This window comes from Pseudophryne corroboree, chromosome 10 (genome assembly GCF_028390025.1).
Source record: "Pseudophryne corroboree isolate aPseCor3 chromosome 10, aPseCor3.hap2, whole genome shotgun sequence".
NCBI classification, from domain to species: Eukaryota; Metazoa; Chordata; class Amphibia; order Anura; family Myobatrachidae; genus Pseudophryne; species Pseudophryne corroboree.
Genome location: NC_086453.1, coordinates 36007876 through 36079964, shown reverse-complemented (window position 1 = coordinate 36079964; position 72089 = coordinate 36007876). Strand labels below are relative to the sequence as shown.

At 45.8% G+C, this 72089-nt stretch overlaps 1 protein-coding gene across 1 annotated transcript; it reads left to right on the top strand.

The window, feature by feature from the left end:
* The first annotated feature begins 47673 nt into the window (after nucleotides 1-47673).
* Nucleotides 47674-68813, top strand: LOC134966962 (phospholipase A2 inhibitor NAI-like). The gene is made up of 5 exons (XM_063943972.1): nucleotides 47674-47833; nucleotides 57399-57512; nucleotides 63134-63280; nucleotides 66477-66614; nucleotides 68226-68813. Exons 1-5 carry the CDS (start codon nucleotides 47782-47784, stop codon nucleotides 68417-68419), a joined length of 645 nt encoding a protein of 214 aa, XP_063800042.1. The 5' UTR covers nucleotides 47674-47781; the 3' UTR covers nucleotides 68420-68813.
* The last annotated feature ends 3276 nt before the right edge of the window (nucleotides 68814-72089 follow it).

Sequence of the window (72089 nt, the reverse complement as noted above, 5' to 3'; positions counted from 1 at the left end):
GGGTGACCCGTTCACACTGCACCGGACCTGGTATTTAACCCGAGAATAACCCTTCTTTATTCCAGGGTTGAATTACTGGGTCAGGCAATCCAGAATTCGCCCATGACCCCTTTCACAACACACATCGGAACGTGTCGACCCAGCAATATACCCAGTCTATACCAGGTTATTTTTGCAGTGTGAAAGGGGTATTACTGACACAGACACCCACCACTTACTGACAGACACTACTTACTGACACACACACACAGTACAAAACCTACTGACAAACACTACTTACTGACACACACAAAACTTACTGACACAGACACCATGCAAAATGTACTGACACAAACACTACTTACTGACAGACACTTCTTACTGACACCTGTGGTGCACACAGCATTTTTTTCTCAGTGGTACTGTGCCTGCGTGCCGTGGGCGTGGTCACATGTCATTAAGGGATGTAACCATGTGACACTAGGTGAAGTGGTTATATATTATGTGAATCCATGGCACAGACACCCCCTGTCCCTGCGGACTACAGAGACAAGGACAGCAGGATGTGACACTTATAGAATAAAAAATATTATATATAAGATGTGTACCCAGCACTCATCCTGTTATGACAGGCATTCCCAACCGCGGTCCTCAAGGCACACCAACAGTGCAGGTTTTAGTGATATCCAGGCTTCAGCACAGGTGACTTAATTAGTAACTCAGTTATTTTGATTTAACCATCTGTGCTGCAGCCTGGATATCACTATAACCTGCACTGTTGGTATGCCTTGAGGACCGTGGTTGGGAATGCCTGTGTTATGATGTGAATATTTGCTCCAGTGCCCTCCTTCGGTTTTTCAAGCTGTGGACAGAGTACAATGAGGCAGCACTCCCGAGTCTTGCTGGTGCAGTAAGATTTATTTTGTAAGATTCTGGATCAATAAATCTTACTGCACCAGCAAAACTTGGTAGTGCCGCCTCATTGTACTTGTGGGGAGGGGTCCCGACCATTAGAGTTACTCACCGGGGTGTAGTATGAGTTGCCGGCGGCCGGGTCCCCGGCGGCCAACATACCGGCGCCGGGATCCAGACTGCCGGCTTCCCGACAGCAAAGTGAGCGCAAATGAGCCCCTTGCGGGCTCAGTGGCGCGCGTAAGCGCCACGCTATCCTCCCTCCAGGGGGTTCGTGGACCCCCAAAAGGGAGAAAAGGTGTCGGTATGCCGGTTGTCGGGATTCCGGCGCCGGTATACTGTGCGCTGGGATCCCAACAACTGGTATACTGAATGCCACCCACCCCATCGTCACTTTTTCTCTGCCAGCCTGCCAGGTGTGGCCCGGCACCCCATCGTCACTTTTTCTCTGCCAGTCTGCCAGGTGCGGGATGGTGATGACATCACCTTCATGCTCCCAGCAGTCCTTTTCCTGGAAAAGGAAGAAGGTGCTGGTGGCGCCTCCGAGCAAGATCTAGGAGCTTGGTGGTGGTGTTTTACAGTGTGGCGGGGGTATGGCGTACTGGCGGACACATTCTTAATGGTACGCCATACCGGAGCGTACTGCCACACTTTCAGAACTGACTAACACACACACAACGCAAAACATATTGACACACACGACACAACACAAAACTTACACAGACACACACACACACACACACACACACACACACACACACACACACACACACAAAATGCAAAACTTACTGACACAGACACAATGCAAAACTTACTGACACACACACAAACGCAAAACCTACTGACACTGACACTACTTACTGACAGACACTACTTACTTAGCGACACACACACATCCCCCCCCCCCCTTCAAAACTTACTGACGTAGACACCACTTACATAGCAGACCTCGGGGCCTGGTGTGGGCTGCTACTCACATGGTTTGCATGCCCCCTCAGCTCTGACATCCAGTGCCAGATTAAGGTCCATATGGGCCTGGAGCTGAAATTTAGGAAGGGCCTATTGTGTGCCTCGGCAGGAGGTGTGACAAGCGCTGCGGTGGTGTGACTAGTGATGTGGGGGTGTGATCAGTATGGTGTGGGTGTGGTCTAAATAGGAGGTGTGGCCTATGCCATGTGAGTGACACAGTCACCACTTACTGACAGACACTACTTACTGACACACACACACAACACAAAGCTAACTGACACAATCACCACTTACTGACAGACACTATTTACTAACACACACACTCACAACACAAAACTTACCGACACAGACACTTACTGATAGATATTACTGACTGACACACACGCACAACACAGATAAACTTACTGACACAGACATTACTTACTGACACACACACAACACAATACTTATACCGCACTCACATCACAATGCCGGGTCCCACCTGGGAATTGGAAATGTGTCCATTCCTGGGTGGGACCCAGCATTTGACCCTACACACCGCCAACCCGACCCGGCAATTTGCCGGTTCGGGTTGCCATCTGTGGGCGGAGATGGAGTCGGCATCAGGTGCAGAGGCGGTGCTGGGAGATGAGATCATCCCTATGGGTCCCGGGTTGCATCGACCTGGGTGACCCGTTCACACTGCACCGGACCTGGTATTTAACCCGAGAATAACCCTTCTTTATTCCAGGGTTGAATTACTGGGTCAGGCAATCCAGAATTCGCCCATGACCCCTTTCACAACACACATCGGAACGTGTCGACCCAGCAATATACCCAGTCTATACCAGGTTATTTTTGCAGTGTGAAAGGGGTATTACTGACACAGACACCCACCACTTACTGACAGACACTACTTACTGACACACACACACAGTACAAAACCTACTGACAAACACTACTTACTGACACACACAAAACTTACTGACACAGACACCATGCAAAATGTACTGACACAAACACTACTTACTGACAGACACTTCTTACTGACACCTGTGGTGCACACAGCATTTTTTTCTCAGTGGTACTGTGCCTGCGTGCCGTGGGCGTGGTCACATGTCATTAAGGGATGTAACCATGTGACACTAGGTGAAGTGGTTATATATTATGTGAATCCATGGCACAGACACCCCCTGTCCCTGCGGACTACAGAGACAAGGACAGCAGGATGTGACACTTATAGAATAAAAAATATTATATATAAGATGTGTACCCAGCACTCATCCTGTTATGACAGGCATTCCCAACCGCGGTCCTCAAGGCACACCAACAGTGCAGGTTTTAGTGATATCCAGGCTTCAGCACAGGTGACTTAATTAGTAACTCAGTTATTTTGATTTAACCATCTGTGCTGCAGCCTGGATATCACTATAACCTGCACTGTTGGTATGCCTTGAGGACCGTGGTTGGGAATGCCTGTGTTATGATGTGAATATTTGCTCCAGTGCCCTCCTTCGGTTTTTCAAGCTGTGGACAGAGTACAATGAGGCAGCACTCCCGAGTCTTGCTGGTGCAGTAAGATTTATTTTGTAAGATTCTGGATCAATAAATCTTACTGCACCAGCAAAACTTGGTAGTGCCGCCTCATTGTACTTGTGGGGAGGGGTCCCGACCATTAGAGTTACTCACCGGGGTGTAGTATGAGTTGCCGGCGGCCGGGTCCCCGGCGGCCAACATACCGGCGCCGGGATCCAGACTGCCGGCTTCCCGACAGCAAAGTGAGCGCAAATGAGCCCCTTGCGGGCTCAGTGGCGCGCGTAAGCGCCACGCTATCCTCCCTCCAGGGGGTTCGTGGACCCCCAAAAGGGAGAAAAGGTGTCGGTATGCCGGTTGTCGGGATTCCGGCGCCGGTATACTGTGCGCTGGGATCCCAACAACTGGTATACTGAATGCCACCCACCCCATCGTCACTTTTTCTCTGCCAGCCTGCCAGGTGTGGCCGGCACCCCATCGTCACTTTTTCTCTGCCAGTCTGCCAGGTGCGAGATGGTGATGACATCACCTTCATGCTCCCAGCAGTCCTTTTCCTGGAAAAGGAAGAAGGTGCTGGTGGCGCCTCCGAGCAAGATCTAGGAGCTTGGTGGTGGTGTTTTACAGTGTGGCGGGGGTATGGCGTACTGGCGGACACATTCTTAATGGTACGCCATACCGGAGCGTACTGCCACACTTGCAGAACTGACTAACACACACACAACGCAAAACATATTGACACACACGACACAACACAAAACTTACACAGACACACACACACACACACACACACACACACACACACACACACACAAAATGCAAAACTTACTGACACAGACACAATGCAAAACTTACTGACACACACACACACAAACGCAAAACCTACTGACACTGACACTACTTACTGACAGACACTACTTACTTAGCGACACACACACATCCCCCCCCCCCCCCCTTCAAAACTTACTGACGTAGACACCACTTACATAGCAGACCTCGGGGCCTGGTGTGGGCTGCTACTCACATGGTTTGCATGCCCCCTCAGCTCTGACATCCAGTGCCAGATTAAGGTCCATATGGGCCTGGAGCTGAAATTTAGGAAGGGCCTATTGTGTGCCTCGGCAGGAGGTGTGACAAGCGCTGCGGTGGTGTGACTAGTGATGTGGGGGTGTGATCAGTATGGTGTGGGTGTGGTCTAAATAGGAGGTGTGGCCTATGCCATGTGAGTGACACAGTCACCACTTACTGACAGACACTACTTACTGACACACACACACAACACAAAGCTAACTGACACAATCACCACTTACTGACAGACACTATTTACTAACACACACACTCACAACACAAAACTTACCGACACAGACACTTACTGATAGATATTACTGACTGACACACACGCACAACACAGATAAACTTACTGACACAGACATTACTTACTGACACACACACACAACACAATACTTATACCGCTCTCACATCACAATGCCGGGTCCCACCTGGGAATTGGAAATGTGTCCATTCCTGGGTGGGACCCAGCATTTGACCCTACACACCGCCAACCCGACCCGGCAATTTGCCGGTTCGGGTTGCCATCTGTGGGCGGAGATGGAGTCGGCATCAGGTGCAGAGGCGGTGCTGGGAGATGAGATCATCCCTATGGGTCCCGGGTTGCATCGACCTGGGTGACCCGTTCACACTGCACCGGACCTGGTATTTAACCCGAGAATAACCCTTCTTTATTCCAGGGTTGAATTACTGGGTCAGGCAATCCAGAATTTGCCCATGACCCCTTTCACAACACACATCGGAACGTGTCGACCCAGCAATATACCCAGTCTATACCAGGTTATTTTTGCAGTGTGAAAGGGGTATTACTGACACAGACACCCACCACTTACTGACAGACACTACTTACTGACACACACACACAGTACAAAACCTACTGACAAACACTACTTACTGACACACACAAAACTTACTGACACAGACACCATGCAAAATGTACTGACACAAACACTACTTACTGACAGACACTTCTTACTGACACCTGTGGTGCACACAGCATTTTTTTCTCAGTGGTACTGTGCCTGCGTGCCGTGGGCGTGGTCACATGTCATTAAGGGATGTAACCATGTGACACTAGGTGAAGTGGTTATATATTATGTGAATCCATGGCACAGACACCCCCTGTCCCTGCGGACTACAGAGACAAGGACAGCAGGATGTGACACTTATAGAATAAAAAATATTATATATAAGATGTGTACCCAGCACTCATCCTGTTATGACAGGCATTCCCAACCGCGGTCCTCAAGGCACACCAACAGTGCAGGTTTTAGTGATATCCAGGCTTCAGCACAGGTGACTTAATTAGTAACTCAGTTATTTTGATTTAACCATCTGTGCTGCAGCCTGGATATCACTATAACCTGCACTGTTGGTATGCCTTGAGGACCGTGGTTGGGAATGCCTGTGTTATGATGTGAATATTTGCTCCAGTGCCCTCCTTCGGTTTTTCAAGCTGTGGACAGAGTACAATGAGGCAGCACTCCCGAGTCTTGCTGGTGCAGTAAGATTTATTTTGTAAGATTCTGGATCAATAAATCTTACTGCACCAGCAAAACTTGGTAGTGCCGCCTCATTGTACTTGTGGGGAGGGGTCCCGACCATTAGAGTTACTCACCGGGGTGTAGTATGAGTTGCCGGCGGCCGGGTCCCCGGCGGCCAACATACCAGCGCCGGGATCCAGACTGCCGGCTTCCCGACAGCAAAGTGAGCGCAAATGAGCCCCTTGCGGGCTCAGTGGCGCGCGTAAGCGCCACGCTATCCTCCCTCCAGGGGGTTCGTGGACCCCCAAAAGGGAGAAAAGGTGTCGGTATGCCGGTTGTCGGGATTCCGGCGCCGGTATACTGTGCGCTGGGATCCCAACAACTGGTATACTGAATGCCACCCACCCCATCGTCACTTTTTCTCTGCCAGCCTGCCAGGTGTGGCCCGGCACCCCATCGTCACTTTTTCTCTGCCAGTCTGCCAGGTGCGGGATGGTGATGACATCACCTTCATGCTCCCAGCAGTCCTTTTCCTGGAAAAGGAAGAAGGTGCTGGTGGCGCCTCCGAGCAAGATCTAGGAGCTTGGTGGTGGTGTTTTACAGTGTGGCGGGGGTATGGCGTACTGGCGGACACATTCTTAATGGTACGCCATACCGGAGCGTACTGCCACACTTGCAGAACTGACTAACACACACACAACGCAAAACATATTGACACACACGACACAACACAAAACTTACACAGACACACACACACACACACACACACACACAATGCAAAACTTACTGACACAGACACAATGCAAAACTTACTGACACACACACACACAAACGCAAAACCTACTGACACTGACACTACTTACTGACAGACACTACTTACTTAGCGACACACACACATCCCCCCCCCCTTCAAAACTTACTGACGTAGACACCACTTACATAGCAGACCTCGGGGCCTGGTGTGGGCTGCTACTCACATGGTTTGCATGCCCCCTCAGCTCTGACATCCAGGGACCCAGCTCTCCTAAAAGACAGCAGCCTCCTGTCAAGACCCTTCCCCTCTTTCAACGTTATTGTTGGGAAGCTGCAGCAGGACAGGTATGCTGCAGCAAAAATATTTAGGTTTGGATGGACAAGGGGGCGGGGCTTCTGACGGGGGCGGAGCCTCGGAGATATCTCAGAGGCTCCGCCCCCTCGCCCATCAAAACATAATTGCTTTTGCTGAAGCATACCACTCCTGCTGCAGCTTTCCAACAATAACATGCCTCATGAAAGAGGGGCAGGGTCTTGACAGGAGGCTGCTGTCTCGTAACTATTTACGTGGCCCCGCCCCCTTGCCCGTCCGAAGCCCCACCCCTTGCCCGTCCGAAGCCCCGCCCCTTGCAACACAAAGCGGTCAGGACACAGGCTGACCAGTTTGGGGTGGGGGTGAATGGGCAGCCGGAGGTGAGTGAGCTGATGTATGTGCTGACAGGAAATGTTTTTTTTCCTGGCAGCACTGGCTACTGCCTGCACTGCAGGGAGCTCTGTGGGCCTATTTTCAATGGGGGGCTTGGAGCTGCAGCTCCATCCGCCCCATTGTTAATCCGGCCATGCCAGCAGGAGAGCCACTATGGGAGGAGAGTCCCAGTACAGAATACTGGGGCCTGTCTGGAGAGTCTAAGTCACCAGTTGGCAGGGCCATCACCTGGAGCACTGTAACCTGGAAGGATGCATCCCTTCACCTGCAGCTGCTGGCTGAATGATTGTTGCTAGGTCAATTTGCGAGACAGGACCTTTTTGATGTCAGGCATAGGCGTGCGCACTAATGTCCGGCACCCCCCACACACATGCCTGCTGCTGCTGCCGCCGATTCCCGTCTCTCAGGCTGAAGGGAGTAGAGCGCAGAGTGCGTCTCTCCTGCCCCTCACTGTGTCCATGTCGCGTCCCCGTCTCCGGCAGCCATTTAAAATGTCTCTCGGCTGTCAGCCAATCAGAGCTTGTGGACCGGCTCTTGATTGGCTGCCAGCCCATGAGCTTTGATTGGCTCACAAGCCGGCGCCATATTTCAAATGGCCGCCGGGCACAGGGACTCAGTGAGTGAGGCACAAGAGAGACGCGCGCTGCGGTCTCCTCCCCTCAGCGTCAGAGACGGGAATCGGCGGCACTGGCAGCAGAGGAGGGTGAGCACAAATGGGGGTATATATGTATCTGGCACCACTGGGGGCATATGTATCTGGCACCGCTGGGTGTATATATGCATCTGGCATCGCTGCGGGAAATTGTGTATCTGGCACAGCTGGGGGCATATGTGTATCTGGCACCTCTGGGGGCATATGTCTATCTGGCATCGCTGGGGGCATAAGTGTATCTGACACTGGGGACATTAGTATATCTGGCACCACTGGGGGCATATATGTATCTGGCACCACTGGGGGCATATATGCATCTGGCACTGCTGGGGGCATATATGTATCTAACACTGCTGGGGGCATATGAATCTGTCACCACTGGGGGCATATTTGTATCTGGCACGGCCGGGGGTATATGTGTATCTGCATTTGTGTATCTGGCACCACTGGGGACATATGTGTATATAGCACCACTGGGGGCATATGTGTATCTGGCACTAAGGGGGCATATGTTTATATTGCTTTGAGTGCCAATAGGCGGTGCTAGACACGCCCAATAGGCGGTGCTAGACTCGACCAGTAGGTGGTGCTAAACACACCCCTCCGACGGTGCACCCCCTAATAAAATGTTCTGCGCACGCCTATGATGTCAGGTGCTACGTGGAGCTGAGGGGCAAGTCCACAAGCAGTAGCAGGAGTAAGAGTGGAAGTGACTGGGAAGGACAGAACCTCAGGTGCTTCAAGGAGTCCATGCTGTGTGGCATCTCTGTGTGGTGGCTCTGTGTGGCTGACAGTTGGCACCGAGACCTCAATAGAGATACGGCCAGCACCTGTTGGATCCACAGCTGCCAGCAGCCGGGGAACTTTCTGTGCCCAGGGGAATGGCACAATTGTAAGTGTCTGCGGTGTGCCCAGAGGGGGAGGTTTTTGGTGTTACGTGTGCTCAGTAATCGAGGGTGGTGTTAAGTGCATCCAGTAAGGGACAGGGATGCTAAGTGTGCCCAGTAAGGGAGGGGGGGGGTGCTAAGTGTACCCAGCAACGCAGGGTACTGCTATTTAATGTGCCCAATAATGGGGGGGGGGGGGGGGTGCAGTGAGTGTGTAACCCCCTTTTATGTGCCTCCTAAAAAGGTGAGTTCATCTTTACCCTTTACATTGAGAAGTTTTCAGTATAGTGCCTCCGCACAAGCCTCAGGTTGTTTATTTTTAAATCGGAATTGGGAACGTCTCCAAGGTGACTGGGAACTCAATAACTATACACTTCCAAAACGCTGTACAATTTATTGACAGCAACACTTCCCTTCTGTTCTTCATTCTCAAGGAGATCAAAATAGCATTATGCAATATTTAACACATAGCAATCAAATCTGATTCACTGTGGTACAATATTAAAATACATTAAATTAACTCTTTAATACTATTTCAGTAACTATTTTTTCATACAATAAATTATTAGTTAAGCTTGGTACTAAAACTTTCCAGCCTATGGCACAATAAATAATAATAATAATATTAATATTAATAATAATAATAATAATAATAATAATAATAATTATTATTATTATTATTAGTAGGACACCACAAGGGTTCCGCAGCACCTAACAAAGTACATAAAAAATGAGCAAAACAAGAAAACAATGACTTATACTACAATACAATGCAGGACAAGTACATAGTATATAAACATTGCTATATCAGGAGACACGACACGACAGATTAACATCAGGGTGGCAGTAATTGGGGGCTAGGTGCCACTGTAGAGAGTAGGGAGTAGGGAGGGCCCTGCTCATCAGAGTTTATATTCTGTAGGCGAGGGAGCAGACAGACAGGTGTGACACAGATGGATTAAAGAAATTAATAGAGGCGCTCATGAAATCCACACACCATAATTTCACTGGTTCAGTAACAACCAAAGAGTCAAATGAATACGTAAAAAGTTTATGTATTTAATATTCACAATAATCTAATAAAAATACCATTTAATAAAGACAATTCATAGGTAATATTGATCGTAGCTTTCTGGTTTGCCACATGCATATATTTAAAAACACATGAATTATCTAAGCTATTGCAATTGTTGTTTGTAACGTTAGAATTTCACTGAACTGGCTGATTGAAAGTTCAAATGTAACAATGTGTTACAATCCTTGGGAAACACTGTTGCCACAGCTGCTGAATGTGATTCCTGAGTAGGACACAGTTACTGCACGTTTAAGGAGTGTACTTCAATGCAGATTAACGGCATATGTTGGTTGTATATGAAAGAAATTACCTCTCCATATGGGCTGGTGGACCCGAGCGTCCCCGGGTGAGTCCAGAACTTGCCCAGTAGATAGTGAAGCTGGAGGGTACGTGGCGTATCTGGAGTTGTAAACCAACCGCTGAGTTGGCTGATAGTCACCCGGTATGTGCCGTATAGACAAGTGCGGACAGCAGGCGTAAGGCTGCTGGACAAGACACCGCCACAGAGATCCGGCTGCACTGAGAAGCTTCCTCCCAGACTACCTGGACGTGCACCGTCCGCCGGTGGTCAACCGGATGGAGGATAATGAGGCCGGTCGCAGCTGCCGCACAGAGCCCATGGCTCGATTCCGTGCCAAATGGTGGCTGCCCGTCACTGCCGCAGGTAAATTTCAGGTGGAGTAGCTGTGTCCTGGAAGATGCAGGTGTTCAGTGAAAGAAAGGGGGAGGAGTCCTGATGCGTTTCGTCATGTGACCCGTGACTTTTTCACAGATGGGGTAGACCAGCAACGGCTGCAGCACCGACTAGCCAGTGCAGGGATGGGAGGGGTGCTAAGCACATATAAAATACATGTGAAGATGTATGGAATATATCTGGGACTCGGCAGCGGCACTGTATACTACAGCAGCTGTGCAGAACCTGGGACTCGGCATTAGGCTTCGCTCTCCTGAGACCGCCCCCAGACTCCTGTGAAATCTAGCCAATGAAATTCTGGGGTCGTGCTTAGTAGACTGAAGCCTAATGACATGTCCCTGGTCCTGCATCGAGGCTGCCGCAGCAGATCCCAGATACACGCCAGCACATATATACATCCTCTCATGTATGTTTATATGTGCTTAGTGGTCTCCGCCTGCACTAGATAGCCAGAGGCTGCAGCCACCGCTGGAGTAGACAATAAATGGAACAAAGGGTTATGATAAGAGATGGCTGGGTTTGATGATTAAGTGGTTCTTGAGAGACCGTTTAAAGTTTTGTAGAGAGGAGGAGAGTCTGATAGGGAGAGGTAGAGAGTTTCAGAGGTAAGGGAGCACCATGGCAAAAATCTTGGAGGCAGGAATGGGAGGATGTAAACAGTAGGCAAGAAAGATGGCATTCATTTGTGGAGCAAAGAGGATGGGCCTGGTGAAGTGATAAAGTAAAAGGTGATAACGCACCAGCCAGTCAGCTCCTAACTGTCATTTTTCAAACCCAGCCTGTGACTTGATGGTTAGGAGCCGGTTGGCTGGTGCGTTTTCACCTTCCACTTTATCACTTCCCCAGGATTAATACATCTGCCCCTTAGAACCTTCTCAAATAGTAATTTAGGATCAAGATACCCCACACACCTTCACATACAGCACACACACCATCCAGACTTGTATCTTAAACTTATCACTTCACATAATAGTCAGTCATGACTTCAGTTTGTTATTTATGGCCATAGTCTCAGAAGTGCAACTTTCTTTTCAATGATTAGAAACCCGGGTTTCAATTTCAGAAGATGATTATTCGTTGTCTGTAATAATGGATTCAGACGGTGATCCTGTTCTGAATTAGACACATACCATTGATCCATTTTGTGTCAACAACAGTTGGCAGCAGCAGATTATACAGTATACTCAAACAGCATTTATCCAGCTGTTTATTGATGTCAATGTGACCGTACACTTGAATGGATCTCTATTCTCTATATGTAACAAGACAGAAATGCTTTGGGCAACATAGAGTTATTGCAGTATAGCTGCCCTGATAATTGCTGATCCCAGATTATTGGATAGTCTCTGCTTGCATCAGGGTCGGACTGCCCTTGCAGTACTTATAGCAAATGACAGAAGGGCCAAAGGGCTGGTGGGCCGCTCTGGTCGCCCCCCGTGCACGACCGTCTCCATGGAAATGGGGGCATGTCTCAAGTCCACTCCTCCCTGACTCGTGGCAGACCCCCATGAGTAGCGTCCACCCGCCCCCTTTCACGGCGTGCACATGCATGCACATACCAGGGCCAATTTTCTGCCTCGGTCCATCCCTGGTCACTGCCCTATATGCTGTGTGTTTTTGTGGCACCCAACTCTCCAGATGTACTGTGCCATCTCTGCACTGAGCACTGCAGCAACCTGGCACACAGCTATGGTCTGGACCCTAAGCCCATCACATCTCCACCTGTACAAGAAAGGTTTTTAAGCCAACTGATTCCTGGTCGTATATTCAGGGGAACAGCTGTCACCATAGCAACTGGCTCCAATCTATACCAAGTGGCCAATAAAAAGACTAAAACGCAACTGTATGGATAATTCTGTTTATCAGAAGTAGGCCAAGGAGATGGGAGATAATTGTGTTGCTAGTGGTTAAGATGTGAGGGTTGTTAATAGAGCATTACAAGAAGTAAATTATTTATATAGGTTAGATTTGCTGCCAGTAGCCCAAGGACTGGCAAAGAGAATCGGGACCATTTTCAGGGGGGATTTGTAACAGGATATAGCACTCAACACAATGAAACAGAGAAAATATTTAGTTACATTTGCCCTTATTAAGGAAGGATCCCATATTACGGAAAGTCATTCCCGACAAGCCAAAATGTATTTACAAAAAGCCCCTCATCTAGGGAATAAACTTGTTAGGAGTGTCTTTCTGCCTAGTACATCATCTAGTAGTATTAAATCAAAATGCTTTTACCAATGCGGTATACTGTATGCATTGGTTGTAAAGAAATTAAAAACAGAGGAGAAGGAATAGCCAAGGCTGAAGAGGTGGTTATAAATGGGTAGAAACGTACTATTCAGGATTTTATCACATGTAATGAGAAAAATGTAGTGTATGTATGTGATAGAGTGCACTTGTCACCTTTTTTATGTGGGCTGTACATCCAGACCTCTTAAAATAAGCATGTAAGAAATACAATGGAAGGTCTGGATAGTCATGCTCTGTCCCAACATTTTAAGCCTCTACATCACACATTATACGTTTTGTGGGTATTAAATCCGTTAAAAGTAATTGAAGGAAAAATGACCTTGATAGCCAGCGAGTAAGCAGTGTTTATCATCAATTAGTATTATACATTAAGTGCACCTTATATAGTTTGTTTTTATTACAGTCTGCATTCATCAAGCAATTTTAACTTTATCATGTTTTTTATTTTTTTAGAGATTTATGGCCCCCATTTATCAAGCCTTGGAGAGTGATAAATAGCACGGTGATAAAGTACCAGCCAATCAGCTCCTTTCTTCCATGTCACAGGCTGTGCTTGACAAATGACAGTTAGGAGCTGATTGGCTGGTCATTTATCACCGTGCTATTTATCACTCTCCAAGGCTTGATAAATGTGGGTCTATGTTTGTATCCCCCTGCCTCTTTGTGAGACTGCCACAGAAACCTCAGGTAAACTGAATCTGCTGCCGGAGGTCGTTCTACATTCAGTAATTTGCATGTTTGCTCAGGTGTGCTATGGGATGCTATAGCTATAATATAAACTCAGCCATGTGTATTTTAGTGTTTTTTTTTGCAATGTATGTTGTGTATCCTGTTTAGCAGGATCAGCTTAATGTAATTTTTGCCTACAGAACTGGTTTGTTTCATATTCACTGCAGTGTTTGTTATGTTAGTACTCTTAAAAAAAATTTAAGATTACACCGCCTCACCCAGAGGCCCATATGTAAATCTGCAAATTGATGTCATACAGATGAGACAATGGGGGTAATTCAGATCTGATTGCTGCTGTGCATTTTCGCACAGCGGGCGATCAGCGGTAGACCGCGCATGCATATGTACCTCAATGCGCACGAGCATCGGCATACAACAACAGGCATCGCTGGACAGCGTAGGGGTGGTGCGAAAATTTTGATGGAACGGGCGTTCACAAGGTGATTGAGAGGAAGTGGCTGTTTGTGGGTGGTAACTGGCCGTTTTCTGGGAGTGTCAGGAAAAACACAGGCCTTCCCAAGCGTTCTCAAGGCAGGTGTGTGACGTCAGCTCCGGCCCCGATCAGCCTGTTTCTTTTGCACTGTAGGAGTAAGTCCTGGGCTGCGCACAGACTGCACAGAATGGAATAATCATTCGATGGTGAGTGAGTTGCGAATGGATTTGCAGATGCCCGCTGTCTGGCGAAGTTTTCACGTGGTGTACGCATGCATTCGCACACTTGCACGGGGCGGGTTTTCACTCTCTATGGGCGGTGGCTTTCTGATCGCAGACCTCTGCAAAAACACAGAGGAGTGATCAGGTCTGAATTAGGCCCTTAGTGAGGAGGGGGCCCATGTGCTGCCTCACCTCTATGTGGGCCCCCTCCTCTCTAGCCAGTGGCACTTGCTGTAGACTCTGGAGCTGTACCAGTGCCTAGTACACATGTCTCTGGGTAAATGGCGCTGAGCCCATTTACCCACTGATTTTTCTATTATGCTTAAGAAGATCACTGGGAAAACTGCCACCACAGCATTATTTGGTGATTTGTGCTTCACAGCCATTGCTGACACAGGACAGCGGAGAGGTATGTAAGAACATAGGTACAGGGTGTCTGGTATGGGCCTCCCTGGATCCAAGGGCCTTGTGCACTGTACACCCTGCACCCATTACAGAGGTTCTGTATGTCACATGACCGATAGCAGCATCCCGATATTGAAGATCCTGACATCGGAGGGGGTAAGTATTATTACCCTTCCCCAGCCCCTACCCTAACCCTCCAAGGATGGCAGCTAGGGATAACCCTCCAGGGGGGGGGGGGGGCTAGGGCAAAAAAAAACCCTAGTGTCTAACCCTACCCCCCTAGTACCTAACCCCCACTGGGCCCTAAAACGAACCCCAATACTTTCGGAATGTTAGATGTTGTTCTGGCGATGGTCTCCTGAGTGGTGTCAGGATTCTGGAGTCGGTCACATGACCGCCGGATGTACGCATCCCCATTACAGATATGCTAGTACTTACCACCATAGGGACAGAACAGGAGTGGGAGAGGCTTTCTGATGTATACAAAGTTCACTAAGTTTCTCTATACACAAATCTGGCTTATAGACTCTGTAACTATGTATTATGTGAAACTGTTAGCTTGTTCATATTAGAGATGAGCGGGTTCGGTTCCTCGGAATCCGAACCCCCCCGAACTTCAGCCTTTTTACACGGGTCCGAGGCAGACTCGGATCTTCCCGCCTTGCTCGGCTAACCCGAGCGCGCCCAAACGTCATCATCCCGCTGTCGGATTCTCGCGAGGCTCGTATTCTATCGCGAGACTCGGATTCTATATAAGGAGCCGCGCGTCGCCGCCATTTTCACACGTGCATTGAGATTGATAGGGAGAGGACGTGGCTGGCGTCCTCTCCGTTAGAATAGATAGAGACACTTGAGTTGATTACTTAGTAATTTTGGGGAGCATTAGGAGTACTCAGAGTGCAGAGTTTTGCTGATAGTTAGTTACTAGTGACTGACCACCACCAGTTTTATTTATTATTTAATACAATCCGTTCTCTGCCTGAAAAAAAACGATACACAGTCACATACCATATCTGTGCTCAGCCTCAGTGTGCTGCATGATAATATCATCTATTTATATCTGACTGTGCTGAGTGCTCACTGCTCACACAGCTGAATTGTTAGGACCTTCCAAACGACCCATTCATTGAAAGTGTCTCCACGGCTGTGGTACAAAGAAAGCCGCTCACGGACATCACAGAGCCGCCGCTGCTACAGAAGTCTGCTGCCAATACTCCACGGTGCATGTGAACTTTACAAGTCCGGTAAGAGGGATCCTCTTTTTGCTGCACACTACGGTACAGGACACTGACAGCTACGATCAAACGGGGGTGTAGCATAGCGCCGAGACATCATCATATCGGCGCCCTCCCTCCGCCTGTTCCCACAAGTGTGCTCATTGCAACAATTAACGGAGGAAACACTGCATGTTGGCGTGCTTGCCACTATAATCCTCATGTTGCTACTCGATTGACCAACAAAAGGAGACAAGTGCAATACGGGCTATTTATTTTAAGACCCCACAGCAACTAATACTACCTTAATACAATGAACACTGTCATTGCGGACTAATGCAGTATTGGAGACACGAATGAGAGAGTTATTTGTTATAGGTACATATTATATGTCTACATTTTTGATATATTAAATTGTATATTATTGATTTTTAATAAATTATACATTTTTTGATTGAAGCGCTTCCTGATATATATTCGCTTATTATATATCTTTCATCTGAATTGTGGGGGAGACTGGGGTGCAGTTATAGCAGGAGTACAGTGCACACTTTTGCTGCCAGTGTGACTGACCAGTGACCACCAGTATATTGTCTGCCTGAAAAAGTTAAACACTCCTGTGGTGTTTTTTTTTTTATTCTATAAATGCATTCTGCTGACAGTGTCCAGCAGGTCCGTCATTCATTATATTATATAAATATTTTCCTGCAGTAGTGTTATATTTTTTTTGTTCATCTCTATCATCTTTATCATCTCTATATTAGCAGACGCAGTACGGTAGTCCACGGCTGTGGCTACCTCTGTGTCGTCAGTGCTCGTCCATAATTGTATACCTACCTGTGGTGGGTTTTTTTTTTCTATCTTCTTCATACTAGTAGTTTAGGAGTCTGCTGACAGTGTCCAGCTGGTCCGTCATTATATTATATAAACCTGCAGTAGTGATATATATATATATATTTTATATCATTATCATCTCTATACTAGCAGACGCAGTACGGTAGTCCACGGCTGTAGCTACCTCTGTGTCGTCAGTGCTCGTCCATAATTGTATACCTACCTGTGGTGGGGTTTTTTTTTTCTATCTTCTTCATACTAGTAGTTTAGGAGTCTGCTGACAGTGTCCAGCAGGTCCGTCATTATATTATATATACCTGCAGTAGTGATATATATATATTTTTTATATCATTATCATCTCTATACTAGCAGACGCAGTACGGTAGTCCACGGCTGTGGCTACCTCTGTGTCGTCAGTGCTCGTCCATAATTGTATACCTACCTGTGGTGGGGGTTTTTTTTCTATCTTCTTCATACTAGTAGTTTAGGAGTCTGCTGACAGTGTCCAGCAGGTCCGTCATTATATTATATATACCTGCAGTAGTGATATATATATATTTTTTATATCATTATCATCTCTATACTAGCAGACGCAGTACGGTAGTCCACGGCTGTAGCTACCTCTGTGTCGTCAGTCACTCGTCATCCATAAGTATACTAGTATCCATCCATCTCCATTGTTTACCTGAGGTGCCTTTTAGTTGTGCCTATTAAAATATGGAGAACAAAAATGTTGAGGTTCCAAAAATAGGGAAAGATCAAGATCCACTTCCACCTCGTGCTGAAGCTGCTGCCACTAGTCATGGCCGAGACGATGAAATTCCATCAACGTCGTCTGCCAAGGCCGATGCCCAATGTCATAGTACAGAGCATGTAAAATCCAAAACACAAAATATCAGTAAAAAAAGGACTCAAAAATCTAAAATAAAATCGTCGGAGGAGAAGCATAAACTTGCCAATATGCCATTTACCACACGGAGTGGCAAGGAACGGCTGAGGCCCTGGCCTATGTTCATGGCTAGTGGTTCAGCTTCACATGAGGATGGAAGCACTCAGCCTCTCGCTAGAAAAATGAAAAGACTTAAGCTGGCAAAAGCACAGCAAAGAACTGTGCGTTCTTCGAAATCACAAATCCACAAGGAGAGTCCAATTGTGTCGGTTGCGATGCCTGACCTTCCCAACACTGGACGTGAAGAGCATACGCCTTCCACCATTTGCACGCCCCCTGCAAGTGCTGGAAGGAGCACCCGCAGTCCAGTTCCTGATAGTCAGATTGAAGATGTCAGTGTTGAAGTACACCAGGATGAGGAGGATATGGGTGTTGCTGGCGCTGGGGAGGAAATTGACAAGGAGGATTCAGATGGTGAGGTGGTTTGTTTAAGTCAGGCACCCGGGGAGACACCTGTTGTCCGTGGGAGGAATATGGCCATTGACATGCCTGGTGAAAATACCAAAAAAATCAGCTCTTCGGTGTGGAAGTATTTCAACAGAAATGCGGACAACAGGTGTCAAGCCGTGTGTTGCCTTTGTCAAGTTGTAATAAGTAGGGGTAAGGACGTTAACCACCTCGGAACATCCTCCCTTATACGTCACCTGCAGCGCATTCATCATAAGTCAGTGACAAGTTCAAAAACTTTGGGCGACAGCGGAAGCAGTCCACTGACCAGTAAATCCCTTCCTCTTGTAACCAAGCTCACGCAAACCACCCCACCAACTCCCTCAGTGTCAATTTCCTCCTTCCCCAGGAATGCCAATAGTCCTGCAGGCCATGTCACTGGCAATTCTGACGAGTCCTCTCCTGCCTGGGATTCCTCCGATGCATCCTTGAGTGTAACGCCTACTGCTGCTGGCGCTGCTGTTGTTGCTGCTGGGAGTCGATGGTCATCCCAGAGGGGAAGTCGTAAGACCACTTTTACTACTTCCACCAAGCAATTGACTGTCCAACAGTCCTTTGCGAGGAAGAAGAAATATCACAGCAGTCATCCTGCTGCAAAGCGGATAACTGAGGCCTTGGCATCCTGGGCGGTGAGAAACGTGGTTCCGGTATCCATCATTACTGCAGAGCCAACTATAGACTTGATTGAGGTACTGTGTCCCCGGTACCAAATACCATCTAGGTTCCATTTCTCTAGGCAGGCGATACCGAAAATGTACACAGACCTCAGAAAAAGACTCACCAGTGTCCTAAAAAATGCAGTTGTACCCAATGTCCACTTAACCACGGACATGTGGACAAGTGGAGCAGGGCAGACTCAGGACTATATGACTGTGACAGCCCACTGGGTAGATGTATTGACTCCCGCCGCAAGAACAGCAGCGGCGGCACCAGTAGCAGCATCTCGCAAACGCCAACTCTTTCCTAGGCAGGCTACGCTTTGTATCACCGCTTTCCAGAATACGCACACAGCTAAAAACCTCTTACGGCAACTGAGGAAGATCATCGCAGAATGGCTTACCCCAATTGGACTCTCCTGTGGATTTGTGGCATCGGACAACGCCAGCAATATTGTGTGTGCATTAAATATGGGCAAATTCCAGCACGTCCCATGTTTTGCACATACCTTGAATTTGGTGGTGCAGAATTATTTAAAAAATGAGAGGGGCGTGCAAGAGATGCTGTCGGTGGCCAGAAGAATTGCGGGACACTTTCGGCGTACAGGCACCACGTACAGAAGACTGGAGCAACACCAAAAACGCCTGAACCTGCCCTGCCATCATCTGAAGCAAGAAGTGGTAACGAGGTGGAATTCAACCCTCTATATGCTTCAGAGGTTGGAGGAGCAGCAAAAGGCCATTCAAGCCTATACAACTGACCACGATATAGGAGGTGGAATGCACCTGTCTCAAGCGCAGTGGAGAATGATTTCAACGTTGTGCAAGGTTCTGCAACCTTTTGAACTTGCCACACGTGAAGTCAGTTCAGACACTGCCAGCCTGAGTCAGGTCATTCCCCTCATCAGGCTTTTGCAGAAGAAGCTGGAGACATTGAAGGAGGAGCTAACACTGAGCGATTCCGCTAGGCATGTGGGACTTGTGGATGGAGCCCTTAATTCGCTTAACAAGGATTCACGGGTGGTCAATCTGTTGAAATCAGAGCACTACATTTTGGCCACCGTGCTCGATCCTAGATTTAAAACCTACGTTGTATCTCTCTTTCCAGCAGACACAAGTCTGCAGGGGTTCAAAGAACTGCTGGTGAGAAAATTGTCAAGTCAAGCGGAACGCGACCTGTCAACATCTCCTCCTTCACATTCTCCCGCAACTGGGGGTGCAAGGAAAAGGCTCAGAATTCCGAGCCCACCCGCTGGCGGTGATGCAGGGCAGTCTGGAGCGACTGCTGATGCTGACATCTGGTCCGGACTGAAGGACCTGACAACGATTACGGACATATCGTCTACTGTCACTGCATATGATTCTCTCACCATTGAAAGAATGGTGGAGGATTATATGAGTGACCGCATCCAAGTAGGCACGTCAGACAGTCCGTACGTATACTGGCAGGAAAAAGAGGCAATTTGGAGGCCCTTGCACAAACTGGCTTTATTCTACCTAAGTTGCCCTCCCACAAGTTTGTACTCCGAAAGAGTGTTTAGTGCCGCCGCTCACCTTGTCAGCAATCGGCGTACGAGGTTACTTCCAGAAAATGTGGAGAAGATGATGTTCATTAAAATGAATTATATTCAATTCCTCCATGGTGACATTCACCAGCAGCAATTGCCTCCACAAAGTACACAGGGAGCTGTGATGGTGGATTCCAGTGGGGACGAATTGATAATCTGTGAGGAGGGGGATGTACACGGTGATGAATCGGAGGATGATGATGAGGTGGACATCTTGCCTCTGTAGAGCCAGTTTGTGCAAGGAGAGATTAATTGCTTCTTTTTTGGTGGGGGTCCAAACCAACCTGTAATTTCAGTCACAGTCGTGTGGCAGACCCTGTCACTGAAATGATGGGTTGGTTAAAGTGTGCATGTCCTGTTTATACAACATAAGGGTGGGTGGGAGGGCCCAAGGACAATTCCATCTTGCACCTCTTTTTTCTTTCATTTTTTTTTGCGTCATGTGCTGTTTGGGGAGTGTTTTTTGGAAGGGCTATCCTGCGTGACACTGCAGTGCCACTCCTAGATGGGCCAGGTGTTTGTGTCGGCCACTAGGGTCACTTATCTTAGTCACACAGCTACCTCATTGTGCCTCATTTTTTTCTTCTTTGCGTCATGTGCTGTTTGGGGAGTATTTTTTCGAAGGGCCATCCGGCCTGACACTGCAGTGCCACTCCTAGATGGGCCAGGTGTTTGTGTCGGCCACTAGGGTCGCTTAGCTTACTCACACAGCTACCTCATTGCGCCTCTTTTTTTCTTTGCGTCATGTGCTGTTTGGGGAGTGTTTTTTGGAAGGGCCATCCTGCGTGACACTGCAGTGCCACTCCTAGATGGGCCAGGTGTTTGTGTCTGCCACTAGGGTCGCTTATCTTAGTCACACAGCTACCTCATTGCGCCTCTTTTTTTTCTTCTTTGCGTCATGTGCTGTTTGGGGAGTATTTTTTGGAAGGGCCATCCGGCCTGACACTGCAGTGCCACTCCTAGATGGGCCAGGTGTTTGTGTCGGCCACTAGGGTCGCTTAGCTTACTCACACAGCTACCTCATTGCGCCTCTTTTTTTCTTTGCGTCATGTGCTGTTTGGGGAGTGTTTTTTGGAAGGGCCATCCTGTGTGACACTGCAGTGCCACTCCTAGATGGGCCAGGTGTTTGTGTCGGCCACTAGGGTCGCTGAGCTTAGTCACACAGCTACCTCATTGCACCTCTTTTTTTCTTTGCGTCATGTGCTGTTTGGGGAGTGTTTTATGGAAGGGCCATCCTGCGTGACACTGCAGTGCCACTCCTAGATGGGCCAGGTGTTTGTGTCGGCCACTTGGGTCGCTGAGCTTAGTCATCCAGCGACCTCGGTGCAAATTTTAGGACTAAAAATAATATTGTGAGGTGTGAGGTGTGAGGTGTTCAGAATAGACTGAAAATGAGTGGAAATTATGGTTATTGAGGTTAATAATACTTTGGGATCAAAATGACCCCCAAATTCTATGATTTAAGCTGTTTTTTAGGGTTTTTTGAAAAAAAACACCCGAATCCAAGACACACCCGAATCCGACAAAAAAAATTCGGTGAGGTTTTGCCAAAACGCGTTCGAACCCAAAACACGGCCACGGAACCGAACCCAAAACCAAAACACAAAACCCGAAAAATTTCCGGTGCACATCTCTAGTTCATATTAGTCTTTCTTCATGTAAGTTATTGTTAGTTGTAACTACAGTATCTTAACTACTGAACCAATTATTACAGCACTTTATTGTCAACTGTATAAAAAACTCTGGTACATTTTATCTCATACAAGTACTGTACCAAAGCATTTTCTGACTTGCTTTTGTTAACATGTTATTTTCCCTCAATACCATCTGTTCTGCAAATAATGATGTACTTACAGTAAATCGAACGTTCCCCTTATATCCCCTACTACCATTGTTGACCCTCAACAACCTAAGACACAGGAGAAGGATAACTGATAAACTCATCATTTTACTTAAGAAAACTTCTATCAGAGTAAAACACCAGAGAGCAAAATATTCCCTTACAGTCTAAGGCCATCATAATTTCATTGCTTAAGAAAACATACCCCAAGGATGTGCTGACTCCAGTGTTTTAGTTTTGGATGTGGATTAATTTTAATGTTTTAGTTTTGTGACTAGTTTTGCAAAACCACCCTCAAGTGTGTTGGTTTTGGATCTGTATTTATAAGAACAAAAAATGCTAAAAACAGCTAAAATCTTGTCATTTGGGCCCGTTTTTGTTCCTACAATATTATTAACCTCAATAAAGTTAATTTCCAGGGACATGCAGTCAGGAGAGGCAGAGCCTCGCCTGTCAGCATCATTAAAATAAAACAAAACAGATATTTATAACAGATTCTGTGTCATAAATATCTGCTTTCCATTATTCTAATCATTTTCACATGAAAACGTAGCCAAATCAGTCAGGAGGCAGCTAGAGCTCTGCCTCCCAATGACAATAGTAAAGTGGCTGAAGCAGGGGGTGGGGCCAAATATAGTAATCTGATTGCAAGATGTTGACAAACCTTTGGTCCCAGTGAAGCGAATAAAGAACTGTATCTACAAGTCCAACATTGTTAGCAGAATTGCCTCCTTTCCTCTCCTCCTTCTGTTTCTCAAGCTGGTTTTTGATTAGTCTAATTAACAGAATCACCTGACTGAAGCTGACATTGGGGGTCATTCTGACCCGTTCACACACTGCTGTTTTTCGCAGCCACGCGAATGGGTTTGAACTGCGCAGACGCATGGGCAGCAGGGCGCAGGCACATTGTTGCATCGCCGGGCAGCAACAAGAACAACGAAGGAAGTGGTCGCAGCGGCGACCGCTAGACGATTGACAGCAGGGAGGCGGATCGGGGTGGCAACTGACCATTTTCGGGGAGTGGTGAGTAAAACATAGGCGTGTCCAGGCATTTGCAGGGCAGGTGTCTGACATCAATTCAGGCTGAAGTGATCGCAGTGGCTGATTAAGTCCAGAGCTACTCAGAAACTGCACAAAACTTTTTAGCCCAACTCCCCTGCCCATGCCTTCACACACTTGCTATGCTAAGTATTTTAGCATGCGATCAGATAGCGTGCGATCAGATAGATGCCCCCATAGGCAGTGTCTATCTAATCGCACGGCCTGCAAAACGTTGCAGCGTGCGATCAGGTCAGAATGAGGGCCATTGTCTGAACGGGCTTCAAAGATTACTACTTCAAATGGTTTTAGTACCTTTCATAAAACAGAAAGTATTCTCCACTGTACTGTGCTAAGATACATTCCCCTTCCTCTCACTATGCCATGGTTTATTGTTTATGCTTGGATGGCTTGTTGCTGTTCCTCCATTTGCTGTAGGATATATATGATGGCATTCCACCTTGTTATTATCTCTTGCTTCAGTTGGTGGCATGGCATACTAAACTTTTCTTGCAGCCACTGCAATCTTTTACATGCTGTTTATGAATGCTGAAAATGTCAGGAATTTTTTTGGCCCACAGACTGCATCTCTTGAATGCACTTAAAAAAAACAATCTGTACCACTCAGTTGATTGTAGCCTGTCTGTGAATGTGCTGGCATTTTGTATTACATACTGCTGCTGCTGGTGAAGGCAATACATACACCTACCCAGTGGTATGTCACAGTCATATAATCTTTTGTTTGACCAGTGCTGCTTCTCCACATGTCTGTGGTTAAGTGGGCAGTCAGTACAGAGGGGGTCATTCCGAGTTGATAAGAGGGTGCAGATTTTCGCAGTGCAGCGATCAGTTTTCTACTGTGCATACGTATGCTCCGCAATGCACACGCGCATCGTACGTGTACAAAGTGGATCATAGCCGGGCGATTGATTTAATGAAGAATCCATTCGCACAGCCGATCGCAAGGAGATTGACAGAAAGAGGGCGGCTACGGGTGCCAACTGACCGTTTTCTGGGAGTGTTTAGGAAAACCCAGGCGTGTCCAGGCGTTTGCAGGGTGGGTGTCTGACGTCAATTCCGGGACCTTCATCACTGGATTCAACGCACAGGGTAAGTAACTGCAGGGCTGGTCTTGTTCTGCACAAAACTTTTTTAGCGTAGCAGGGCTGCACAAGCAATCACAGCCCTGCTATGCTAATACACTCCCCCATAGGCGGCGTCTAGTTGATCACATGAGCAGCAAAAGGTTGCTACATGCGATCACATGAGCAGCAAAAGGTTGCTACATGACCCCCAGTGTAATTTTGTAGGTCAAGAATTTGTTTTTATTTAACATCCTGGTACAGGTGAAATATTGCTTTCCTGGTAAAATGGAACTGAGAAGGAATTTGGTAGCGGGTACACAGGACCGGAATTAACTGTCTAAAACCAGATGCATTAAGGGTGGATATTGGCTGAAGATCTAATACTACAAAACAGAATACAGATAGCGCTAGCAGACTATAATTAAAAATAATTAATTCTTTTTGTTTTGGTTTTCTTTAATGGGCCCTACACATTGAGCGATCCGCCGCCGAACTGCCCGATGGTGGATACGGTCGACGGGCGACCCGGTGGTGGGGGGGCAGTGACGGGGGGAGTGAAGTTTCTTCACTCCTCCATCACCCGGCTCCATAGAAGTGCAGGCAAATATGGACGAGATCGTCCATATTGGCCTGCATGCACAGGCGACGGGGCACCAGCGATGAACGAGCACGGGGGCCGCGCATCGTTCATCGCTGGTGCCTCCACACTCAAAGATATGAACGGTATCTCGTTCATTAATGAACGAGATCGTTCATATTGAGTATTATCGCCCAGTGTGTAGGGCCTATAAGACATCAAATTTGGTATATGGTTATACATAAAACAATTATTACACTCACATTAATACAGACACAGAGATTTCTCTTAGTGTTCTCTTTATACAGAACACTATACTGTAGCTATGCTGAGCTAGATACTTTGTGTCCGCATGTTGATAAAGGTCAGGTGTTAGTAGTTTAGCAAATTGTTGCCACAGAGTTTCCTGTATCGAATATTCAATACATTGTTAGTATTTAGAAATTTGTATTCAGCTAGAAAAATGTTAGATGTTTAGTAACTGAGCCATTTTAGCAAGTATTATAGCACGTTTTCTCTGCCAGGCATTAAGGTGTTAATAGTCATGCAAAGCTAACAACAGTCTTTTGGCAGAATTTTTCATGCAGAGCAATTGCTGCATAACATGGCCATGTTAATAGGTTTTTAGTATACACATATATTACCACATCCTTCCTTTGGGTTTGTAGGCAGTTCTTTGTCTCTCCTGGGTCTGGTGCTCCAAACCTTTCAATGAGCCGTATCCGGAGATGTATAAATATTCCCAGTATTGAGGCAGGCTGTTTCCACGTGTCTTACCAGCTGTAGGTTTTAGGATACTTTTAAAATACGCGTTTCCCCTCAGTGGCAAACGCAGGATTTCTAGAGGGGGGTTTCCAAATGAAGTCCACAATCTTCCACTCTGTGGAACATGAGAGTATGTGCCGGAGTTCGGGGGAGCGGTAGAGGAACCTAGCATTGACTCTGAACATTAATTGGACTTTTTATACATTGGATTCAATATGGAAGACAGAATTAATATTTAACACTATAGATGGTCTCTAGTGTAGGCTGCATCATACAGTTAGATAATATAAATAAGTGTTCAGGAAAAGTTTAAGCATACTATAATAAATAAATACACAAACATACAGTAAAAGAACCAGTACTGCAGTTTCTAAGCACGCATTCTCCCACCTCATGGTAAGGTTCCTGTCTCTTCTTCCTGGTAGCTACTCTCTGGTGTACTGATTGAGGACTCAGATCCACACACACAGCAAATTTTGTAGAAAGTGCTGCTACCACTGGACATGTACAGCATCTCTGCTCTGTCCCTTAAACCGCATGATGTGTCTGCAACTCTAGTAATCATAATATATAACATTGCTATTGTTGCCATATTTTGAGCCCCCCCCCCCCCCCCGTGCTTGCCTATGCCCCGCCTGAAAAGTGTATCGGCAGCTTCCTCAATCAGAATTTGATAGCAGGAACACAGGACCTGAATTAACTGTCTAAAACCAGATGCTATAAAGGTGGATATTGGCTGCAGATCTAATACTAGGATAGCCATCATGGCTTCAGTCAGGGGCGGAACTGTGGGAGGCAGTGGAGTCGGCTGCCGCCGGGCTCCTGACCTGCAGGGGGCACATCTCCTCCACTGTCTCCCGCTGCCTGATCGCCGCTGCTCAGCGGCGGAACTTGCGCCTGTGCAAGCGGTGCAATGCTCCGAGGCTCAGCGCTAAGAAGGGGCCCACAGCCGGAGCAGTGTAATGAGTCACACTGACTCATTACACGCTGCCGCCGCTGCGCTGCACAGGAGGAAGCCGCCGGACGTGAGCGTACAGCGCCAGCAAGTGAGAAGGGTGAGCTCATCACCCTTCTTCTCGGCTGCATCTTCCTCCAGAATCCTGGTCTCTGCCACCGCTGCATGCTGGGAGAAGGGGGAGGGAGGAGGGACAGTCACGGCAGCAATGTGTGTGGAGACTGGAGAGTGAGGACTGGGAGACATCGGCTCAGCTGCAGTGAGGAGCCTTACAGAAGCCAGGAGGTGCAAAGTATGTTGTACACACATGCAAATGCTGGCTGTGTGTATTTAGCTGTGTGTGTGTTTTGCTATGGGTGTATGTGTTTTGCTAGGGATGTATGTGTGTGGTTTTGCTATGGGGGTGTGTATGTATTTTGCTATTGGTGTATATATACTGTATTTTTTTGCTATGGGTGTGTGTTTGTGTATGTATATCATACCCTCCAACATTTTACACTGAAAAATCGGTACAAATCCGAAAAAGGGGCTGGTCGCGGGTAAAGGGGGCGTGGCCATGTCCCTTTTCCTATACTTTCAATGGAAGTTTGGAGAGCCAAAAATCGGTACAGACCATGAAAAAAGGTACTGTACCTATTAAAAAGGTACAGTTGGAGGGTATGGTATATATGTGTTTTGCTATGTGTGTTTAGTAGTGTGTGTGTGTGTGTGTTTGTACGTTTTTGCTATGGATGTGTGTGTGTGTATGTATTTTGCCGTGCGTGTGTGTTTACTATGTGTGTATATAGAGTAATCTGTATATCCATATCTACAGATGTAGCCACACTCACGACTAGTGTTCCCATGTCTATGAAATGTGCGTGCACTATAGAGAGAACGTCGGCTGTGACTTAGCGCAGCACAGCGTTCATTGAAGCTTGTCGCAATGCGTACGCCCATACCAACGCATCACGGCAAAAATGAGGCTGGCTACATCTGTTTCTATCTAGCTCACATTCCTCTAAGTTAATCTTGGTGTGCACATCAGGTAGACACTGGCATAACGTGTATAATGCTCTCTACTGTGTGACGTAACGTGTATAAGCCTCTCTACTGTGTGACGTAACGTGTATAAGCCTCTCTACTGTGTGACGTAACGTGTATAATGCTCTCTACTGTGTGACATAACATGTATAAGGCTTCTACTATGTGATGTACCGTGTACAAGGATCACTACTGTGTGATGTACCATGTATAAGGATCTCTACTGTGTGGCGCAATGTGACATTAGAGTACTATTGTATGGTGACACCATTCTCTGTGAGACAAAACTCAATTTTCTGGGTGATGCGCTTCACCTATTTATAATATGGGAGGGGGGCCCAATGCATATTGTTGCACCTGGGCCCACCATTCTCTAGTTCCGCCACTGCCATTGCTAATTTTTTTTGTTTTATGATTCTTACAGACGGAGGAGCTGTGTCAGTGACACGGAAGCTGCCTCCTGTATATACAGAGAGCTGGCACTGGCTGCAGCTAGGGGTAGCACCAGAGCGCAGCACCTCCCCGGCCCTTCCAGTTAAGCAAGCCAGCCGAGTGAAGCTCAGGCTGATGATAGCCAAAGGTAGGCACTGGCAGCACTTGCCTCAAGCTTTAATAAATGTTGGAAGCACTGTGTTTTGTGTGTGCATGTTTTTAAGTGAGGTGTGTGTGTGTGTGTGTGTGTGTGTGTGTGTCTTTTTAAATAAAGTTGTGTGTTCAAGTAAGAGGCATGTGTGTGTGTGTGAGAGGCGCGTGTGTGTGTGTGTGTGTGTGTGTGAGAGGCATGTGTGTGTGAGGCATGTGTGTGTGTGAGGTGTGTGTGTGTGTGTGTGTGTGTGTGTGTGTGTGTGTGTGTGTGTGTGTGTGTAAGTGAGAGGCATGTGTGTGAGAGGCAAGGATTAAAGGGGCATTTGAGCATTTCTACAGGACTATGTACAGAGCACACACCTGGTCTGGGTACACGCTCCCGTACAAATATATGGAGGGGTGTCAGTTTCTGAATGTGTGTGTGAGAGGCGTGTGTGTGTAAGTGAGAGGCATGTGTGTGTGTAAGTGAGAGGCATGTGTCTGTAAGTGAGAGGCATGTGTGTGTTTATGTGAAAGCGGTGTGTGTGTATGTATGTGTGTGTGTTTTTAAGTCTAGGAGGTGTGTATGTGTGAGTGAAAGAGCCATGTGTAAGTGAGAGGCATGTGTGTGTTTAAGTGAAAGCGGTGTGTGTATGTGTGTGTGTGTGTGTGTGTGTGTGTTTTTAAGTGAAGGAGGTGTGTATGTGTGAGTGAAAGAGCCATGTGTAAGTGAGAGACATGTGTGTGTTTTTAAGTGAAAGGCATGTGTGTGTTTAAGTGAAAGGCATGTGTGTGTTTAAGTGAAAGCGGCGTGTGTGTGTTTAAGTGAAAGAGTCGTTTGTGTGTTTTTAAGTGAATGAGGTGTTTGTGTGTTTTTTTTTTAGATATATCGGCACACCGCTGCGCCAAAGCATCTCCATCCAGACCCGCTGGCGGGTGAGGGAGCACTGTAGGTGTACTATAAAGGTATGCTGGTGTCTGTTTTATTGTAATGACTGACTTGGAGTGCCGTCCACTTTGTATGTGTATGTATATTACTATTGGGAAAGGTACCTGAGCACGCTACTACTGTTCACCCTGAGTGCCGGATAGTTACATATGGTATGTTTGTGTATATGTATGGGGGCACCAACATATATCATGCCTCCGGGCGACTGGGACAAACTTACGCCACTGGCTTCAGTGATCAATTTTGTAACTAGATGGCAGCTTTCATATTTGCTTCCTCTTGCAAAGAATTTTTTACTGTCAATTGTTGTTTGAAACTACAGTAGTCTTCTTGGTCCACTACTGGTATGAAGACTCACTCCCAGAAGCAACAGCAGCAGCAGGTCTAGAGCTCAGTTAGTGCACCATAATGGATTTCTTTCTATCCAATTTTCTTGGATATTGCATGCTAGTACTCAGATATCCTTATCAAATTGGATGCAAGAGGACTACCTCAGATCATTACTGAGGATATTGATGATGAGTGTGTTGGTGGTGGAGATTGCATGTGCTGTGATCGAGCTGAGAGATGGGAGGTAACTGAAACAGCACTGTTTGGTATTATTTTAGCAGATCTTTAAGATTTTGACAAAAAAATTGTATGAATTTGCTGCAAATGATGTAACAGGGAGGCGTTTACTAGCTGGTTAAGGTCCCTACCTCTACTTACTATGGCATGACAATGGCCTTCTTATCACAGGCAACAATTGCTGCCACTGGTGCCTGACTTACACAGACATCCTCATCATCAACATCCTCATTAATGGTGACAGCTACAAAAATATCCCCCTCATCCTACTGCACCTTCACAGTAGCATCCTCAATTTCTATGTCACCATCTATGCTTGTGCTGCTTATCCCCACTTTTGCATTTGACACCTCTTCTAGTCTCTCACCGAGAAGGTGTTGCATCATCATGTGAGGTTACAGAAGATGCCTCACTGACAGCAGTTCTAGAATCACAAATCGCAAATAAAAGCCAATGCCTGAGCCTTTCATTGCCACTGCATGTAGTGCATGGAGTGTTGGCCATTTTTTGTGTTTTTCAGCAGTAATTTTTTTCTTTATATAAGGTGATGTTTATTCTAAAACACTGTAAAATATTGTTTTAATTTCAGGTGCTGTTTCTTACACCCTCTATGCCCTTGAGCACGGTCTTTAGTAGATGCTCAACTCACTGCACTTGTAGGCACCTAATGAACCTTTTATTTAACTACACAGTGTCTAAACTTAAACACCACACACAAGTTTTTTGAGATTTTTTCTTACACACTGCTGTGACACACTGCACTTATAGTTACACTGGCACCTAATTAATGTTATTATTTTACAACACATACAATTTATTTTTAAACACTGCTGCAATTTACTGCACTTATAGTAATGGTGGTACACTGGCACCTTTGGCACATACCAAAAACTTTTTCTGGTAGTTAAAGTACCAGTGTGCACCAATAAATGGGTTAATGCTGCCCTGTATTAGGAGGAGCGTTGGGCTGCACTGCGGGCAGTTAGAGTACCAGTGTGCACCAGTAAGTTTAATGCTGTCCAATATATTAGGAGCTCTGCACTGCACTGCAGCCAGTCCACTGAGCTCTCTGGAAGTCCTGTGTGAAATGGAACCCCAATCACCATGAGAGGGACTTATATCAAATCTAAAGCTGGGAAGATGGTTTTTTGCATCACTTTGGAATCTGAGTCTGGCGGGAAATCCCAAGCCACGGCTCAGATTCACTCGCAATTGGTAAATCCGAGCGAGTTCAGTTTAAAAAAACCAAGCACATACATCTCTAACATACACTAATGTAAGGTAGACAGACAATACATAGCACTACACCCAACTCCCCCCCCCTCCCCCCCCCCCCCCCACACACACACACACACACACACACACACACACACACACTCTCTCTTTACTTCCCCCTCTGTTACAGGAACTCCACTATTGGATGCCCCACAGTAATTCAAAACAACTCTAACCAAGGATGAGAAAGTATTTATATATCACTAGCCAATCAGATACTAACTGCCATGTTACAGGCTGTGTTCAAAAAATGACAGTTAGGAGCTGATTGGTTGCTATTTTCTCTCTCTCCACCTCATCTCTCTCCACAACTTTGTACACATTGATAAAGCTAATTATTTATCTTATAACATTCACTATAAAATGGGTAAGAGACTCAGTACGCAATTGGCGTATGGGGTACCGTAAGGGAACGCACTTAGCGTAGCAGACGCTTAGCCGTGGTCGAGACGCACATGCGACACGCTCGCTCACAACTTAACGCGTGGTGTCGAGCACGCAATAGGCGGCCGACTACCATAATGCTACGCTACTAGCGTAGCGTACGCTCGTGACCACGAGGAGAACACGAGCGGCGCAGACGCTCACGGGATGACACTCAGTAAACCTTGTATGCAACACAGTGAAAGATTGAGTTTGTACTGTAAACCTTGGTTTTGTAATGTGAGCACAATGCAATGCTAATTAACCTCTATTGTATGAAAGCCTCTTGAGTGATTGAGACACTCTGAATACTCTCAGCAATGTAATAAACACACAATACCTTGCTAAGGTTCCAACACCTTTACTAACAATATCTAGCTATGTAAAAGTTAAAACAGTTAACAGTTCATACACTACAGGCTAACATCAATATCTAAGCAGGCTACCTACACATAAATATACAATATCGTCACAATCTTATACAATAACAGAGAGAGAGAATATGGCAAATACAAACAGAGATTTAGAATGGTCACAGAGAATAACTTACACACACTGGGGAATGATCGCTGCGCAGTCCTGGTACCAGCTCCGAGTTAGTCAAGATGAAAACTGTTTGTGGAGAGAAGACTGAGCTGGTCAGGCTGGCTGTCCTTATATACACTGCGTACAGTATACTACAAAGGGACCTACAGTCTCATTGTTCATTGGACACAGGAATGTCTCCTCGCATCATAACAAAAGGTCATAGGTTAGTTTGAACAGGTGGGTTGTGACTATATCAAACTGCTCAGGTGGGAGGGAATCTGAGAATTCCCGCCGCATGGATAATGAACCGCAAATATAGTAAATGTCCAGAAACTACTAATAGACATAACTATACGCAGGAGAGATTAATCTTTACCTAACCAGCACCGGATTGTTTCTAATAAAATGTTCTTTAGTTAGGTACCAAACACAACTGCTCAAACCCTGTCTGACCCTTCGTACCATGAAAAGAGGAATTCCTCTGTCCAGCGACCAGTTACATTAAACAAACTTACAGTCATTATTAAGGGGAACATTATCTATAAAACATACTATTTGGTTTTATTATTTAACGATTGAGTCGCCCGCTAGACGCACACAAACTCTACCGTAAATGCACATACCACGCGCTCGAGCGCATGGCCGAGGAGGCGCCATCACGCAGCTGCGAGTATCCGCACGCACGGGAGAGAATGTGCACGTGCAGCAGGCACGCGCATGGGGTGGATATATGGCAACGTGTAGCATGATATTTTTCCGACTTTGGCAGTCATCAATAACTGCCACTTCCTGAAACAGTTCAAAAAGAAAAATATATGTCATCATGTAAATACCATTTTATGATTGGGTAAAGGGAGGAGAGGAGCAGGTGGGAAAAAGTATGATCTAGTGAGATAGTAGAAGCATGTGTGTATGAATCCATGTTTGAGGGGTCATGTATCATCGTGCCGTACGTGTTTTAAATCAAGCTTCGAGGTATTGCGAAGTATACATTTGAATTCCTTCTTATCCCGTATACGGGTCTGTGGATGGGCTGTCAAACTTTACCGAGCTCTCTTCGGCTTTTGGTTGCAACAAATGGGGGAGCACATTTAGTTGATGATACATGAATGGGGGGATATGTGAGTGCTGATATCTGTATCTATATTCCCTATCGACTATGTGTGTCATTACCTGAAGGTTGTAGAGGTGAAGATAAGAAGCAATTATTATAAATGCAGTCGTAAACTATGTGAGTTTAATATGCATTCGCCGATTGAGGTCTTGTCTGATGTCTTGTCTTGATGTACATGTTGTCTGATGTCTCTCGGTGCTTTTGCTATAAATAACGAGCAAAAGTTGTTCCATTGTCCATAAAGTTACAGTCTCTAAGTGTTGGGCTATCGTAAAAGTTAAAGTCACTAGGGAAATTGGGGCTTGTAGCATAGTTCATCAATGGTCTGTATAAAAGAGGTTGTCAAATTCTTCTTCCAAGCGGATGTCTTTGTACCTTGGAGGAAAACAAAGGAGAAACGGGTGAAAGAAACGGACCGTGGAATCACATTTTCATCACAACATTGTCTCTATTGTTGGGTCATAAATCAAATTAGTTGTTGTTATTACAGTGTCCTCGCTCCTTAAACTCATCACCCTGGTATTACTTTTACGCTTCGCTAAAACCCGAACGCATCTAAATATCAGGCCAACCAATATGACTACTCCCAGAATACACAAAAGAAATTTCCCTACATCCATGATAAAACCTTGGGCCCATTCTCCTAAGCCCGAGAACCAATTTCGTGGGTTCAACCATGACACCCAACTGGTCAGCTCATTACCCACAGCAGCGAGTGTGAGATTATGTTCCCTTCGAAACTCCCATTTTAATTGTAAAATGTCATCCATCTTTTGGTCTATGACCTCGGCTGGGTCCTCCGTGCTGTTTGTAATGTAGGTGCAGCACTTTATTCCATATTGAGTTGCTAGGGTAACACAATGCCCGCCTGTCACAGCTGTGAGGTAATTGAGAATCATCCTATGCTGAACCAGTTCTGTTTTGTAGGCTTTTAACTCTTTCCCAGTATACCTGAATGTGTCGTCATACATTTCGGTGATATTGTCTAACAAATTTGCAAGCGCAGATATATATCTATAATTTATCACTCCTTCGGCGGTACGAGTGATATCTAACGCGAGTAGGAATTGAATCCCGGTGGATTCATGGATCAGATCAGAGGCTGAATGCTCTGTCCTCTCTATCAGGTGCAGTTTAACAACGTGCTCGTAATGAGTGTGAGTATAAGGAGCTTGGGCACTGCGGTGAATATCTTTCATTTTGTTATGGGTTACAGTCATTACTTCAGGCAGTACTTTTCCAATATAGCACAATCCCTCTGAGTTTGGGGCAAGCCACTTATACGCCTTCCTCCCGCATATGAAATATGCATCATCGGGGAGAACATATGGGACGGAGTATGACATTATCATGTTACAAATTTTCCATGTGAAATCTCCTAACCCTAATTCTCCCATCTGTTTAGTACACGTATCAGGTTGTATGATATGTGCACAGTATCCTGGTGATACTTCTCCAACTCGCATGGTCCTACTTCCTAGAGTGTACCTATACCGGAAATATTTTCCATGGTCGGCTATCTGGCGTATAAGTTCTGTGTCTATGGGCATTCTGTCGGGTCTGTATGAAAAGGTCATGGTTTGATTACTCCATGACACTTCCCAATTTCCCGGCTTTCGGGGATTGGAAATGTTAAAGCATACTAAGGACCTATCCACATGATATTGGTGGAGCTTCAAACTAGGAGGACTAGAGATATTAAACCTCTTGTCCACCGGCCTCCCACCACTTAGCTCAAGTACCTCTCCTACAGTTAAAGGGAATGGTACTAGTCCTGATTTACTATGACCTTGAGGTACTTGAGAGCATACCCAACAGTCTGTCTGGTTTAACACTTTACCCACTAAGGAGTGATAGTCACTCAATGGATGCCGGTCCATGTGGACATTAAAACTGGACTGACATTTCTTTATGCACCCATCCTCAACTATATTGTCACAATGCCTACAGATGCAGTTCTCTTCAGCTAACAATCCTTCACTATTCCTTCTATTGTCAATGCTACCAGATCGTTTTCTGATACTCGCCTTTACTCGGAGATTATATTGCTCTTGGAAATTTATGCCTGCATCCTGGTCATCAGAACCCATTCCCGATCCTTTCTCGACCTCCATGGTACTCTCACCGAAACAGACTGCTCTGGTCAACATCATGGTCAACAGGAAAATCCGGATCACAGTCTCTTGGGGCAAGTCCATCTTAGAGGAGTAAGAGGAGAAAAATAAGAAAGGGGAAAGGAAATAGGAGGGAGGTGGGAACTGGAGAAAATAACAAATGGGAAAAAGAAATCTGGCTCGACAAGCTTCCAGTCTTATTATTCTCAGTGCTCAGGTGTCTTCTCAATCCTCCCTGAACAGACACTCTAGTGATACAACCTCTACCGTCTGCTCTTTATCACGGGACCTCTCTGGGTCAGTGACCTTTTTACAATGAGACGAATGGACCCAAGTCTCTCTCTCGGCAACCTTCAATGCTGTTGTGCTGGTCAATAAGACTTGATATGGTCCTTCCCATCTGTCAATAAGGCAACCAGTTGATACGAACTCACCTGTCCCTCCACTAGGGGCCTTTGATACTGCTCTTACTGGTTGGGACGTGCCCACTGTTGTTTCTGCTATGGTGGCTGCTAGAGAGAGTGCCGATATTGTTGTTGGCTCATCCTCTTGGTCACAATCCTGGGGAAAGTTTAAAACAGGGTACAGCTTGCACAGGTTAATATTAGCATCAACAATCTTGGTTACATTATTCTTAACATTTATACAGTTACTAAGTGCCTGTTTATCATTCACCAGTGTGCCATTCTCTGTAACCACCTTCTCTCCCGTTATGTATGGTGGTGGTGGCGCGGTGGCTATCAGTTTTCTGATAGGGTTAGATCCAGCCGCTTGAGCCAATCCTCTTTGTATTTCACCTTCCTGTTGCCATAATTGTAAATAATCATAATGTTTGATCCGTCTCTTTGCAGATTTAATGAGACATATCCTTCTCCTTAGATTTTGTAACACCTCGGGACTAAAACTGCCTACCCGTGGGAACTTCTCCCCATCATGCACAGTCATTCTTTCCCATTCATCGCACAAAACCTGTGTGTGTGATCCGTATTTCTCACACATTACATACCTTGCCGACCCGATTGGTCGGTTTACTAAGTCAACCCGAACCGAGGTTGATCGCCCCCTACCTGAACAACTGGCCCTCATCTTTGCAGGTGTTGCTTTCACTACCTCTGACCTTCAAATCAGGGTCTTCAGCGAACCCTTACAAAAACCAAGATGTCCGGGGTAGGCCGGCGGCGGAAGTTTACAGAGTACCTCCACTCACTCACCCATGTCGACCAATACGCCCACACACTGCCCTAGCGCTGGCGTACTCGACCTAGGGCCCCTGCGACCTGAACCTCTATTTACTTTAACATGTGGGTGTGATCCGAAGAGCACTTAACCCTTTCCAGTAACTATTGGTTGTTAGAGAATTCCCGAGTGACCAGCGAACCTCCCTTAAAATAAAAAAAATTACACAAATCACGTTAGAATGTACAAATAGCGTTTATGACCCCTCTAGCGTACGCAAATGGTACTGGGTCAAGTTACTAACTAATGCACACAATTACGTGCGGTACAATCGTTCTGCACATAAGCAACTAATCTTATGTGTGGAGCGACCAGTGGAATCGAAAATTGTGGCTGCGAATTCCTTCAGCCAGAGCTTAATGGCCTATATGGGTACCGCACCAACCCTTCCTGGTGTTGTGCTCCTTTACTCTTTATCTATAGCGGACTTCTTAGTCTGCTGTACCTAGACCTCCTGGTCTGTCTGGACCTCCTGGTCTGTGCTACAGTAGACCTCCTGGTCTGCTATACTCTAATGCTCTTTTTTTAAATGTTTAACAAGGGATGCCTCCCAAGCCACCGTGCAGTCACTTACACATATGTACCTCACGAGAACTCAATGATTTCCTGTGGTTCAACCCCAAAAATTAGAAACTTATATATATGTATACACACTCTTTCACCTCATATACTCTTTACTTTCGTTTCTGCGCAGAAATCCCTTTCATTCAGTATCGCAGGCTAATCCCGAGGAGTTGCAACTAGAGAAGGATCTATTAGCTTAAAATTTTGGACACTGAGATTGGTTTGCGCTATTATCGCATTGCCTCCTTATCGCCTAACTAAACAATACTATCGTGTGATTTGTATTATGTGGGCGTACCCAGACGCTCCGTTGCGTAATATACGCTCCGTGCGTCGGCCCTTGCGTCGCGTACGCTAGTCCCGCCCTTTGTTAGAGACACATGTACGCAAGCCAGGTATATCCACAGAAATACAATTAACACGTTTATATCAATGTAGATGATCTTTAACTGTAATCATCTACTGAACACCACACCGAACTTCCTTGTATCTTAGGCAAGCCGTGCGCGTGTTTTACAAATTACTCCTTAACGTATTAATTTTACTTTTAACTACCAATAGCAACAAATCTTTCTCAGCACGTTATCAATTGTGAAATGGCAAACAGGAAAATGAGGTGTGAAAATACACAACTGAAAAAAAAAATATAGGTGTGTGCGTGCGTGCGTGTGTGCGTACGCAAAACAGAAATAAACAGTTTTAAAAGACAATAGCGTACTGTTCTTACCTTCCGGTTCCGGATTCCACCAGCACTCCTACAGCGTAGCGAAACAGACGCTTATCTAGCCAGCACTACTGTATCCCGATACGAAGGGATACTGCCTTCCCGCCCTTGCTGACAGATAAAGTCTGTGTTCGCTAGTGCGGATATGTGGAGGACGGACGAGCCGTCAATTGATAAAGCTAATTATTTATCTTATAACATTCACTATAAAATGGGTAAGAGACTCAGTACGCAATTGGCGTATGGGGTACCGTAAGGGTACGCACTTAGCGTAGCAGATGCTTAGCCGTGGTCGAGACGCACATGTGACACGCTCGCTCACAACTTAACGCGTGGTGTCGAGCACGCTATAGGCGGCCGACTACCGTAATGCTACGCTACTAGCGTAGCGTACGCTCGTGACCACGAGGAGAACACGAGCGGCGCAGACACTCACGGGATGACACTCAGTAAACCTTGTATGCAACACAGTGAAAGATTGAGTTTGTACTGTAAACCTTGGTTTTGTAATGTGAGCACAATGCAATGCTAATTAACCTCTATTGTATGAAAGCCTCTTGAGCGATTGAGACACTCTGAATACTCTCAGCAATGTAATAAACACACAATACCTTGCTAAGGTTCCAACATCTTTACTAACAATATCTAGCTATGTAAAAGTTAAAACAGTTAACAGTTCATTAACTACAGGCTAACATCAATATCTAAGCAGGCTACCTACACATAAATATACAATATCGTCACAATCTTATACAATAACAGAGAGAGAGAATATGGCAAATACAAACAGAGATTTAGAATGGTCACAGAGAATAACTTACACACACTGGGGAATGATCGCTGCGCAGTCCTGGTTCCAGCTCCGAGTTAGTCAAGATGAAAACCGTTTGTGGAGAGAAGACTGAGCTGGTCAGGCTGGCTGTCCTTGTATACACTGCGTACAGTATACTACAAAGGGACCTACAATCTCATTGTTCATTGGACACAGGAATGTCTCCTCGCATCATAACAAAAGGTCATAGGTTAGTTTGAACAGGTGGGTTGTGACTATATCAAACTGCTCAGGTGGGAGGGAATCTGAGAATTCCCGCCGCATGGATAATGAACCGCAAATATAGTAAATGTCCAGAAACTACTAATAGACATAACTATACGCAGGAGCGATTAATCTTTACCTAACCAGCACCGGATTGTTTCTAATAAAATGTTCTTTAGTTAGGTACCAAACACAACTGCTCAAACCCTGTCTGACCCTTCCTACCATGAAAAGAGGAATTTCTCTGTCCAGCGACCAGTTACATTAAACAAACTTACAGTCATTATTAAGGGGAACATTATCTATAAAACATACTATTTGGTTTTATTATTTAACGATTGAGTCGCCCGCTAGACGCACACAAACTCTACCGTAAATGCACATACCACGCGCTCGAGCGCATGGCCGAGGAGGCGCCACACGCAGCTCCGAGTATCCGCACGCACGGGAGAGAATGTGCACGTGCAGCAGGCACGCGCATGGGGTGGATATATGGCAACGTGTAGCATGATATTTTTCCGACTTTGACAACATGCCCCCAGATCTTGCCTCAAATACCCTATGTATCAGTTTGAAGTCCCCAACACCCAGTTGCCAACCAAAAGAGCTATATTAAATTACATTTGCATCACATTTGAAGCCTAAAGTAGTTTTAACGGGACTTTGTGTTATATTTACAAACTTACAGCATACCATTACTCTGTCATATCATGCATTTAATATTAATAATCCCTTGTACAGTAATACTTTATATCAAATATTACGGTCTTGATACCTCACCAATTATGAGAGCAAATTTGTTGCATTACTACTGTTCATGATTTGAACCCTTTGATAGGTAATTTGGTTTGATACTTGATGTCTCGGAAGCACAGATATTATGGTTCTATGCTTTTTTGGGACTATCAGCATCACCTGTTTCTTGCTCCCATTCATTATTAGAGGCGATTCCATTTTCAGATGTTGTTAGTTCCCAAGGGCTACTACTGTGTTACAGCTGCTGGCTCTATCTGTTATCATCTACGTTATAGCAGCATAGACTTCCAGCAGCCCGGGCATAATACAGCTACACACCTGCCGCCTGCCTCACTAATGAATACAGCTTAATTATTCCTATTTGCAATCAGCAAATGTCGTTTATTTGCAATATTGACCGGTCACTTATGCAAAGAATGATAGTTACCGCACGTGTTGAGTGACTCTGATAATGTTTGGCTACAGTGTATACCATAGAAACTATTATTTATCATATAGAACAGAGGTTCTCAAACTCGGTCCTCGGGAGCCCACACAGTGCATGTTTTGCAGGTAACCCAGCAGGTGCACAGGTGTATTAATTACTCACTGACACATTTTAAAAGGTCCACAGGTGGAGCTAATTATTTCACTTGCGATTCTGTGAGGAGACCTGCAAAACATGCACTGTGTGTGCCCCCGAGGACCGAGTTTGAGAACCTGTGATATAGAATATTCACACATATATTGCTGTGTATATAGTGCTACATGAAACTGACTTAGCCTTAGTGTTGGATATAGAGGAGGTGCCCCTGCATGAAAGTTTTACAGTGCCCCAATCAGAGGCGGATTGGCCATAGGGTTTACAGGGAAGATTCCCGGTGGGCCGACGCACCAGTGGGGCCTGTTTTGTTTGAGGACATGTGGTCATTTTTATAGACATAATGAACAAGATGCAAAATAATTTGCATTTGTGATTGCAGATGATCTAGTGTATGCTCTGTCTGCCTGCTTGGCTGACATATAAGATTGAGTGAATAGTGATTGGGATACGTGGTTGGTGTAATAAGCAAGAAAATATATCTTTCTAAAGAATGATATAGTTTTCTAAATTATGAAGGTGTATCATATAATGTGCTCATAATATTTAATTGTATTTCTTTTTAACTTCCCCCTTGATGCTGGACATGCCCACTATCTGGAAAGTCTTGGGGGGAGGGTGCTGCTGCCATGGCCCATTGCTAGACCTTACACCTCTGGTGCTGCCCATGTGGGGCCACTAGTACAAATTTTTCCAGGGCCGCTTTTTGTTCCCAATCCGCCCCTGGCCCCAATATAGCTGGACACAAAACAAAGACTACAGTACATTCCCCATGATGCATCAGGGGGAGTCGCAGGAGTGGGCACATGTGCAATTCAGTAGCCCTGAAGAGGAGATTCTCAGCCAACAATAGAAGTCTGCAAAGGACCAAAAAACAAAACAACTTGTAGCTATAGGGGCAGAGTCTCATCAGAGTCTTGGAGGGGGGGACGGCACCTAATAATATTGTCTTAGGGGCAGCCTGACCCCAAACTCCACCCCTGCTTGCATTGATAGAGTCATCCAGCTAATTGGATACTATTTGATACAATATTTTATTGCATCAGTGTAGATTGGAGTTTTCTCTATTTTATTACACTGGTTTAACAGGAGATTTGGCTCTGATACTTTTTTTCTTTGCACAATTTGCACCCCAGACTAGAAGCTTTAAAATGTCATTAAATGTAATTTCTGAAAGGCAAAACATTTTTAGCGCTCAGCAGCATTGGTTGGGTATCTCTCTCTCTCTCTCTCTCTCTCTCTCTCTCCCCCTCTCTCTCTCTCTCTCTCTCTCTCCCTCTTTTAATCAATTTAAAAAACAATGTTGTTTTTCAGGGGCTAAAACACATTTACTAACAGACAATTTTTTATATCCATTTTTTAAATTTGAATAAATGTGCATTTTAGCCCCTGAAACACAACATTGATTTGGATACTGCCAGGGCCGGTGCAAGATTTCTCAGCACCCTAGGCAAATAGTTAGCGCCAAACCCCCCCCCCCCCCCCCCCCCCCGCCCCTGCCAAAACCCTCAGGTAAAATTTAGGGATAGGATAATAGGGTTGTTTTAGCAGTTTGGGTTAAGGCAGAGGTTCCCAACAGTCCAGGTTTTAGGTATATCCATGGCTCAGCACAGATGGTTAAATCAAATTGACTAAGATGCTAATTAAATCACCTGTGGCCAAGCATGGATACATTTAAAACCAGGACCATTGGGGTGCCTTGAGGATTGCGTTTCGGAGCCTCTGGGTTAAGGTGTTCAGATTAGGGGTTATTAGGGAGAGGTGTGTGTGTGTGTGTGTGTGTGTGTGTGTGTGTGTGTGTGTGTGTGTGTGTGTGTGTGTATATATACACACACACACACACACACACACACATATATACATACATACACACACACACACACACACACACACAGTGGTCGAAGTGGAAATTTTGAAGTGGGGGTATGGAAAAGTGAAGGTTGTAATTAATCGCGCACTGCTCCGAAAAAGGGTGCGTGGCCACTCAAAAGGGGGCATGCCCTTCAGTGTAGTTTACCACCCCTTATACACATTTTGCACCACAATAGTAGGACCCCTTATACTTTCTAGTACTGGTGCCCCTTTCACATTATACCACACAGTATGAGCCGCAAATCACATTATAGCACACGGTATGAGCCGAAAATCACATTGCAGCACACAGTATGAGCCGCAAATCACATTATAGCACACGGTATGAGCTGAAAATCACATTATAGCACACAGTATGAGGCAAAATTCACATTAGAGCACACGGTATGAGGCGAAATTCACATTATAGCACATAATGAACCAAAATTCACATTATAGCACACGGTATGAGGCGAAATTCGCATTAGAGCACACGGTATGAGGCAAAATTCACATTCTAGCACATAATGAGCCAAAATTCACATTATAGCACACGGTATGAGGCGAAATTCGCATTATAGCACACGGTATGAGGCGAAATTCACATTAGAGCACACGGTATGAGCCGAAATTCACATTATACCACACGGTATCAGCCGAAAATCACATTATAGCACACGGTATGAGCCGAACTTCACATTAGAGCACACGATATTAGCCGAAATTCACATTAGAGCACATAGTATGAGCCGAAATTCACATTAGAGCACACAGTATGAACCGAAATTCACATTAGAGCACACGGTATTAGCCAAAATTCACATTAGAGCACACGATATGAGCCGAAATTCACATTAGATCACATGGTATTAGCCAAAATTCACATTAGAGCACACAGAATGAGCCGAAATTCACATTTGAGCACACAGTATGAGCCGAAATTCACATTAGAGCACACAGTATGAGCCAAAACTCACATTATAGCACACGGTATTAGCCAAAATTCACATTAGAGCACACGATATGAGCCGAAATTCACATTAGAGCACACGGTATTAGCCAAAATTCACATTAGAGCACACGATATGAGCCGAAATTCACATTAGAGCACACAGTATGAGCCAAAATTCACATTATAGCACACACATAGCCACATATCTACATACTCACAGCCACATACAGTATACACACACACACATATATACAAATACACACATATATACACACACACAGCCACATATATATATACACACACACACACACACACACACATATATACATTTACACAAACAGCCACATATACACACACACAGCCACATTTACACACACACACACACACACACACACACACACACACACACACTGTCCCCACCCTGACACTCTCCTCCATGAATTCCCTTCTGCTCACCTGTTGCCAGGTAGCCGGGGTATCAGCATACATGAGCCGGAGCCGGGCAGCTGTGCTGTGGAGCGGGAGCCGGACACCCGAGTTGTCATCAGGAGAAAGCCAGAGCTAGGCAGCGGAGCTGTCAGGGGGGTGGGAGCCAGAGCTAGGCAGCGGAGCTGTCAGCGGGGCGGGAGCTGGAGCCTTGGCGTAATCATGCTGCATGCGGGAGCCGAACCTTGCAGCCGCACTTGTCAGGGGTCAGGGACGGGAGCCGGGCACTGTACTATTTAAAATCTGCTGCGGACTGGCAGCAAATCAGGAGCGGCTGCCGCTGATTGGCTGCCGGTCCGCGGCATATTTGACAGGATGAGGTGGGGATAGGCATGAGGTGGGGGGGCAGCCGGAGCTCCCGGTGAAGACAACCACGAGGGTCACTTTCCCCGTACTGCCAGTAAGAAAAGTGTTGTAAATGGCAGGGGTATCTACCAGTGGTTGGGGAAGCCCTCTCCGCATCGGGTGTAGGTCCCGCCCCCTGCCTCCTCCACGGGCTCCAGCAGCTTCTTTGTTTCCTCCTTAGCTGGTTTGTAGACCCGGCGCCGGCGGAGGGAGCAGTCTCAGATCATCTAGATACATGGTCATCCGCTCGGGAGGGTGGGGGGCGCAGAGCAGTCAATTCCATTCCATCTCCTTCTTTTTTTTTTTTTTTTTGCTGCACTCAGCGCCGCCCTTCAAGTACTTCCGCCCATAGGCAGCTGCCTAAAGCTGCCTAATGGTGGCGCCGGCCCTGGATACTGCAGATTCAAATCGTCCTTTAGTAAATATACCACCTGGGATGGTTTGCATCAAAAATTTAAATTTGGTCAATCCTCAGATAAAGCCATTTTCAGAGGTTTGGCTACATTTATTATATGCACCAGCTCCAGAAATGCGCTACATTCCCTAGTTTGGACCCAGTAGGCAATGCCATATATAGATGGCATTGTCTAATAGAAGCCTTATCACAATGTGAGCTGAGAGGGATCCGGTCAGATCCCTTCCAGTGTCCCCTGTAGCACGTGTCATCTGATGCATGTCATAAACCAGGAGGTCCTTTATTCTTATGGGCAGGAGTGCATTGTATGCAATATGTAATGCTTGATTCATCCCACCCCACATCTCTAATACCCCTTTTACACCACCTGAAATATCCCGGGATTTTGCACGAGAGCGCGCAAAATCCCGGGATTGCCGGCAGTGTAAATGGGTCCTTCTCCAAAACATTTTCCTGGGAATCATTCTCCCATTTTCCTGGGAATCCAACCCGGCTTGCGCGCATGGTTGGACACAGGTAAGACCCGGGGTAGGAGGCGGTGTAAATGGTTAAGCCGGGTCATCCGACCCGGTACCCATTTATAGCACGGCAGACCACCTGAACCGCAGTGTCCGGCAGGTGGGAGGCTGGAGGTCACGGCGCACGCTGTCTATGCAGACAGCAGCGCCGTGTTTGGTGCCCGGAAGCTCCGGAGGCTGGAGGCAGCATAGCAGCTTCCAGATTGCAGGGCTTGCTTCCAGCGTGACACTCCAGAGTCCCAATCTGCTGTGTTTCCCCGCGCTTGGAGATGACATCATCTCTAAGCGCCGGCCCAAAAGACACTGCAACCGGGTGCAGCGTAAACGGTGCTGATCCGGGAATATACCCGATCGGCACTGCAGTGTAAAAGGGGGGAGTCCCAGGTCTGACCCGGCTTGGAACCTTGTTCCAAATCCCAGGTTGGATCCGCGATTTTGGTGCAAATAGGTAACTAAAACCATCTCTGAAATCGAAAGTTTTAGATCAACAATTGTGATGAGTTTTTTTTATAACCGCTACGCAGCTACAGTAACTAAAGTGAGCTTGCTCAGCTAAAATAAGATGTTTAGACAATCTATAGAAAGCTGCGTCTTCTGCCTCTTGAGGTATTAATGTCTATTTTATACTATTTTTGTTGTTACTTTTTTTCTTAGAACAGCAAACATGGCTGTATCCAAATCAGAACTTGCTGCCTGCATAGAAAAGCATTAAACATATTGGGGGTCATTCCGAGTTGATCGCTAGCTGAAAATGTTCGCTGTGCAGCAATGAGGCAAAAAAACTGCACTTCTGCGCATGCGTATGCAGCGCAGTGCGCACGCACAACGTACTTTCACAACGGGCGATGTAGTTTTACACAAGGTCTAGCGAAGCATTTCAGTCGCACTGCTGGTCGCAGAGTGATTGACATGACGTGGGCGTTTCTGGGTGTCAACTGCCCGTTTTCAGGGAGTGTTTGAAAAAAGGCAGGCGTGTCAGGAAAAACGCAGGCGTGGCTGGACGAACACAGGGCGTGTTCGTGACGTTAAAACCGGAACTGAACAGTCTGAAGTGATCGCAAGCGCTAGGTAGTTCTGAAGCTACTCTGAAACTGCACAAAATTATTTTGCTGCTGCTGTGCGATCCTTTTGTTCGCACTTCAGCTAAGCTACAATACACTCCCAGTGGGTGGCGGCATAGCGTTTGCACGGCTGCTAAAAACAGCTAGCGAGCGATCAACTCGGAATGACCCCCATTATACAATGTAACCATTTAAACTTCAACAGGCCAATAAAATGACATAAAATGTGGCCCTCACAATCTAAATTTCGTTGTAGATGTTTCATGTCTTCAGGAAATGCTGGTGTGTTCAGCAGATACGGCAAGACGTCTGTAAGCTAATTTCGAAAGTTATAGACTACGCAATAAAACCCTAATTGCCTTGTTACAAGTATGTCCTTTAGAACTACTGAAACATCGCTATGTAATAGGTCAAATATTGATGGCCACTAATAGCTCAGTCACACAATTTTTTTAAAATCCTTCACCGCCCCCATTAAATAAGATTATAGCTTAGGTGCAGCTCGCTTATAAATTGGAGACATTGGGAACCCTATATCTACAGATACGGGTAAATCACCTTTTGTTAAATGGCTTAGCTGGCAAAAGTTTATTAGTAGTCACGAAGGAGAGACGCTCCTTAATACTCCCACATCACAAATATCTAGGGATTTTTATAACGGTTATTATATGGGGCTTATATTTATGGTTCACTAAGGATAAAGAATATGCTCAACTGTGTAACTGTGTATCTGTAATGTTGTTGCAATTTCTATGTTAAGATTGAATTGTGGCTCCTTAACCCCCCCTTCCCCTTTATTCCTATTCTTATTCTGTATCCCTTTTCCTTTATTAATTGCAAAAAAAAACTATAAAAATTCTGTTTTAAAAACAAAACTACAGTTTGAGGATCTGTTGCAAATTTACCAACTTTAACACCAATTTGAAGTTCTTTGTATTTTTATTGACCTTGATATGTTGATATGTTTGGTATTTACTATTTGTTTCCTTGTAGCCGACATTGGCTGTGTTTTCAAAACTACTTGTAAAAATATATTGCAAAAATGTGTTGCAGATTTACAAACCTCATTTTGAAGAACTGATTTCAGAAGCAATTTGAAAAAACATGCGGCTTCTATACCCTGGATGTTGGCTGCTCCAGCAGCCCCTCGCACCTTGCTCAAATTTAGATTGTATTTTATTAGTCTATTTAAAGTTCTACAATGTAGCAAATTTCCAAATGTTAAAACCAGTATTACAGTAAGGGCTAACTAATACCCCTTTTCCACTAGCTCCTTAAAACACGGGTAAATGCGCGGGGCGCGCATTTACCTGTGTTTTTCCCTAGTGGAAACGGGTCCCCCGGCAAATTCCCGGATCAACCCGGTTAGCTGTCTAGTGTGAACGGAAGCCGTGTCGAGGCGACACGGCTCCCGTTCACAGTGCATAGGGAGGACGGCACTGGGAGATCATGTGATCTCCCAGCGCCGCCCCTGCCACGTCAGTAGTAGCGTCACCAACCCGGCAATATGCCGGGTTGGTGAGCGCTGCTGAAAGGGGGCTGTAGCATGGGTCGCAGCCGTGTCGGGCGACACGGCTGCGACCCGTGCTATAGTGGAAAAGGGGTATAGATCTCTGACAATCGGCTGATCTGCAACCAATGCTGTGTGTTTGTCTGTAGCCTCTGTGAGTGGCCAATCCTGCCAGCTGTAACATTTGCATATTTTCACACAGTCACTACATACAAAGTCTCAGCTGCTAATGCAATAGCATACATCTCTGTATATGGCTCTGTGACCACTAGGGGGCAAGCAACACTGGGTTACACTTGTACAGTAGAATTTCTACGTTCATGGAAAATTCACATACAGTACTATATGACTCACCTGTTTGCTGTATTCAAGGAAACAATGCTTAAATATTTATGGAAGAAATTTGCTGTATTTTCCAGTGTCTGTAACCTCCCACCAGCAGTTCTCCGCCTCGGAGTTGTTAAAGCATAAATAAGGAGGTGACTTTGAGACTTCACCTCTTTCTTCTATACATTAGTTCCCATCACTGACTCATAATGACTTCTCTGCTAGGATCCCTGCTTATTCTTTCTGCTCTGACTGCAACAGGTAACTATTCCACAGATATACTTTTATTATTATTATTATTATTATTATTATTATTATTATCTTTATATTAATAATGTAAGTGCGATTTTTATGAGAAACTTATTTTTATGAAGCCGTTGTCTGAGCACTGCACATATCAAATGAAAGCTCTTGGGCGTATATTTACTAAAGGTCAATTTTGATATTCAGACGATTTGAGGTTGATTTTAAATCGATTTTGTGTGACAGGTATTTACTAAAGTCAAAATCGACTCAAAGTCAACTGAAATAGAACTACAATAGAACCTTCAATTCTTTAATATAGAGTTCAATTCCTAACCCATATTTACTGATAGTCGATTTGAAAATTGACCCAAACATCGACCCAACATCGATTCAACATCGACCCAACATCGATCTAAAATCACCATTTTCAATAGAGCTATCAGAAACAGTTCTATTTTATTTTTTATTTTTTTAATGTAGAATTGTGTGAAACCTCAATATGCTGGAAAAGACATGGGCGAGAAACACGTGCGGCTCTAGCTGCATAAATCATGGTATTGAAACGCGCAGCAATGATTTTTTTTAAATCGTGGATATGCAAATTAGCGCAGGGGTGAAGGTATTTTTTGGGTAATACAGTGCATGTGACTTTTTTTGACCAATAGAAATGCTTTTGTCTATTTTGGGTTAATTTTGTGACTTTTTTTTACCAATATTTGGGCGATGTTTGGACATTTTTATCAGTTTTTGGGTTGATTTTTGATGAATAGAACACTTTTAGAACTTCAAATAGAACTCACATCACACAACAATTTTTAAAAAGAACTGAAAATCAATTTTTAGCAAATGAGCTACTTGGAATAGAACCACTGTAGTCGATTTTGTCATGATGTTGGTTGTATTCTGGTCAATTTAAAATAGAACCAAAATCGAATTTTAGTAAATATACCCCGTCATCCGTAGATTTGCATAATTATATTGGCATTGTGATTGGTTGCTTTGTTTCAGAGTTATATGGCAAAACTTCTGCCAGCCAATTACAATGCATCACCGTTGTGCTCTGGAAAATGTGACCTGCTGGATGATCTGGAACATGTGACCTGCTGGGTGGTCTGGACAGTTATGTGCAGCCACCCAATAAGCAATGATAATACTGGGAATCCACTCCTATGGAGGTGAAAAGGGGTAAAATGTTCTGCCCAGCAAATCTTTGCCAGGCTGAAACAGGGCGCATCAGCTAGTTATTATTTTTATTATTATTCTTTATTTATATGGTGTCACAAGGATTCCACAGCGCCTAAAAAGATTGAGGGTCAGGTACTGTTTGTGGTCTCATTCTTTTCATAAGAATGGGAAGGATGCAGAATTTCAGCTATATTGGCCTTCGGCTAAGTACTCCCCAGCACGTAAGCTACAAATGCAGAGAAGCAGATCAGGAAGCTGCAGAGCCGGCACCACCCGCCCCAGAAAATGTAAAATTGTTGAAACACTTTTTTTTTGTATTTTATTTCCTTTATCATTTTTTTAAATTGATTTACAATTCTATTATTGATGTGTTCACATAAATTTGCAGTATAATTGCTGACACATACAAACATGCATTATGAAATCAGACCTACTGTATGTTATCATGGAGCCTTCGGTTTCGAGTTAGAGAGACTCCCGCACCAGATTATAGATGAATGATATTATATAGGGAATATTAATGGCATAACAGTTTGTGTTGACCAGACAAATATTTCAACATATGTGTATTTAAGTGGTGCTGCTTGTTGATTTAAATGTACATATAGAAATATAACAAGAAAAAAGGAAATCAACTTCTATTAGCAGCACTCTTTCCCTTCCACGAGAAAATTAATTCTTCTTTAATAGAAATAACATATTTATAATTTTATTTATAATCTTGTAAAAATAAAGAAGTTCCAATACCCATATGTGATGTAGATAACTTTATTGTCATCACATATGATGTATTATGTGTCCCCTTATTTTTGAGGGGTCATGTAGAGTGAAATATAAAATTATTAGAGACAGAAAAACGTGTGAAGAAGAAATAATAAATTTACGTGAATAAATTTAAAAAAAAAAATTATTTAAAAGCTAGTACGCTGTCTTTATTCTGTAAATTAGTCTAATACCTGTGATTTAAATTTATGTTCCTTATACCCCTTTTCCACTTACGAGCACGGGTCGCAGCCGGGAGCCTGACACGGGAGCTGCCCCCTGCTGCGACCCGTGCTCGGCCCCTTTCCCATCAGCAGTCACAACCCGGCATATGCCAGGTTGGTGACGCTTCTAGTGACGCGGCAGGGGCGGCGCAGGCAGATCACATGATCTCCCAGCGCCGCCCTTCCATACAGTGTAAATGGGAGCCGTGTCGCATCGACACGGCTCCCGTTTACACTACAACCCTACCCGGATCAGTCCCGTGTCCTACCCAGGTAAATAGCCGGGTAGGATTCACGGGTCACTTGATCCGGGTTTACCCTTTTCCACTTGCAAAAAACACGGGTAAATGCGCGCCCCCGTGCATTTACCCGTGTTTTTTGAGCTAGTGGAAAAGGGGTATTAGATAACCACTGGCTGCTTTTGCCAGTGATATTGTAGGAGGGTTACAAATGTAACAATGTTTGCATGATGTTGATACAATTCTGGGTTCAGTAATCAAAATGCAACATTTGTTGCTAATGGATGATATACTGAAAGTGTTTGAAGCCAAACTATACTGTGGACTGTGTTCCTATCCAAAATTACTGGGTAGTGTTAATTTTTCCTGCTTTCTATATATAGGATAATCCCAGCTAAATGATGCACTATTAATCTCTATTGTCCGCTTCTTCCAGCTAGGTTTCTGAGGAGTGATAAATAAAGGGGTGTAGTATGGTATGCCGGCGGCCGGGCTCCCGGCGACCAGCATACAGGCGTCGGGAGCCCGACCGCCGGCATACCGACAGTGTGGCGAGTGCAAAGGAGCCCCTTGCAGGCTCGCTACGCGCGCCACGCTATTTATTCTCCCTCCAGGGGGGTCGTGGACCCCCACGAGGGAGAATAGCTGTCGGTATGCCGGGTGTCTGGATCCCAGCGCCGGTATACTGTGCGCCGGGATCCCGACATTCGGCATACTGAAGACCACCCAAATAAAGAGCAGAGCCAGTTCCTTGTCACTTTTAAAGGTCCCCCCCACTTGATATTTTGAGCAGACTTAAGTATAATTGCTATTTCTTCCTCATATATCCATGCGCTAGGAATATTTTTTCTTTCTCCAATAATGCAACATGAAATGTGTTCCTGCTTTAAATCGTATATATTGAACACTGAGTAATCTCTGCTTATCTTAAGCTGCTGTTGTCTCTAATTGGCTTACTGTATTAAAGGAAATAAAATACAAAAAAAGTGTTTCAACAATTTTAAGATTATAAATAAAATTATAAATGTTATTTCTATTAAAGAAGAATTAATTTTCTCGTGGAAGGGAAAGAGTGCTGCTAATAGAAGTTGATTTCCTTTTTTCTTGTTATATTTCATCATGGAGCCTTCAACAATGGCTGGACATTTAAACTGCTAATGTCTTTCACAAAGGACCAGTTCTTTAGGACATGTTTAAAAGCAGCAAGTCAAAGAGATCTGTTGTTGGTCTTAATTACCTATATTGTGTGTGCTGGGGAAAGACTGACAGAGAACCGATTCGGTGACTGCATTTTCACTGCGGCACTGGGAGCCATGCTGTCCTGAAGCTGCCCTCTTGTGTAATCCATAAATTAAGACACAGTAGATGACAGCTCTAAGTGTTGCAGGAAATAGAATTCCTAGAAGTACTCAATTTTTTGGCTGTCCGCATTACTTTCCTTGTTGTCACAGAGGATCAAAAATGCATAGTCAGCAAGGGCGTAGCTGCCATAGGTACAGGGAGTGCAGCTGCTATGGGGCCCAGAGCTGAGAGTGACCCACCTTCCCTTTCACAGTTACATGTGTTATATACAGGGTGTAGCTACCATAGGTGCAGGGAGTGCAGCTGCTATGGGGCCCAGAGCTGAGAGGGGCCACCTTCCCTGTCACAGTTATATGTGTTATAGACAAGGGCGAAGCTACCATTGGTGCAGGGAGAGCAGCTGCTATGGGGCCCAGAGCTGAGAGAGGCCACCTTCCCTGTCACAGTTACATGTGTTATATACAGGGCTGTAACTACCATAGGTGCAGGGAGTGCAGCTGCTATGGGCCCCAGAGCTGAGAGGGGCCACCTTCCCTGTCACAGTTACATGTGTTATATACAGGGTGTAGCTACCATAGGTGCAGGGAGTGCAGCTGCTATGGGGCCCAGAGCTGAGTGGGACCACCTTCCCTGTTACAGTTACATGTGTTATATACAGGGCTGTAACTACCATAGGTGCAGGAAGTGCAGCTGCTATGGGGCCCAGAGCTGAGAGGGGCCACCTTCCCTGTCACAGTTACATGTGTTATATACAGGGTGTAGCTACCATAGGTGCAGGGAGTGCAGCTGCTATGGGGCCCAGAGCTGAGAGGGGCCACCTTCCCTGTCACAGTTACATGTGTTATATACAAGGGTATAGTTACCATAGGTGCAGGGAGTGCAGCAAAGTTCTTGCTACGCCCCTGGTAGTCAGTGATGTTTGGTTCCCAAACTCCTACTCACCTGGCATTCCACCGACACATAGACAGGGTGTGAATAGGTTCCATCTGGCTCCTCACGTGACGCGCCGCTGCGCACATTTTCGCCCATTATGGTGGGTAAATATCTGTTTATTTGTGGTTACATCTTTATTTGCCACATTTAAAAATAAAGAAGGTTTTTCTGCAGATCTACTGTAGCCAGCCTCATCCAGGCTGCAGCTATTGGTACACGCAGTAGCGTGCAAGTACATGGGCACCCATGTATAGTCGCACCCGCAGCCCATAGACTGTTCACTGTCTAGTCGCTGGTGGGAATATTTGCGGCCGGGCGCACGTAGTCGCTGCCGCGATGCGTTTATGGCAATGATAAAGCCGGTCAGATCTTTATATGCTAACATCCCGCAGAAAGTCACTGTGCAAGGTTCCGACAGAACCTCTCATATAACTACATCTGCTGCTTAATCAAATTCATATTGCATTCTGGGCGAGAAGTATGAAACCTTTGAGAGATAAAGTAGAGAAAGATAAAATACCAACCAATCAGCTTCTAACTATCATGTTTCAAATGCAGCCTTTATAGTGACAATTAGAAGCTGATTGGTTAGTACTGTATCTCTCTCCACTTTATTTCTCTCCAAGATTTGATACATCTCCCCCTCTATAAGCAGAGTGACTGTAAGTTTGCCATTATCACTTACTCTGCTACAACTCTTCATAGTCAGGAGGGTCAAGATAATTCGCAGCCCTCCATGCCCCAGTAGAACTCGCTCGGTTCTTGCTGCAATATGGAATATAAAATATATCATCAAATAATTCAATATTTTTCTAATTATAACATGGAAAGAACTGTAGACAAGTTATATAATATACAAACAAATTCAGGTATTGCGGATTTCAGCATACTGCGCATGCGCCAAAGAGTGATATCGGGTTCTCAGCATGCCGCAGATCAGTTTTGCGCACACAAACAGAAATTGCTAGGGCGTATGGACTGATCTGTCCGTTGACGCAGCACACTATCTGTGAAAAGGGCGTTCTGGCCGGTGACCAAGCGAGCGCATGGAACTGTTGTGGGAATGTCATGGGAGTGTCGTGGGTATGTGTGCCAGCCAGCACTAATACTCAATCACAGTACGCCAATGTACTGTATATTGGACACCTGTTCCAGATGAATCTTTTGCACCCAACAGTGATGGATGAGGCTTGCAAATGCAGTCATAGGGATTTTTAGTAATATCTCCTATATAATAGCCCAGATCTGTGACTTTGTGACTCTTTTGCTAACGCTGGGCGGAGTCACAACACTGGGCGGAGTTAGTCAAATGAGTCATAGATCTGGCCAAATCTATAGGAGACTAGGAGCAGAAGCAGATGGTATGGGCATGGCACAGGCAGGGGTGCATACCTCCCAGCTTTCTTCAGGCAGACAGGGGTGCATACCTCCCAGCTTTCTTCAGGCAGAAGGAGGGACACACGTGCGGCGAAAAGGGGGCGTGGCTTCACGGGAGGGCCCCCGTTTTTGTCATTGAGGGGGCATGCCCAGCGCTCTGTGAGCTGCTGTCATGCCTCCAGGGGCGGATTATGAGTCCGGGGGGCCCAGGGCACTTGAGACAGGGGAGCCCCATCTCATTGCTGTGCCTGCTGTGGGACTGGGGGCGTGGCCTAATCGCGGCCCGCGTGGCCACGCCCCCATATGCAAATTCCGGGAATTTTGGCCCCTCAGCTAGGGCTAAATCCAGAGGAGGTGGTCGCTCCCCCCTACACACCCGCACAGGCAGAAGAAAGCAGGGAGACTGCTGCCTCCCTGCAACACCACAGACCTGCCAACACGCAGCAGCGTGTGCTGACTGTAGCACAATGCTGCCGCTGTTGCTGGCAGGACGGGGGAGCTTCTGAGCTGGGACAGAGCTACTCCAGCCGGGGGCCCCCCTAAAACTGTGGGGCCCACGGTACGTACGCCCTGCCCCCCCCCCCTTAATCCGGCTCTGCTGCCGAAACCCCGGGACAGTTGGGAGGTATGGGGGTGTGTGAGGGGGTATGCCGTACAGACAGACGGGCACCGGCTCACTGTGTACTTGACCCCCCACATCAGCATATTCAGCAGGGTCTCTCTGGTGCGGAGGAGCGTCACTTTCTAGCACGCTTCTTAGCTGCAGTTTTGTGGGGCACCTGCTGCTGTGCAGGTTCCGTACTGCCTGTTATCTCCAGCCACGGCAACCCCACCGCTAGCTGCAGCGCTGCCGCCCGCAGTGAGGTGCGCCCAGCTCCTTCACACACTTTAGCCGGCGGGCAGCGCTGCAGAAGTCCACGCTGCTTGCAGTCTCCAACCCCCTCCTCCCTCCAGCCGCAGTGTCTCCTGGGAGCTAACCAGTCACTCCCAGTCTCCCCTTACCACAGTGCCCGGCAGCTGCGAGGTCCGCGCCACGTGCATGCTATGACCCCCTCCTCCCTCCAGTCGCAGCGTCTCCTGGGGGCTAACCAGTCACTCCCAGTCGGTGTGTAACTGAGGGGGAAGGGGGGATGCTGATGGGCAGAGGAAGCAGGACTCCAGCCTGAGAGAGTCAGCCATGCCAAGTCTCCACCAGCAGCAGATACCAACAGGTTGGAGTGGAACAGCAGCAGCCAGCAGCAGTAACTCCGGTAAGACACATCTGTCTGTCACCACTGTTTTGTCCCTAATACCAATCTTTCCCGTGCCCTGTGTTCTGTCATGTCCCTGTCACCCCTGGCCTTGCCCTGTCACCCTTATCCAGGCCCTTTCACCCTTATGCTGGCCCTGTTACCCCTGTCCTGGCCCTGTCACCCCTGTGCTTGCCCTGTCAACCCTATACTGGCCCTGTCACCCCTGTCCTGGTCCTGCCCCCCCTACCCTGGCCCTGTCACCCCTATCCTGTCCCTGTCATTTCTGTCCTAGCCCCGTCGCCCCTGTCCTGGCCCCGTCACCCCTGTCCTAGCCCCGTCACCCCTGTCCTGGCCCCGTCACCCCTGTCCTGGCCCCGTCACCCCTGTTCTGACCCTGTCACCACTGTCCTGGCCCCGTCACCCCTGTTCTGACCCTGTCACTCCTGTCCTGGCCCTGTTACTGCATGCCCTCCAACTACCTTTTTGGCAGGTACAGTACCCGTAGCGCCTCCAGACCCTTCCTCAATGCACCACACCTCCGCACCTTCCCCTCCAGCACATGCGGCACTCCACCCCTCCCCCACACGCTGTGCCTCCAGACCCCCTACACCACCCGTGGCTCCCACTCCTCTGCCCCTCCACCACCCACAGCACCTCCAGACCCCCTCCAACATCCACCCCCCATATATGTCTCCCCCCACACCTGCCCCCCACCACCCACAGCATCTGCAGACACCCTCCTCCATCTGCGGTCCCCCCCACCTCACCCACCCATGGCATCCCCGCACCTGCCCCTCCACCACCTGCAGCGCCTCCGGACCCTCTTCCCCATCCGCCGCACCACCCGTACCTGCCCCTCCCCTATCCACGGCGCCTCCGGACCCCCTACCCCACCCCCGGCACCCCCGCCCCTTCCCATCCCACAGCACCTACGGAACCCTTCACCCATCCGCAACATCCCCGCACCTGCCCCTCTCCCACCCGTGGCACCCCTGCCACTTCCCCAGCTACAGTGCCTCCGGACCCCTCCCCCATCTGCAGCCCCCACTCCTCTGCCCCTCCCCCACCCGCAGCACCTCCCGACCCTTCCCCATCCGGGCCTCCCCCCGTTTCTGCCCCCCCTCCACCCGCAGCATCTACAGACACCCTCCCTCATCCGCAGAGTCCCCCGCACCCACTACATTCTGTACATCGTGCCCTGCAGGTGCTGTTCGCGCCATCACAAGGGGCTGCGCCTCCTTCACCATCGCACACCCTTTCATTGTGCAATATTTAACCACTAACAAAGGAATGCAGGTAATACTCCATATAATACAAATATTGAACCCCAGAAAGGCATGCAAGGGTAAAGGGGGCGTAGTACCTTGCAACGGTGTGAAGAGCGCCCGTAGGGCGCGATGAAGCACCTAGTATATATATATATATATATATATCTGTATTGTGATGTTATCTCCGAACCAACTATAAGGAGAAGGAGGAGACTGTTGTCAATCACCTACAATTGTATTCAACGCTAAGAGCCATACTGCTTAAAGTGTGGAATAACACATCTCCTCTGTATCAATATTGATTTTGAAGTTATTATGTCTTTTAATAAATTTTATATGTTGGAACATGTTATTACTTTGTTTTAAACATCGTTAACCATTCAAGGGTTAAAAAATTGGGTGTTGATACGACCCCCTGGCGCCGATTCCTCTATTGTTGTATATATATATATATATATATATATATATATATATATATATATTTTGGACCATGTGGGGAGGCTGTAATCTCTCCCACCCCAGTGACAGTTTTCACAGATACCACCCCGTATGGGGCACCCCTATTGTCGGGGATGACAGGAGCAACACTACAAGCTGCACACTGGTAGAGGTCTCTACAAGGAACCGGTCCAGTCAAGTGTTCTGGGGTCTGGACCGTTCTATTTTTACCCAATCCCATAGTCTTCCCTTCTCACTGTGCATGACTCAGAATCACACGGAAGTGTAACCACACCCATAACTCTCCTACAAATCATCACAGTACAGTGCAATCGCTTTATCACTGCCCAGTTCACGCCTTGAAAATCACATTTCATATATCTTATTAATGCCTGTACTGTATCTGGTTGTGTATTCTGTAAAGTGCTGCATACCCTATGTTGCACAATAATAGATAAAGGCTAAAAATAAGAAAACGAATGAGAATAATTGGAATCTTAATAATTTGTTACTATTCCTTATATTTTATTAATTATAATTATTATTTACAATATACAGTATGTGTGAGTTGACATTACTACATGTTTGTATATTAATGTATATTGTGTTTTCTGTTTCAGGTTTTTCCATTACATGTTACAATTGCTTAAATCTTACTGGCACCGCCTGCAATCAGCCTACAGCGACCTGCGCCATTGGTGAAGTCTGTGTCGCAGCATACTCTGTAGTCACAGGTATGTCAGTAGCTGGATGGTGAATTGTATGTCATGGTGATGGGTATTGATTATAGTGGGTGAAGTTACATAAAGATGTCCGGCGCTATCTATTATAACTACAAAGCGCAAACGCTGCCCAAATAGGAACAAACATCCAGAAATAATGGGGCTGATGCACAGTTGGTGGCAGATTGGGCATGAATTAAAAATTCGCACAAGAATAGCATTTTTCCTCCCATACATAGAGCTGGACACATCTCTACATGTGAAGCATCAGTGCTGGGTTCTCCCGCTGCCCAGGGTCAGGAGCGGGATCAATATGAGATCCCGGCCTTCAAAATACAGATGCCTGGATTCCGCTGATTAAAAACCCAACAGGGGTGAGTAAGGGGTGTTCTCCCCTCTCCACACCCCTAACCCTCCCTACCCGCAGCCTAACCCTAACCTCCCCCCTTAGTGCCTAACCCTAACCACCCCCCTCAATGTCTAACCATAACCTCCCCATTAGATCCTAAATCTAACCCCCATCTCCACTGCCTAAACCTAACCTCCCCTCAACCAGTAGCCTAACCCTAACCCTCCGAGGGGGGTGCCTAACCCTAACTCCCCCTCCCCGCAGCCTCACCCTATCCCTCCGTGATGCAGCCCAACCCTAACCCTCCGGAATGCAGCCTAAATCTAACCTCCCCCCCATGGCTTACCTCTCCAGAGCCGCATTGTCTCTTCACTCAGCATCTCGGCTGTCGGGATTCCAGGCGCCGAGATGGTGCACCCATTCTGGATGCTGGTGTCGGCATTCAGAATCGTGTTGGGATTCTGTCGTCGGCATGCTGACTGCCAGGATCCTGACTGCTTCGCTCAGTAGCATGTGGCATGAAGCTTCACTATGCATGTGCAAAAAAGATGGCACTGCATGTGCGTCACCTTCCCCCATAGCCTCTTGCATCAGCCCCCTCTCTGCTATCTCAGAGCTGAGGACTTAAAAGGTGGAACAGCAGCTGTACTAGATGACCTGAGAAGCCAAAAAAAAAACCTACTGCTATGCTTACTGGATTTACCTTGTTTCAATGGTCCTAATCCTCAGTAAAGAAGGCCGCCATCGGGGGGGGGGACTATGGGGACTGGAGTCCCGGGCTCTTATAGCGAGGGGGGACCACCCCGTGCTTCTACTGCCTGGAGTGCTGCACCGGGCTTCGCAACAACAGTGGGCTGTTGCGCAGAGAGGACTTCTTAGAACAAGCCTTCCCTTTGCATGAGCTCTCTGTGAATCATTCCTGCAGGTCCACAATGCTCCACCTATAGGAGTGGAGAGGTGTGGCAGAATCTTTTTTTTGTGGGGGGGGGGGGGGGCTGTCTATTTTGTCAGTCCCGGTCCCCACAACTTCTGATGGCAGCCCTGAAGGTGAGCATAGAGAGCTGCATTGTACTGTAGTAGGTGCAAACTATTGGCCTTCTTCAGACTTGGATACAGCCGCAGCATTTGCGTGCACGGCCGCGTCTAAAGGGTCTCCAAATGTGCAGTGGCTATAGTGCGCATGCGCCACCCATCACTATGCGATTGCATGCCAGAAGTTATTGAGGTAGCCACTGTTGGGGAGGGGTGTTAGAAAAGTGGAGTGTCACTTCATGTTGTTGGAGCTGGGACTGAGGACATGTGAGTGGACACTATGCCATTGGACATACAGATGAGGGCAAACCTTTGGGATGCCGACCGCCGGCATTTCACCTGCTGTCTGGATTCCGGCATCAGTATCCTGAAAGTACGGATCCCGACAGCCGGTAAATGGATCATATCCTGCCGCTAGACAGCTCCCAGTCACTGCTGGTTCCCCGCTCTCTCTCATCCCTTGTCCAATACTTCTGGCATGACAGGGGATAGCAGATGAGGGGTGACAGCTAGGCGGTAACGATATCTTCCAACTTACAATTTAATCACAGTAAAAGTGGTTGAACAGCGGTTCAACCAGACTCGTGCCCCATGTGTCACTTCCTGCCCCCTGCATTGGCTCTCAGCACACCATCATCGCCCCCTTTGTCTCTCAGCACACCAACATCTCCCCCTGTGTCTCTCAGCCACACTATATCCTCCTTGTGTTATCTTTCAGTCATTCCATCACCCCTGCGACTCTCAGCCACACCATCATCTCCTCCCTGCATCTCTCAGCCACACCATCATCTCCCACCTGCATCTCTCAGTCACATCATCATCTCCCGCCTGCATCTCTTAGCCAGTTCATCATCTTCTGCCTGCGTCTCTCAGCCACACCATCATCTCCCCCCTGCGTTGTCTCTCAGCCACACCATCATCTCCTCCCTGTGTCATCTGTCAGCCCGAACCATCATCTCCACCCTGAGTTGTCTCTCAGCACACCATAATTTCTCCCCGTGTTGTCACTCAGCACACCATCACCTCCCCCAGCATTGTCTCTAAGCGCACCATCACCTTGCCCTGCATCCTCTCTCAGCACACCATCATGTCCCCCTTGCATTGTCTCTCAGCACACCATCACCTCCCTCTGCGTCATCTCTCAGCACACCATCATCTCCCTCTTCACGTTGTCTGTCAGTACACCATAACGTCCCCTGTGTCGTCTTTCAGCAACACCATCATCTCCCGCCTGCATCGTCTCTCAGCCACAACATCATCTCTCCCCTGTGTCATCTCTCAGCCAAACCATTATCTCCCCCCTTTGTCTCTCAGCCACACCATCATGTTCCATCTGCATCTCTTACCATCCTCCTTCACTCTGTCTCTCAGCCTCCCCCTTCAATGTGTCAAACAGCCTCTCCCCTTCATTCTGTGTCTCTGTGTGCCCCCCTCATTATGTGTCTCTCTGTGCCCCCCTTCATTCTGTCTATATGTGCCCTCCTCCCTTCATTCTCTCTCTCTCTGTTTCCCCTCCCCTGTTAACTGTCAGCTGCTCTCACTTTCAGTCTGTCAGCCACCTTCTGTGTGGATGAGTTGGCAGATGGTCACCATGGCAGGGTTGATGCAGCACCAGGGAACTTCTTCCTGGCAAGACAGGGATCATGACATCACGTGGTGCTGGCATTGCGCTCCCGGGAGGTGCAATCAGCGGTGACAGCGCAGTTCCGAGTCTGTGGCGGGCAGTAGGGTAAATGAATTAATTGCTGTATCCAACCAATTTCTGGGATCAAGTACAGCAGCAGAAAAGATAAAGGTGGAATTTATTTCCTAATACCTACCAATGGGCCTAATTCAGACCTGATCGCAGCAGCAAATTTGTTAGCAGTTGGGCAAAACCATGTGCACTGCAGGGGGGATCAGATATAACATGTGCAGAGAGAGTTAGATTTGGGTGGGGTGTATTCAATCTGCAATCTAAATTGCAGTGTAAAAATAAAGCAGGCAGTATTTACCCTGCACAGAAATAAAATAACCCACCCAAATCTAACTCTCTCTGCACATGTTATATCTGCCCCCCCTGCAGTGCACATAAGGGGTCATTCAGACCCGATCGCTCGCTAGCATTTTTTACACCGCTGCGATCAGGTCAGAACTGCGCATGCACCACAATGCGCAGGCATGTCGCATGGGTACAAAGCAGATCGCTGCCCAGCGATGGATTGTGCGAAGAATCTGTTCGCACAGGCGTTCGCAAGGAGATTGACAGGAAGAAGGCGTTTGTGGGTGTCAACTGACCGTTTTCTGGGAGTGTTTGGGAAAATGCTGGCGTGTCTAGGTGTTTGCAGGGAGGGTTCCTGACGTCAATTCCGGCACCAGACAAACTGAAGTGATCGCAGCAGCTGAGTAAATCCTGGGCTGCGCGGAGACTGCACAAAATCTGCTCGCACAGCTTGGCTGCACATGCGATCGCACACTTGCAAAGCTAAAATACACTCCCCTATGGGCGGTGACTATGCGAACGCAGGACTGCACAAAACAGCTAGCGAGCGATCAGGTCTGAATGAGGGCCATGGTTTTGCCCAACTGCTAACAAATTTGCAGCAGCTATCAGGTCTGAATTAGGCCCAATGTACAGTATAAAATGAAAGTATCTGCTGCAGTTATCCAGTGATGTGAAGTGGTGATCCTTACACAATAATACTGTATCTTCTGATATTTATGTCTAGACACATTTAGGTAATTATTTATACTGTGATTGTGATGTCATGCAGGATTACCAAGTCACAGATGTATAAGAGGCTAAATCAAATGTATGGTGAGCTTTACAGCGAGTAAGACACACTACTATTTTCACCTTTATATATGGTTTAACCCATTGCTTCTAGTGACTATCCTTTAATGGGATCCAGTCTGAAGATCGACAGTGTCTAGGTCGACAATGTTTAGGTCGACCACTATAGGTCGACAGTCACTAGGTCGACAGGGTTTCTAGGTCGACATGTGCTAGGTCGACAGGTCTAAAGGTCGACATGAGTTTTTCAATTTTTTTTTAATTTTTTTGAATTTTTTCATACTTAACGATCCAAGTGGACTACGATTGTAACGGTAAAGTGTGCCGAGCGAAGCGGTAGCGGAGCGAAGGCACCATGCCCGAAGCATGGCGAGCAAAGCGAGCCATGCGAGGGGACGCGGTGCACTAATTTGGGATCCCGGTCACTCTACGAAGAAAACGACACAAAAAAAAAAATCCTCATGTCGACCTTTAGACCTGTCGACCTAGGACATGTCGACCTAGAAACCCTGTCGACCTTCCATCCATGTCGACCTAGTGACTGTCGACCTATAGTGGTCGACCTAAACATTGTCGACCTAGACACTGTCGATTTGATGAACCACACCCCCTTTAATACCTGTAACATGTTAGTTAGGAGCTAATTGGCTGGTACTTTATCTCTGTCTACTTTATCTTAATGTTAATCCAAGGCTTTAGTAAATAAACCCATAATCTCTATACAGTTACCTAAGAAGCAGCACATGTATAATACTATACGTGAAAGAAAACATCTATAGAGAAAAAATATCTATATAAAAAAATTATATAGATTTTATATCTTTTTTAAGGGTATTTGATATATAAGTATAAATATAAGGATATTCTCCTTACATATACTTTTTTATTTTTTTATTTTATGATTGTTTAGAAATGTCTATACAAATGCAAATTTAATATCAATGTACTAGCACAAATGTTGTTACAAATGTAATAAATGATTAATATGTTTGTTGTGTGGTGTGAAAAAAACTGTAATATATATATATATATATATATATATATATAAATATAAATATATTTAAAGTAGTTTGTACCCGGCACTCCTCAAAGGGGATATAATAAATACTTGCTGCGGTGCCCAGTAGTAGCACTAACCTCATATGGTTTTGCAAGGATCGGCGGCACAGGGACAGTACATCACAAGTCCCTGACGACGGGGTGTGTCCCCGAAACGCCGTTGGAACAATTAATTTATGCCTTTTTAAAACAACTTGAGAGACTGTCCGAGTGCCACCGATCCTTGCAAAACTATATATATATATATATATATATATATATATATATATATATACTGAAATGTGAAAGGTGGCCCACAAGCTGGAGTCTGAGTCTTTCTTTTAGTTATACCGAGTGCCTCCATTGGAGAATATATATATATATATATATATTCTATGGATTGCGTCAAATATTAAGCCTTTCCTCATATGCTGTACACAGGAAGTTCTCCCTCCAATCAGTACTCCTTATCATGCGGCTCAACTACTAAATGTAATCTAACTGGAACTTGGACCTTTACCGGTGGGACAGTCAAAACGGCGACAACATGTTGTAACAACGATAGCTGCACCCCAACTCTTCCAACATGTAAGTGTCTACAGCAGGGTTTAGTATCCCCCTTTTAATTATATTAAAATGCTTCTCAGATGTGACTCACAAAGATAAAATATACTGTTCAGCTTTTACCTGAGGTTCCACTGCAATGTATCACTTCCTCACCCCACTGCAGACAGCTAAAGCCACTGCCAAATTTTTTAAGCCATAGCCATGGTATGGCTGCGTAAGCAGACTCATCGCCACCATGTTTCCGATCTCAGATAGCGCAGACAACATCATCAGCTGTCCCCGGAAACGGCAATGACATGTCTGCGTTTCCTGGTGCCCTCCACCCCCCAGCGCTGCGCTGCCGCTCCCGGGTGCCCGCCGCACGTCAATCATGATGCAAAAGCATCTTTCGGGATGTGATTGCATAATGATTGATGGCACACGCTCACCGCGGGCACAGCACCTGCGCAGGTGGATGAAAATCGTCCGTCTGCGTCAGGGTCTGTATAAGGCCCTATGGCCAGTGTCCAATTATCCTATCGCCGGGGGCTATCCCCGAAAAGCCAGCGCAAGCCACAGCTTTTCAGGCAGGCAAAATAAAATCCACTATAAGTGGCGGCTTTTCAGGGACACAAACGCAAAAACACACATTTCACTGATCCTGTGTGTTTCCATGCGATAATTGATTTCTTTTTCATGCGTCTTATTAGGATTGGGCAAAAAAAAAGTATTGGTGAAACATCTGGGAAAATTGCCAATGATTTTTCGCCGTAATTGGATTCTGATCTTTATATGTGTATATGGGGAATTCAAGTCAGAGCAGAAAATGTTTAAAATCCTGCTGCTCTGGGTTTTCCTATTCAATTAGAGGAGAGAAAACGAGACACACCCCCAAAGCAAGTCTGATTTTTCATAAAATTGATTTCCATGGAACTTGCTCTGACACCCTTGCAACCCCCCCCCCCCCCCCCCGCATACACATCACAGCACCCATGACTAATTAAATAATTGGAAGTTTCCAATTAGCTTAATTAGTCTGTAATTACTCATCTTCTGTAGTGGTCTTCTTCATCCAGCATCAGGGCCCGGTCATCTGCAGTAGTGTGAGTGTGAGTGTAGCCCCCTCTCCAGTGTAAAGATGGAGGGGAGCCACGAATACCACCGGGCAGGTAAGTATTATTATTGTTTTGTTTTTCTTACTTGCACCACAGGGTTTTCAGAGCTGAAAACCTTGCGTGCATTTTTTAAAAATTGGATACAGCATGTATCAGGAGCGCACAAACATATGGTAATCCAGTATTGGGTGCAAGGTTCGTGGGTGTTTTTGTGGTCAAAACCTTACGCCAAATTGAATTCCCCCCTAAGTGCCTGATAGTCACCTCACTATCACTACTTAGTACTGGCCAATACATTTCTAATACTTTCTGCGCCTGTGCATCTAAATATAAATACGGGTGTTATTCTGAGCACTGCTGTAAGGTGCCTAATATCCTTGTGTACAAGTATCTCTAAGTTCTACATATAACCTGCAGTTGTGACTGTGAGGTGCTGCAAGTAAATGATGAAGGTATAGTAATAGATTAACTAAAATGACCCAGATGTATTGAAAAACTTTTTGTTTATTAAAATAATGGCAAGAATATATGACACATAGGGGGATATTCAATTGTTTGAAAAGTCAGTTGGGTGTCTGTTTTTTCCTATCTAATACATAGGAAAAAACAGACACCCAACCGACTTTTCAAACATTTGAATTCCCCCCATATAGTGCAAAAAGTCACTTGAGAATCAGTGTACCTCCAGACAGTAGTGGGAATAACAGTACAGTTAACAATCCCAAGTGGTGACAGAGTTACAGGACAGCGGTGGGAGCTAGACAACCATATATAAAAAGTTAAACTTTCCCTAGAGAGTAGTAATGGCGGACTCGGTCATTACGTTTAAGAATAGGCTAGGTAAATTCCTAATGGATAAGGATATACAGGGTTATGGTGGGTAAATCATGCACTATAGTAATAAAATAAAATAATAATAATAAAAAAAAGAGTAATTGACATAACGGCTAAACATTCACCACAGTTATAATTAGTCATAAAAATATTACAGTGTAGCAGATCACTAACAGGTTGAACTCAATGGACAAATTGTCTTTTTTCAACCTCAGAAACTATGTTACTATGTTACTATGTAAAACTCATGGGCAGTACAGATGGTGCAGTGGTTAGCATTACTGCCTCACAGCACTGAGGTTGTGGGTTTGATTCCCACCACGGTGTGGCGTATACGTGTGGTAGGGAACATAGGTTGTAACCAGGACCGGATCTAGACCTTGTGGTGCCCAGGGTGAAAAAATAGGGGCGTGGCTTCATGGAGAAGGGGCGTGGTCAGTTATGCCCCCCTGTAGCTGTGCTCTCAGTAGTTGTGCCCCCTGTAGCTGTGCCCACAGTAGTATTGCCCCCAGTGTTGTGCCCCCAGTAGTAGTGCCACCTGTAGAGTTGTGCCCCAAGTAGTATTGCCCCCAGTACTGTGCCCCCTGTAGAGTTGTGCCGCTTAAAAAAAAAAAAAATGAATACTCACAATCCCCGCTCCTGCTTCCCGACCGCTGCTGCCATTCGTCTCCGGCCGCCGGCGCCGCTTCTCAGATCTATGGGAGAGACATAAGGACGACTCTCCCATAGCACCGCATAGACACTAGCGGTCAATTATGACCACTAGCGTTTATGTGCCGCTCCCACAATGCAGTGCGGTGCGCGATGACTTCTTCGCACACCGCACAGCACTGCATCTACACAGCACCGGGCGGCACCAGTAGCGGATCTTGCCATGGTGGTGGCACCCTCTGGGAGGCGGCACCCCAGACAAAAATCCTGCTTGCCCGTAGCAAGATTGACTACTGGTTGTAAGCTCCACTGAGACAGGGACTGATGTGAATGGGCAAATATTCTCTGTAAAGCGCTGTGGAATATGTGTGCGCTTTATAAATAACTGGTAATAAATAATAATAAATAAATAAGACCCCCCCACCCCCACCCCCAGAGAAAAACAAACAAAAAACAAGTAACTGGTTTAGTGAACACACAATCATCTATTATAGCTGTAAAACATGGAGAAACCACGTATATAATAGATGTACATTATGCTCTGTCAGATCCAATATATATCAATGCTTTAAATGATATTTGCATGATAAAAATGTACATTCATTCATCACAATGTACCGTATAATATTTTTTTAAAGTGCCAACCCAGAGCACCCAGACGAATAACGTGACATGTAGAACCTGTGCATCGAACACGGCCTATTGCTACACCGGAGACACGTTGGCGTGCACTGGATCAGAGACTATGTGCGGTATTCTGTCAACAGTGCTAACAGGTAACAACATTTCATTTTTTAAATATTCATGGGTCTTTTTAATTATACAACAAATACTATATTGTGTTAGGAATATGTTTGCTGTATGTTAATGTTGAGAACCTGGAAGATTATTATCCAGAAGCATCACAATTCATGAGTTCCTCATTCCTACTCCACCATTGGTCAGTTGTACACACAACAGCCATCCAATCAGCTTTATGGACACACTTAAGCGAGTGAAGTTATTAGTCACTCTTCTAGGGTCACCCATGGGCTGTGACATGTACATCTTACTATGTATATTGGGGGTCATTCTGACCCGTTCGCTCGCTAAGTTTCAATGCAGCAGAGCAAACGGTTCCCTTCTGCGCATGCGCCGGCGCATGCTAGATGGCCGAAGGCTGTAGCAGGGATACGATCGCCTCTGCCTGATTGACAGGCAGAGGTGATCGCTGGGCGGGAGGGGGCGGAATGGCGGCGTTTGGCCGCCATTTCATGGGTTTGGTCCGGCAAACGCAGGCGTGGCCGGACCGAACGGGGGGCGGTCCGCAGCAGCTGTGTGACGTCACACGCAGCCGCTGCGGGCCGGGGAGCGATGAGTAGCTCCCAGCCAGCATGCTAAAGCTACGCTGGCCGGGAGCTACTCTTGAAGTGCAAAGGCATCACCGCTGTGCGATGCCTTTGCACTTCTGCGAGGGGGGGCCGGCTGACATGCGGGGCGAGCTAGCCCTGTGCTGGGCGTCCCCCCGCATGTCAGGGAAGAAGACTGTAGCTGTGCTAACTTTAGCACAGCTACGATCAACACGGAATGACCCCCATTATACCAGTCTTTTTCAATGTAGCAACAGTTAAAAATATAAAACCTGAGAAGCCTTAGTTTTGTTTTTGTTTTTTAATGTAATGGGAGAGATGGTGCTTTACCTAAAATGTATGCTAGCAGGCCTCGTCCAGAGCTTTGCTGAGTTTTCCGGTATCCGGTCTATAGATCTACGCTAAAAAGATCTACAGTCAATAGGTCTACCACTAATGGTAGACATGCATGAGGTCGATAGGGTCAAAAGATCGACATGTAAAAGATAGGGTCAAAAGGTCGATAGGGTCAAAAGGTCGACACACCTTTTTTTTCTCTCAACTTTTTCATACTTTACCATCCACGTGGACTACGATTGGGAATAGTAACCTGTGCTGAGAGCAGCGCTAGCGGATGGAGGTACCTTGCCAGAAGCTCGCTCGCCATGCTAGAGGGCGTGGTACACTAATGGGGCTTGTTTGTGGCAGAAAAGTGACAAAACACCCAAAAAAGCAAAAAAAAATGGTGTCTACCTTTTCTACTCTCTTCCTTTTACATAACGGCCTTTTGACCTTGTTGACCTAATGCAAGTCTACCATTAGCAGTAGACCTATTGACTGGCTCTATTCTAGGACACTGGTTTAGTATTGAGTTTACTCACACCCACTTCCCAGTTCTGGTTGTGCCTGGACATTTTACAATGCCAAACAGTTATCCAAGGTGTAAAGCTGCACATTCTAGTCACATTCGTTACTCACTTTAAAAAAATGTATTTTATTTTTTCATTGAAATCCCATGACACGGACTGTGGAAATAACAGCGTACTCTTTCTCCCACAGGAACAACAACACAATCTACTGCCATCCGTGGCTGTACCACTCCAAGCTTCTGTGACACACTCGGTACGGGAGTTTCTTCTTTCAGTGGATTGAATGTTGTATTGACCACGTACTGCAGCAGTGGAGCGGTCGGCATATATGCCGGGTTCTTCAGTTCCGCATTAACTTTACTGTTGACAAAATTCCTAATTTAGAGGAAATACAAAAAGAAAAGAATGACGCAAAATGCCTTCATACAAAAATACACAGTTATGCAATTTTGCTGAGACTCATCTATATATATATATATATATATATATATATATATATGATGTAATTGCATGTTGATGCTTGAGACACGATGTTACATTATTAATCACATCATCATGCTGTTGATACGCCAGTCATCATTATCATCTTCTTGGGTTTAAGTATATATGTAAATTTCCTCATCTGGTCTTTGCACAAATACAGGTTGTTGGAATGTCTGCTTTGTCTTTCCACCAAATTTTTTATCAGTTCACCCTTTACTCCTTTTTTGCATGAAGTCAGCGGACGTGCAGGATACCGGGCGATCTCGGATGATTTTTTAAAGGGGCAATCATTAACAAGTCATGGTTTAGCACTGTAAATGATTGCCCCTTTAAAAAAATGTCCGAGTTCATCTGGCATCTTGCACGGCTGCTGAACTCGCACTTCATTACATCTCACCCAGGGTGTTAGTAAAGGAAATTCAATGATTAGAGTTAAGTTTTTACTACTGTTTTACTTAGGGAGCATTTTGTAAATTGTATTTTTGCTCCATACTTATATGACATTAATATTATGTGATTTACATTTAAAAAAAAAAAACAATATTCAATGAGTAATGACAAAATTATTATATTTTAATAAATAAATAATAAAAGAAAACTAAAAAAAGAATGAAGAATGATAATAAAAAAATAGTCAGTGAGAAATGTTATGATTTTTTTAAAAACAAAATATTCTTTAACTGTTCAGATTTATTTTCTGAAAACCCAATGCTACGAAGAGACGTACAAAATAACTGACTGATATAAGAATCACCTGAAGAAGAAAAAAATATTTGTTAAAAATACCATTTGTATCTTACTATCCTTTGATTATATCAAAGAACTTCAAAAACTATACTTTTAGATGCTCAATCATATTTAAGAAATCATGGGACCCATTCCGTTCCTAAAAATGATAGACACTGTCTGCTGTTTTCATGGGGGACATGAAATAAAACAAAATAAAAAGTCCCAGCACGTCAATACAAAAACAATGTCAAATAAAATATAGAAAAAGTCCTATTATTGCAATATGCCAGGTTGGTGAGCGCTGTGGGAAAGGGGGCTGTAGCACAGGTCGCAGCCGTGTCAGGCTCCCGGCTGTGACCCATGCTACACATGGAAAAGGGGAATGAGTAAGGTAAATCTTCACACAGGCCCTGGGGCAGATGTATTAACCTGGAGAAGAAATACCAGTTATAAGTGCAAGGTGATAAAATGCACCAGCCAATCAGCTCCTAACTGTTCATTTACATATTGGAGCTGATTGGCTGGTGCGTTTATCACCTTGCACTCATCACTGATTTATTACTTCCTCATACCTTCTCCAGGTTAATACATCTGCCCCAGGGTGTTATTAGAGGAATTGCGATTAATAGAGTAAACTTTTTACCACTGAAGGAGCACTGAAAATTGTATTTTTACTTGATATTAATATGTCGCTATCATTATGTGATTAACTTTTCAAATATTATTCAATGAATAAAAGAAAACCAACAAATAATAAATAAATAAGTAAACAAACAATTAAATAAAAACATAAAAAATGTAATGCGGATAGCAGCCTGGCAGTCGGGATGGCGGCGGTTATGTGACCAACGCCGGAATCCCGACACCACTTGGAATCCCGTCACCGTCATTCGGTCCGCCGATATCTCGAAGGTAAGTATTGGGGTTCCTATTAGGCAAAAGGCCTGGGGGGGGGGGGGGTAGGGTTAGGCAATAGAGAGGGAGGGAGTTAGCCATAGACCCCACCCCTTGTGTCTTAGCACTAGCTGCCACCTCCACTATCTTATCCCTAGCTGCCACCCCACATGTGTTAGAGTAGGGGGCAGGGGAGGGGTAAAATAATTAGCCCATCCCCTGTCGGCTTTCTGAAAGTCGGGATGCCGTTGTCAGTCATGTGACCCCCGGCATCCTGACTTCCGCCATCATGTATCACACTCAGAAAAAAATATATAGTTAGTAAGAAATGTTATGATTTTTTTTTTTTTTTATAAATATTCTTTAACTGTAAAGATTTATTAACTGATACTCATTGGATACGAAGAGATCCATGTAAAAAATAAATGACTTACAGTAACTAAGGGGCCCTATACACTAGCCGATCTGCCGCCGTGCTGCCCGACGGCGGATACGGCCGACGAGCGACCCGGCGGCGGGGGGGCAGTGACGGGGGGAGTGAAGTTTCTTCACTCCCCCCGTCACGTGGCTGCATTGAAGTGCAGCCAAATATGGACGAGATCGTCCATATTGGCCTGCATGCACAGCCGACGGGAGACCAGCGATGAACGAGCGCGGGGCCGCGCATCGTTCATCGCTGGAGCCTCCACACTGAAAGATATGAACGAGTTCTCGTTCATTTTTGAACGAGATCGTTCATATCTTTCAAAAAATCGTCCAGTGTGTAGGGCCTATATGACTCATCTGAAAAAAAAAGTACAGTAATCATACCATTTGTGTCTCAATTTTCTTTGATTATATCAATGAACTTAAAAGAAAAAAGTTTCCTTTCAGATAATCATATTTAAGAAAACAAATTATGGGAATTTTACCGCACCTGGAAATGATACATAATCCCAACTTTTTCCATAAGTATACTGGATGACATTTTATTAAAAAAAAAAAAAAAAAAACATTCACAGCCAGTGTATACAAAAACAGTGCACTGCAATAGAAAAATAAATTAAATTTCCAAATAATATAACTTTGTATATGTGTATCTGACATAAGAATCTTTCTAATTGAAATAATTTAGAAAGTTAAAATGTTTAGACCATTTTATGAGCTTGTTCCATAATGACAATTCACTCACTTCCAACACAAGCACATGTGAGTTACATTTAAAATATTTTTGTTTTAGTGGTTTGTGCTGCAAAACAACCTGCGATGTTAAGGGAAAATTTCAAACACAGTAATGTTCACATTTTGAGTTATAATAAGTTTATTGTGACACACTTAAACATATATACTTAAACTAGCTTAGCACTAGGAAATAACGACACGGACACCAACTGCTAGATTTAAAAGGTCAACAGGCATTTATTGTTTGATGACCTAATTTTAACTATGTATTGGAGGATGGCAAAGAAAGGCGGTACCAATTCACCAGCACTAGTCAACTAGAATAATAGCAAATAACCTAGGAGAGAACTTACCACCGCCTCCTACCAACATAAACCGCATTATGTAGGACTCACCACCCTTTACTCTAGCAAAGCAATGGACGAAAGGTCCGTTGTCCACCCACAGGGGGAGGACACACTCGCCTTCTTTCCAAAAGAGGGTGCCCCACAATGCAAGCTTTTGACCGCTGGCTAGTAGCGACTTTCCACCACAACAAGGATTACTCAAACCGCAGGCGCCATCCAAACAAAAGAAAACCAAAAACCCTAAAACTAACAAGTCAGACAGTTTAAAAAGCTCTCCAAAAACACACTAATGCCTGCCAGGGAAAGGAACACACCATCCTCCCTGTAAAAATGGTAGTTACGAAGAACCAGCAGCAGATGCCGAACTACCAAACCACCCATGGCCTTTACATACACAGACACCGCAGAATTCACCTTCTTATGAGCCTTCTCTATGGCAG

Bases quoted from the DNA above. Each gene is read 5' to 3' on its own strand.
- LOC134966962 (XM_063943972.1), top strand. From the start codon at position 47,782: ATGACTTCTCTGCTAGGATCCCTGCTTATTCTTTCTGCTCTGACTGCA. The intron at 47,834-57,398 runs GTAACTATTCCA...TTTCTGTTTCAG, and splicing joins TTCTGCTCTGACTGCAACAG to GTTTTTCCATTACATGTTAC. The intron at 63,281-66,476 runs GTAAGTGTCTAC...ATTTTTTTAAAG, and splicing joins CACCCCAACTCTTCCAACAT to TGCCAACCCAGAGCACCCAG.